General features: G+C 36.6%; 4 protein-coding genes and 1 long non-coding RNA gene across 7 annotated transcripts; 4 read left to right on the top strand and 1 right to left on the bottom strand.

Moving 5' to 3' along the window:
• The first annotated feature begins 1,674 nt into the window (after positions 1-1,674).
• On the top strand, positions 1,675-4,089 carry LOC146160228 (uncharacterized). The gene has a single exon (XM_083384904.1). It carries the CDS (start codon positions 1,675-1,677, stop codon positions 4,087-4,089), a length of 2,415 nt encoding a protein of 804 aa, XP_083241030.1.
• A 5,337-nt stretch (positions 4,090-9,426) lies between these two features.
• On the top strand, positions 9,427-14,796 carry LOC146160227 (galactokinase-like). Its single transcript, XM_083384612.1, has 8 exons — positions 9,427-9,627; positions 10,139-10,331; positions 10,398-10,514; positions 12,927-13,065; positions 13,128-13,309; positions 13,399-13,549; positions 13,615-13,777; positions 14,000-14,796. The coding sequence occupies exons 1-8, from the start codon at positions 9,457-9,459 to the stop codon at positions 14,063-14,065; spliced, it is 1,182 nt and encodes a 393-aa protein (XP_083240738.1). The 5' UTR covers positions 9,427-9,456; the 3' UTR covers positions 14,066-14,796.
• A 3,450-nt stretch (positions 14,797-18,246) lies between these two features.
• LOC146160226 (threonine synthase-like 2) lies at positions 18,247-23,904 on the bottom strand. Its single transcript, XM_083384623.1, has 11 exons — positions 23,758-23,904; positions 22,180-22,290; positions 21,804-21,998; positions 21,305-21,457; positions 21,095-21,216; positions 20,868-20,964; positions 20,653-20,798; positions 20,459-20,584; positions 19,861-19,991; positions 19,637-19,771; positions 18,247-19,420 (listed from the first exon to the last, which is right to left on the bottom strand). The coding sequence occupies exons 1-11, from the start codon at positions 23,867-23,869 to the stop codon at positions 19,342-19,344; spliced, it is 1,407 nt and encodes a 468-aa protein (XP_083240749.1). The 5' UTR covers positions 23,870-23,904; the 3' UTR covers positions 18,247-19,341.
• Positions 23,905-29,104: 5,200 nt separating this feature from the next.
• On the top strand, positions 29,105-29,889 carry LOC146160225 (uncharacterized). The gene is made up of 3 exons (XR_014494713.1): positions 29,105-29,394; positions 29,554-29,652; positions 29,853-29,889. It is a non-coding gene; the product is annotated as an uncharacterized LOC146160225 (long non-coding RNA).
• Positions 29,890-35,104: 5,215 nt separating this feature from the next.
• Positions 35,105-52,843, top strand: LOC146160224 (kinesin heavy chain-like). Of its 3 annotated transcripts, none has more exons than XM_083385517.1 (27): positions 35,105-35,206; positions 36,099-36,200; positions 36,315-36,402; positions 37,506-37,579; positions 38,531-38,684; positions 38,761-38,904; positions 39,054-39,178; positions 40,373-40,477; positions 40,599-40,747; positions 41,276-41,424; positions 41,692-41,798; positions 42,097-42,195; positions 42,406-42,534; positions 43,120-43,266; positions 43,486-43,626; positions 43,846-44,040; positions 44,627-44,791; positions 45,112-45,251; positions 46,181-46,325; positions 46,783-46,872; positions 47,307-47,414; positions 47,758-47,894; positions 48,291-48,370; positions 48,477-48,570; positions 49,436-49,533; positions 50,724-50,743; positions 51,140-51,241. In XM_083385517.1, exons 1-26 carry the CDS (start codon positions 35,165-35,167, stop codon positions 50,735-50,737), a joined length of 3,021 nt encoding a protein of 1,006 aa, XP_083241643.1. In that variant the 5' UTR covers positions 35,105-35,164; the 3' UTR covers positions 50,738-50,743; positions 51,140-51,241. The 3 variants fall into 3 exon arrangements, with proteins under 3 accessions (XP_083241643.1, XP_083241642.1, XP_083241641.1); XM_083385516.1 differs by lacking the exon at positions 50,724-50,743 and adding an exon at positions 50,007-50,026 and having other exon boundaries at positions 51,140-51,226; XM_083385515.1 differs by lacking the exon at positions 50,724-50,743 and having other exon boundaries at positions 51,140-52,843.
• Positions 52,844-60,948: the final 8,105 nt, after the last annotated feature.

Below are 60,948 nucleotides of genomic sequence, written 5' to 3'. Positions count from 1 at the left end.
GCCGGCAGAATTAACCACCCAAGGCCTAGTTTATCGCATTAGGTTCAGCACGAACTTTGTTTTTGCTTTAAATAGTTGTGTATCTCTGTTTTGTTTTTCTTGGTCATTTTTACAGTGGATTGTCATTTTGAAATGACAAAATATCCACTAAGCATTTTGTTTTGTTTTGCCTAAACCCGCAAATATAACTGATTTGCGTTCAAACAGTAGTCAGCAATAAAAAACATGTGAGTGTTATGTGTTACATCGCAAATCTACATTTTTGTAAACTGTTCCCCTTTCCGTGTAATTTAAATGGTTAAAAACACCGCCTCATGCGGTCACGATGTCGCCTCGTTTTTTTGTTGGAAACGTAGCCGTTTTGTTTGCTGAGTTTTTAAGCTGCTAATGTTTTATTGTTAATGCTTTTGCAGAAGTAATTTAAAACCTAAATTTGACCTAACTGTATGAAGTTGAGTCTGGCAAAGAAGCAAATTTCCAGCATCTGGTGGAATTTGTTGAAGAAGAATCCGAGGTTGCCAATACTGTTTTTGGAAAGCTGTTGGTTCCTCGCAAAAGAGAAGAAAAGAAGCAGACAGAAAGACAAACGAAAAAGAGCTCTGTTCACATCGTTGTAACAAAGGTGAACAGAGCGCCAACCCAGCCCGTTTTTGTTAGGCCAGTACCAAGATGCTTGTTTTGCAGTCAAGGACATTTATTTGTTGTTGAGCCGGCTGGCTACGTGAAAAGAATCTGTGCTTTAATTGTTTACAGAGTGGGCACATTGCAAGACTCTGTAGAGAAGCTGTTACATGTACTGTTTAAGGCTGTGGAAGAAGGCATCATGCACTGCTGCATTTGCCTCCGAAAAGCATTCCTGTCTCAAGAAGTCCTGAAGCAAGAGAAAGGCACCCACCTGAAAATGATGTGCCTTCGACATCCAAAGTGAGTTGTAACAGAGTAAAGGACGGACACAGCGCCTATACAAGTGTTGTCCCTGTCAGGTTTCTCGCCAATGGCAAGGAAGTGGAGTCCTATGCTTTCCTTGATATTGGTTCAGATTCAACGTTTTGCCATACCAAGCTGATACAGATGCTTGGCTTATCTGGAAAACAAAAACGAGTACAAATGGATACACTTGGCAGAAGACCAAAGATACTAAAAGGAATTGGAGTTGATTTACAAGTTGTGTCCATGGATGGAAAGGAAGTCATTGATATAGAAGACGCAATGTCAGTGGACCATATTCCAGTTTGTCCATACACCTATCCTACTGAAGAGCAATTACAGCATTTACCTCATTTAAAGGGACTGGATATGCCAAGAGTTGATAGCCAGGAAATAATGTTGTTAATTGGCACAGATACGCCATATGCTCACCGAACCTTAGAAATTAGAACTGGAAGAAAGAAGGAGCCATTTGCAGCTCGAACACCTCTAGGTTGGTCTCTGATCGGTCCTTCTCCAGACAAGGGATGCATTAAAGCAAACCGAATTCAGACAGTGGAGCTTGATCACCAAATACAAAGATCGTGGTATCAAGATTTTCAAAAGGAACCTGGAGAACTAGAAATCCCAACTTCCAAGGACAGAGAAGTTTTAAAGTTGATGAAGGAAGATTCCAGCATGTCAATGGACACTACTACCTTCCTCTACCATGGAGGCCAGGCATGAAGGAACTAGAGAGTTTTTATTATGGCAGAAAGAAGACTGCAGTATTTAAAGAAGCGCCTGCAAAGAGACGAAGCGCTTCGCAATAACTATGTGGATAAAATCAAAGAGTATATTGAAAAGGGCTATGCCCGCGAAGTGCCGTCCCACGAGCCTGTCACAGGACAGGAGTGGTATTTTCCTCACCACCCATTTTACCATCCACAGAAGCCGGGCAAAGTCAGAATTGTATTTGACTGCGCGGCGAAGTACAAGGGCCTGTCTTTAAACGATGCCCTCATGCAACGCCCTGATCCCGTTAATAGTTTGATTAGTGTTTTGACCCGATTCCGCCAAAATCCGATTGCGATTGTCGGTGATGTGGAAGCGATGTTCCACCAAGTTCGAGTCAAAGAGAGCGATGCCAATTCGCTTAGGTTTTTATGGTGGCCAGAAGGCAACATGGAAAGAAGACCCACTGTTCACCAAATGTTAGTTCATATTTTCGGAGCCACATGGTCTCCATGCTGTGCCACATTTTGCATAAAGCACACAGCCGACATGTTCGGACACGAGTTCGACAAGCATGTGTCTGACATAGTGAAAAACAATTTCTACGTAGATGATTGTTTAGCATCTGCTTCCACAGAAAAGGAAGCCATAAGCACTATATCCCAACTGAGTCAGTTGTTACAAAAAGGTGGGTTCCATCTAACAAAGTGGATTTCAAACAGTCAACCAGTTTTGGATGCCATACCTGAAACAGAAAGGGCAAAGTCAATGAAGGAAATATTTCCACAGGAGGGAATTCAAGAGCGTGTGCTTGGTGTGTTCTGGGATGTTTTTCGAGACACATTTGGATTTCGTACAAAGGAAACTAAAGAGGAAACTACGCTTACCAGAAGGAAAATGCTATCAATCATCAATTCGCTGTATTACCCACTTGGTTTTGCAGCACCTGTTATTCTTGTCGCCAAGAAAATCCAGCAAGAGGTCATTCAGATGAAACTAGGCTGGGATGATGCAATCCCAACGCCTCTCTTAGTAAAGTGGAAGGAATGGTGTTGTCAACTTCCAGAGCTAAAACACCTGACATTGCCAAGGTGCTTTACTCCACCCAATTTCGGCAAAGTGATAAACCGTCAAATACATTACTTCTGCGACGCATCTGTTAACGGCTATGGTTTTGTTGCTTATCTTCGTCAAGAAAATGATGCTCATGATGTTTATTGTTCATTTTTGTGTGGAAAAGCCAAGGTCACGCCACCAAAGAGTGAAAGCATTCCAAGGTTGGAACTTGTTGCAGCTGTTCTTGCAATCAAGGCTGACAAGTGGTTAAGAAACAATTTGGATGTCTCTGAGTGTGAATCTGTTTTCTGGACAGACTCAAACGCTGTTTTATTCAGCATTCGCAATGAGCGAAAGCGATTTTCAACTTTTGTGGCAAATCGATTGTCAAAAATTCACCAGCAAACTACTCCATTTCAATGGAGGCACGTGAGGACTAAGCTAAACCCTGCTGATGAAGCATCACGTGGGGTCACCGTGAAGAGGTTGCTAGGATCCAGTACATGGCTAAAAGGTCCAGCATTTTTATGGAAAAGCAAAGAGTTTTGGCCATGCACTTCTAGCTCAGAAGAAAAGATACCGGACGAATTCAAGCCCATAGAAGCAAAAACGTCAATGGCAACCTGCTGCGGTTCTATAACGCCATTGGAAACCTTTGTTCAAAGATATTCATCTCTGAATCGCCTAAAAAGGGCAGTAGCGTGGCTGTTGCGCTACAAACGTTTCCTACGTTTCAAGAAAGGAGGAGTTTCACAAGAAAGACTTACAGTTCAAGAGATTAATGAAGCAGAGTTGGAAATTGTGAAGTTTGTTCAACGCTCCGTTTTTCCAGCTGCATTCAAGGCACTATCAGAGTCAAATTCAAACGCTGATAGGCAGACTCGTCGTTGTCTTAAGAAGTGCGACCAAACGAAGTGTTTAAATAAACTGAATCCCCTACTAATGAATGGTGTCATAAGACTTGGAGGAAGATTGGACAATGCACCTATACCATTTGAGTCCAAGCATCCGATTATTCTGCCCAGCTACCATCACCTTACGAAGTTGATAATAACCTATTATCACAAAGAAGCAGGTCATTCCGGAACTGCGCACACCTGGACGTTAATCCGCCAAAAGTATTGGATTATTAAAGGCGGTGCCGCAGTTCGGAGCACTCTGGCCCATTGCATACTATGTCGCAAGCGCAATGCGCCGCGCGGCCAGCAACTGATGGCAGATCTACCCGTGGCTCGTTTAAAGAACAGCGAACCACCGTTTGCGCACACTGGAATTGATTATTTTGGCCCGTTTATTGTAAAACGTGGCCGCAGCGATGTGAAAAGATACGGCTGCATTTTCACTTGTATGACTATGCGCGCAGTGCACATTGAAATCGCTGAGGATTTATAGGGTGCAAACCACCAACAGGACTCAAAACCAAAACGTGCACATTGTTGCGACATGTGAACGGTTCGGTGCACATTGTGCGTACGTTGTGCACTTGCGATATGTACGCGAACCAAAACGCGCACATTGTGCTCACAATGTGCACTTGTGATATGTGGTGATAAAGTGCACATTGTGCACTATCGCTCAATGTGCAACATACAATGTATCAGTGAACGTTATACAGTAAAAGAATTAACTTCATATTAAACGATTTTTCCGATGATGTTTATTGTATTGAGAAGATCAAGTAATGCATGTTATCTTTCGTGCAATTCTTTTTATTGTTATATATTTTTTAATTGAGTCCCAATTCTATAGATTTCCGATTATGTGGGATAAATTTACTCAAAAAATAAGTTAACAACTAGAGATAACTGAACCTGCAAATTTAGCCGTAAAACCTGTAAAAATATTTTTAATTTTTTATCTGCTCTGCTTATGTGGTCATGGTTATGACGTCATTGGGTATCGGATTGTGATACTATTTGTCCACGATATTGGTTATCGGAATAAAATGTTAAGTTTTGTGCACCCCTACCCAATATGTTGATAGGACCTTTTAAACGTAAGGCAAACTTCTTTTTCGACCTTTTAAACGTAAGGCAAACTTTCTTTATGTAAAGATTTATGTTGAACCATTTTTAATCTAATCCAAGTGCAATATTGCATTTTAATTTTGTTGACTAAGAAAAACAATTTGTTAGAATTAGTTGAACATTGAATAGCTATACGTCAGCCTAGATTGTTTGTTTTTTAAATGACCAATGCTGACTCCTATAAACAACTTTCGTAATTAGTGGCTCGATCGACCTCTCTGATTCACTGCATTTAAAAAAATACGAGCATTTTTCTTTATTATGAAATACATTTAAAATGACTGATTGTACAACGTTAAGTCAGGCCATAATTCCGTAAGTTTAAAAAACTTGAACACAAAAGTTTATTTTACAAAACCAGAACATTTTAAGTAACGGCACGCATATAGGACAAAAACAATTAAGGGAACACATAGTACTCACTACAGGGCGAAAACCAATCGTAAGATAAAAAGTTAGAAATGGTCGAATAGAAAATTATTAAACGGAAAGCGCAACCTAAACTGCAGCAGCAATATTTGCGAAATACTTTAGGCAAGACTATAAACGAAATACTATCGATAGATAGGTAATATGAAAATGCGACAGAAAAAAATAACTATAACCTCAAATGACAAAGGAAAATGGAATTATAGTAGCCTAAAAATCAATTAAAGATGAACAAAAAATGAAAAGCTATCGAAATAAAATCATTAAAGATCAATTACACTGAAGGGAAATTAAAGACGAACGTAGAAAAATGCTACAGAAACATAAAAAGCTATGTAATGTTAGATTACAGAGAAAAAAATAATTACTAAGAATAAATGGAAAGCCATACATTTATGCATCATCCAAAAAGATAAAGAATAAAACACACACTAGACAACGTTTCCAGCTTTCGTTTGCAATAGCGTGAAAACTTTGCTGCAAAACTGCACAGCTCTGCACCTGAATGCATTCATTTTCCTTTTCGCCAAAAACTTCGAGCAACCAATGCTCGTTTAACAGCCCTGCAGGTGACATTATCTGACGTGGCATGCCATAACATTGCGATTTTACATTCAAATATTGCTTTTCGTGTTTGTAAATATATATTGCAGAATTTCACATACAATTTTAAGTAACAAAAAATCTGGCGAGAATTGCGCGGTCCTTATCCACGGAGACCGTTTTTTTTTCAATTGTAAATCTTCTGGTAAGATAGCAAGTACAAATCCTACATCTGACTGTCTGTCTGTTTTTAAGTTCGATAATAATCGACTGCCGGACAAATAGCGCCTTACCATCACAAGCGGTGGAAAAAGTGATCACGGAAAACAAAGGGTGGAATTCATAAACTCGGATCATGGATCAGTTTACCTTGATCCGGGATCAATATTTCAGTTTTCATTCCACAAACTCGGATCAAACTTGATCCGAGATCAAAATGCGTCATTTTGATCCATGATTTTGATCCGAGAAAATAGGTGGTTCAGCCATTTAGAAAAGTCATTTTTGTTGAGTTTTTCTATTAATGATTATAATTTTTTTAATAAATACCACGCTATACATCTACTTTACATCCTGTGGGGCATGATTACGATTTCGCTAATATTTTTACCATAAACTTTATCCTCGGTGGTTGCGATACCATAACTTTATCCTCGGTGGTTGCGATGATCGCTGTTCTGAGTCATTGTAAAAGTACAGTATATGCTGAAAAGAAAGGTTTCGTTGCCTTCTATAACTGGCCAACTAATTACCAGTTATAATTGCGACGATCTTTCTTTACAATCTGGCTAAGCCTAAAGATGAAATACAAGAAAAATTACCACTAGGACCACCATCCATTAAGGAAGAAATGACAGTCGTTGTTGAAGGAGAGGGCGGGCAGCCGGGCACATTGCTGGAGATCGCTATCGCCAGCAGATTGTGCAAAACTCATTTTCAGAAAACGTTTTTTTAAAACAGCAAGAGTAGAACAAAAATGCTATAACTAGTACCGGTATTCAGATAAAGATTTGCGAATCAGTAATATTTTCATTTCATGTCATTGTCTTTTTATTCGTGTTATTGTCTTTACCACTCGTGCTGTTCTTTTTTCCATTTATGTTGTTGTCTTCTGTCATTTATTTTGTCAACCAATAGTTACTTTTTGTTGTGAATTAAAAATATATTATTTACGGTTGTTTTGTTGTTTTATTACACAGCTCCAATAAATATTTCCCAGAAACATTTCTGCTTGTTAAATTGTTGAGGCCCCACTTGCCCTCAGGTTCTTCCACAGCTGCCACAAATGCTTGGCATCTCGCATTTGCTGTGTTGTTATGCAATTATATAATTTTGACAACTCAATCCGAAACCATGCTCAACCGCGTTTTTACGGACGCTAGAGACCGCGTCTGTCTTTTTGTTTTCTATGGTATTCACATACCCACCTTGCTTAATTAGGCCGATTAAACAATTTTTGCCAAAATTATTTGTTTTTATTCATTTTAAAAGCCTACTAAATTACTTTATCTTTGACTTGTATTGCCGTGTGCAGACGACTTTTAGCTGTCAATATAACCTCGACAACTACTTTTGAAACCACCCGACCGTGAAATTTAAGTTATAAAACATCGCTGTAGCGAAAATGCATCACGAAACTGATCCAGGCTCAGTTGATCCGAGTTTGTGGAATAAACCCAGCTCAGGATTGTAAATCTCGGATCAATTGATCCAGGATCATGGATCAAACCTGATCCGAGTTTATGAATTCGACCCAAAGTGTGCACCTTTTCAGGGTTGCCAGTTAGGATTTTTTAAAGCCAAATTTAAAAATTTAGGATTTTTAGGCTTTTTTCGTTTTTTTTCAAAAATGTCATGAGTGTTATGTTAACAAGATATCAAACTAACGCAAAAAGAGAAAAAAAAATCCAAAAAAATTCCAAAAAGAGAAGAATTGTCAAGAAAAATCTACAAAAAGAGAAAAAAATTGTCAAGAAAAATTTACAAAAAAAGAAAAAAATTAAGAAAATTTGCCACAAAAAGAGAATTTCAATGTATCAGCATGACATTTTTTATTGCATTTTTTATTTATTTAAGGAAAAACATAGACTTGTTAGAGTTTGTAGTAGATTTGGCTTTTTTTGGCCTTTTTTTCAGGGAGTCGAACCGGAACCGAACCGGAACTTTATGAACCGGTTTTGGGTCAATTTTTTCCGAACCGTAACCGAACCTGAACCGTTTTTCATAGGATTTTAAGGAGCCGAACCGGAACTGAACCGAATAATTTGAAAGTACCTGAACCTTAACCGAACCCGAACCTGTAAACAAAAGCGGTTCGCTCCAGCATGACGTCACAACTTCTATTTTAGAGAGTCAAGTTACGCCATGTTCGAAATTTTATGAAAAAAAATATAAATATTGAATGAAAAAATTGTTGATTGTTGATTTTTTAGATATTTAAATAATGAGTTGCTGTTTTTTTTAATAAGTCACGTAACTTAGTTTAAATGACTTCCAATTCAAAGATTATTCTCTACATTTATCGACCCACATTTTGAAATTTAACGCAAATTATATTGTATCTGAACCGGAACTTTATAAACCGGTTTTGAAATAACGATGGTTGAACCGCAGCTGAACCGGAACTTTTAAATTCCTCCGAACCGAAACCGGAACTGAACCGGATTCCGAAAAAATCCTTGAACCCGAACCGAACCTGAACCGGAAAAGTCAAACGGTTCGACTCCCTGCTTTTTTTAGAGTAATTTCGGCTTTTTTTATTTTTGTCTATTTGGCAACCCTGCACCTTTTTAGTAAATTTCGGCGCACATGCACATTAGATGCAGATTTAGTTCACATTTGGTGCAAATATCGCAAGTGCACAATGTGCACCGAACCGTGCAAATATCGCAAGTGGACATTGTGCGCACAATGTGCAAGTTTTGTTTGGTGCACATATGACAAGTGCACATTGTGCACCTTCAAATGGGCACTGAATCGAGCACATATCGCAAGTGCACATTGCGCGCACAATGTGCACGTTTTGTTTCGTGCACATTGTGTTGGTTTTGAACCCGTCTCCGAACCACAGTCCACAAACTGAAACAGCCACTTCCGGCTAGGTGATAGCAGGCCACCAATGAAACAACACGTATTACAAATCAGCAAATTTTAAGAACTCTCCAGTGCCGTAGGTTCAAATTCCAAATGCGTTTTGGCCAGAGAGAAAAGACTAAAACGAATGCGCCTTGTTGATACACATTTTAACAAATGATGAAACAACACACACTGTTGAATTCGCAAAAACAAGTAACTATTATGAAGAATGTTAACCCCGCACAATATTACCTATGTTTGTATTTCTGATATCTTTTTGAAAAACATAGTTCTTTCTTGAAGACAAGTTACAATGGTCGGCGCTGGTCTAGAATCCTACCACAGATCTAAAATCAACGCACAAAATTTGAGTTAGGGTGCGGGTTAGCGTTCGGGTGTGGGTGGGTCAAGTATTATTATATTCTTAGTTTAATAATAATACTTGACCCACCCTAACCCAAATGGTGTTTCGTTGTGGTAGGATTCTAGACCAGCGCCCAATGGTCTACTATAAGTAATTCCAAGTATAGATCTTGTTTACAAGTGATTAATTACAGCTTATGAATTCCACCCTAATAGTATCATTGGTTCAACAACTTACTTGAAATAAGGTTTAGTACCGGTCACCTGTTTGTTTATACTTTTTTTAGGGCCAGGTTAACTTACACTTAAAATTTAAATAACAATGTCTGGAGTCAGTGAAATACCACCAGTTGAAGAGTTGCTAAAACAAGCAGAAATATTATTTCATGAAAACTTTCCGTCGCACATGCCAAGTGTAAAAGCCTGCGCCCCAGGTCGTGTCAACTTGATTGGAGAACACACCGATTACAATGCTGGATTTGTCTTACCAATGGTCAGTGAAGTAGGCATTGGAAACTTTATAACAAGAGGTGTAAATATTGTCAGTCAGTGGCCAAGACATTTCATGATCTTTATGCCTGTTTTTTCGCTTTGTTTTACTTAAAATATATTTTAAAATATTGTCACATTTAACTGCAATATTAAAACCAAATTGCCTAAGTTATTTTTTACTGATTATTAAAGTTTTTTATTCAGTCTCTCCTTGTTACCATCCCCGTCCATAGAAAAAGTGCTTGGGTCATTTTCCATGGCTTGTGCAAAATAATGACTTAGGCACTTTTTCTAAGAATGGGGATGGCCACAAGGAGTGACTTCAAAGGCAAAAACTCTGAAAATCATAAAAAGATGACTTCGGCAATTTGGTTATGAGCGTGACGATATTAGTATCAAAGTTCTAACATAAAAACAGTTATGGCTCACAAAGTGAATGCCTAAGAAACTTGTGTCACCAATTTGTTACATCTCACATGTTGGATTTATTAATTTGTTTGCTGCTTTTTTAGGCACTGCCATCTGTAACTATTGTGACTGGATGCCTGACACCTGATGATGGAGATATTGAGATAGTAACTGGGGCAGAGTCTGCTGATGATCCAAGATCAATTAAATTTCCTGTTCCAACAGTGAAAAATCCTTTGCAACCAGGAAAACCAGCTTGGTCTAATTATGTAAAGGGTGTCATTAATGAATTTCCAGGTTCTGATGTTTACTGTAATGGGGTGCAAAATTTTATTATTTAATTATTCTAAATGTATGTTGTAGGTGTGATTCCCTCATTTAAAGCATCTATTGTAAGTAGTGTCCCACTTGGTGGTGGCCTTTCAAGCTCTGCATCATTGGAAGTAGCCATGTACACCTTTCTTGAAGCATTAACTGGAGGTAACTTTTTTTAGATAAATTATAGTATGCATTGAGAATATGCCAGAGGAACCTATTTTAAATATTGAGAATTGGTGTCTATTTACACCAGGAAGTTTTTCAAATTTATCAAGTTTCTTAACATATACACTTTAGCATTTACAATTAAAATACAAAATGTTTAAAGTTTACATTAACATCATTTTCTGACTTTTAACTACTAAAAGGCAAAACCTAATGGTGAATTGGTGGGCTGTTAAGTTTATATCAGCAACTTTAACTTAACAAATTACTTTATTACTGAATTTAGCTAATAATTTCATGTAAAACTACAGCGATCAAAACAAAGATAGAAAACGTTTTGTAACAAATGAATTAGAGCAGGGTGGTTCAAGGTTGACAGCATTGCGGGCCACAATATTTCTTGCATATTCTTCGCGACACCATAAAGTGCAACATGTGTGCCAGGGGTGGATCAATGACTTTGGTTTGGTTGGGCAGGAAATGTGTAAAGATGACGCCACAAAGAATCATCAAAAAGTAATTTCAAAGACATATAAGCTCCATAAACTTGCTGCTCTCATCGAACTTGTGGGCAAATGAAATCGAGTGATAATGAGACAGCAAAATGGTGTGCGACGGGGGAAAACATTTTTTGTTTAGCAAAACTTTTAATTTAAAAGACTGCATTTTATAAGCGTAGAATATTTTTTAACTAGTTTAATTTAGCTGAAATTGCAACATGGAAACAGTCAGGGCGTTAGCCTTCAGCTGTAGTGAAAACCTGGAAAACAATACTTTCTTTAAAGTTGCCAAAATTGTAATATATATATATAGGGTCGTACTTTTTATTTTTTGTTCATATTAAAAAGACGGAAAACAAAACACAATTCTAACTTATAAATTCGCAAATCAGCCATTTAAAACAAGTTCCATATGGACATACTGCAACTTTCAAACCGGTCTACCACATAGCAAAAATTAGGTGTTCTTTACACCCTTTGGATCCAAACTTGATGAGCGATGGTAAACTGGTTTATTTAATGGTCTAACCGGAAAATGTAATCATAAACAAACAATTCGAACATCCTTGCTGTTGGTCGGTCACTTATATTTCTTTGATTAAGGTATATGCATTGCAATAATTCAGCAGTGTGGCCCGCGGACCGGGTTTGGACCACCCTGAATTAGAGAATGAGAATTTAAAATCATGAAGCTACTTGAACAAATATTCAGCAATATCACGTGTCTACATAAGTAAGTTATACTTGACGTATTGCGTATCCACCAGGCTGTGTTGCAGCGTTCAATCGTCGATAATCTCCACAACTAGGAATGTTCAAAGTAGAATCCCAAGTTATTCTAGAATAATAGGATTCGAATCTAGAATAACAAATCCAGATTAGCGAATCCTAGTATACTTTTATTAAATTATCTAACCTCGATTTTGTTTGGGGAAGGGATTAATCTTAAACTACCCTACAGGGCCCACAATCACAGCAATAAATCGCCTCAACAATTTGCTAACTTGTGTACATTACAATAAAAAAAATCTTCCATATGTTTACCATTCTTAACAACTGTTATTTGAAGCAGTTGGGTAAACTGTAATGTGTCCACTGTCCAGGTTGTTGACAAAACTTATATTTTTGCCAATAGTGAGTACAATGCAACACTGCACACAGAACTCTTTAGCAATTCGGTCTTGTTTTTTAAAGCATTGTTGGGCCTCAGTTCTTCTTTTTTGACTAACATGATCTGTTATGCAGTGAAATAATGTAATGCAAATAATACAAAGTTACTATTGACATAACGAATACCCGACAATTACGCTGTGCATAACTGCATAACCTCGCTGAATATTGGCCTAAAGTTGACCTTAAGTAACCCTATAGCGCATTTTGTCGACGGCCAGCACGTTTTACAATGTAATGTTACTTTTGCAACTTAACGCATTTAAGGGAAATAGAGAACTCCGCACCTGACATTACAAATTAGTCGCTCGTCCAATAATTGACACTTAACTAGACGAACGTTATCGCAAGACGCATAATTTGTCGCCCGAAAAAAAGCTGACACTTCACTGCCAGGTTACATTCAAAGCAAGGCTGCAAGCACTATAAATTGGTTGCCGCAGCGACAGATCAACTTACCACACGCGTTTGTACAATTAGGCGCAACAATCGGCGGTAAAACATTAAATTATATCGGTTCCAATTACCCGAAATAAACGGCAGAATTGTTTTGATTTGCTAGGATTATTAGAAAGTTTTTCAGTGATTTTTTAGTAGTTTTTTATATTTATTTACATTAAACTAGCAATTAAGAAGTGACGCAGGTTAGTGGGAACTGCACACCTAATAATTTTACAGTGAAAACACCACAAATCAACTGTTTTTATTATAAGATATTTTATTATTGTTTTATATATAGTAACTTCAGTGGATAAAAAAGCCAAAGCATTAAGTTGCCAAAAGGCAGAGCATACATTCCCTGGAATGCCGTGTGGAATTATGGATCAATTCATATCTGTGATGGGCAAGGAAAAGCATGCATTACTCATTGACTGTCGGTATGAACTCATTACACATACTTTATTGTACAAAGTTTATGTGTGCTTATTATGTGAGCTAGATCAATGGAGGCTACATTAGTTCCTCTTGATGACCCTGATGTGATGGTTTTAATAACAAACACTAATGTACGGCATCAACTTACTGGAACAGAGTATCCAACTCGTAGAAAGCAATGCTACGAAGCTGCAGAGATCATGGGTTTAGGTAGTCTACGGGATGGTACATTGGAAAAACTAGAAGGTAGTCCATTTCTTGCTTGATGTCGTTTAGTTTGACCGTAACAAACTTTATACATTTTATAGTATGAAATAATTTGAAAATAATTTCAGATTGCAAAAAGGATATGGATAAAATTGTGTATAAAAGAGCCAGGCATGTAATATCAGAAATTCAAAGAACTCAAACTGCACCGGAGTTTTTAAAAACTAAGGACTACCATTCCTTTGGAAAACTTATGATTGAAAGCCACAACTCTTTGAGGTGTGATGTGTAACATATGTACCTTTATTTTCAAATAATTTAACAGCATTTTAAATTCACAATAGGGACGACTATAACGTTAGCTGTCCCGAGTTAGACAAACTTGTAAGTCTTGCGCTGGACTGCCAGGGGGTGTTTGGAAGTAGAATGACTGGAGGTGGATTTGGAGGATGTACAGTCACATTATTGAAAGCGGATCAAGTTGATCCCGTTATTTCTTATATGGAGGTTAGATTGTTTGCTTCTGCAACTATTAATTGAATGCAATTAGTGACTATTTTAAAGCAAAATTTTGCCTGAGATTAACTTTTACGATATTTGAATAATATACGTCCAACATAGTCTTAATTTCTACTATTTAGAAATTTGTAATTTTATTTTTTTAAATATTTCTAAATAATTACATCCAGTGCATTACTTCATATCCATAAATACTGTCTGCTTTTGTAGAAAAATTACACAGGAAATCCAACGTTCTATGTTGTCACGCCGTCTAATGGTTCCAGAGTTCTTTAAACCTTCTGCCATTTGAAAACAATAATTTTGTCTAGTGTGCCTTATCTACAAGGAAGCTGTAATAACTTTAACAGCTATATTGTACCTACAATACTTCGACTGAGCTTAACTTTTGTGTAATTAACACTTAAATGTGCCTTACGTCTTTCGACTAGTCTGTCTTTTATCGATGCTAAAACATTGATATACCTATTTTTCATGTAATTTAGTAATAGCTTTGCAATATTTATACTTCATATTATTATTATTCTTCAAGTAAATCATGTTGCTGTTGTTTTCAATTATCTTCATATATTATTGGCAAACATGTGCCGTTGATTTTATGCATAATTTCTTTAACTGTGTTGTTAGGTTTTTTAATATTGCCCATGAAATTTTTTGCGTTTATATTACTTTTCGCTTCCACCAGTAAAAATAGTAGGCTAATCATGTGTTTTTGTCTAGTTTCGATATACCTCGAGTGACGATCGAATTTTATTAAGTCTAGCACAGCGTTTGCTGCTTTCTTAATACTGTAGTGTGTTTATGTTTATAATTAATATGTGATAGCGCAATAAATAGCAGTTGCTGTGGGTGTATTGAATTACAATCTTGATATTTTTGGGACATTTGTTAGTTTTGCATTCTATGCCATATTTGTTTACCAGTGCAAAATACTCTTAAACAGTATGTGTAAGAATTTTCTGGTGCAAACTTGTTCTCGTGTGGCGCTTTATAGCAGTGGTTCCCAATCTTTTCTGGCTTGCGACACCCTACAGAAATTATAAAAAGATCGCTGCTCGCTTTTTTTGCTTAGTGGTTAACTGTAACGTTACAATAAACGAGATTGAAAAAAAAACTTTTTAATTGGCACTTCTATCGTACACAAAAAATGTATCAAGAAGTTTACCAATTGAGCAAAAATTGGAATCCTAAAGAATTTGAAATATCTCTCAGAACCCATGAGCGTTAAAAAAGACACCTAGAGTACCGCGGCACCCGGTTGAGAAACACTGCTTTAGAGTAACCGTAACATACCCAAAGGGATCAATTTCATATAAACCTAAATCAACTTGATGGTTAAAATAACGGCCCAAATAGACGTAAAAAGCGACATGCTTTATTGTTCAAACATTTCGGCAAATGCTCATGCCATCATCAGTGATATGAACAGTGACAGTGATATAGTTCGGGAGCTAGCAGAGATTTAAATAGTATGTCGAGTACAAAAGGTTTGACTATTTAGAGAATATAAGGGCACAAAAAGGCCGGTCTTATGTTATGAATTTGGTGCGTTAAGAAAGGGGGACTGTTGAAAAAAACCCCAAATTTCGGTTTAAATATCATGTCGAGTACATCGATCAAACCTATCTTAAATGTTGCGCCACATATCAGTGGTCAATAAATGACCGATCTTAAGTGCGGGAAATGGTGTGTATATTTCAACAGGTGAGACATGACCACCGTGCTATCTGAACTACACTAAATCGAAACTAAACAAACTGTCAAAGCATTTCAAATTGCATACTGTCAGGTCGCTTATAGATTTATTGTACATTCACATAATTTAGCATAGCTCGCTTTCAATAAAAGAGCTTACAGCGCAGTAAAAATCGCAAGTAAGGCATGCATCAGTTGACTGTAGTGTTTTATCCAACAGCAGCGTGACACTATATAGCACAAGAGCGACTGCGATGGAGATTAGCTGAGTCGAATGTCGGCTAGATTTGCCAGAACGGCCACGAAAGGAAATGAGTATCTAGGTGAAATATTTAACACTTTACCAGGCGAACACGCTATAATTACAAGCACAAACAGACATGCCTCGATTCTCTACGGGTGCAAAACCCATTTAAGACCACCCTTTATGCCAGTGCTTTTCAACCTTTTTTCTGGAGTGGAACCCTATGGAAACATTCCACTGGCTCGAGGAACCCCAGTGTAATAAAAACACCTCAATTAGCTAAACAATTTAGAAATTGCGGAACCCCTCGACTGTACAAGCGGAACCCTAAGGTTCCGCGGAACCCTGGTTGAAAACCACTGCTTTATGGGGTCACCATGTCACGTTTAAATATCATTTCGAGTACATTAATGAAACTGGGCGAAAGAAACTTTATTTCCCCCTGTAACAGGAATGGTAAGTCTTAAGTTGGTGTTTTGGTACAAAATACATTTAAGACCGGGTCAAATGTAGCACATGTACCTTCTAATAATTGCCGATAGAGGGCGCTATGTTTATTTTTGATAGCATTAAATCTAGGAATCAAACACAAGAAACAGTCATATAAATATCATGTACATTCCGATCACTATCTAGTATTATACATATAATACATAAGTTTATCTGAAGTTATCAATAACCGCATAGTTATTGTCACAAATTGCGTTATACCTGAAAAACTACTTTACAATCCCAAACAATGCGTTACTCGGCCCTCTGTCATTGACCATTGTGATATCTTATTGTGCGACCAGCTGATCTGTAGTAACCTGTTGTTTTGACGTGAATTTGTGGCAAGGCGTGGCGTAGGATTCTACATAAACTACGCTAAGGAAAACATCTACAGTTTCTGATGTACCAGTTTTAGGTTTGTCATCACAACTTTAGGATATCTGACCTAAAAGTTTGTTACAATTGGGGGCTCGTCCGGGATCTATTCTATTGAACTGTGTTGGGTGTTGACCTAGTTTTATATGGTGGTGAAGCAGGAAATCGAGATGGAAAAGATTGCTGAAGTTGGCAAGCAACTGTGTTTGACTGGAGCCGATTTGGCGAAGTTCATTAATGAACAGCAGGCGTTCGAGAAAGAAAAGCGACGCCTATACCTAGGTAAGCTGGAGCCCAGCAAAGAGTTGCCGAGTCTGAAGCCAAAGAACGGCGGAGAAATGCTGAGGCTGAAGTTGAAGAAAGTATAGAAATGCCGAGGCCGAAAAAAAGCAGCAGAAAAGCAAAGGAAACCCGCGGCGCGAGACAGGGAATAACAGAACGAGTTGGATAGCTATCTGCTGCGCTTCGATCGCTTTGCTGCTACCTGCAAGTGGGATGAGTTAGAGGGGTCGACTACGCTAAGCGCTCTTCTGCAAGGTCGAGCATTGGTTGTATTTTCAAGAATTCCAGACGCTGACGCTGTGGACTACGATCAGCTCAAGTAAGCTTTACTGAATTGTTACGATTTGAACAAAGAAGTAACCGTAGTAAGTTTCGCATTTCAAAACCCGTAAAGGGTGAGAGTTCTCCCAGTTTGCGGTGCGTCTGCAGAAGTGCGTAAAGTTATCGGAAGCAATTTTTGACGCGGGCGGTGTTAGTATAGGGCTCACTTAGATAAAAAGGTCTCCTGTTCTAGAATTATAGACAGAGTCACTTCACTCAGGTGATATTGCTCATTGAGTATATATTTACAAATCTCAGTACACACGATTAAAGAACACAGTGATTCAAGCCACTAATATAAAAGCTGCATCAATTCGAATAGCATAAAGTAGAATCCATCGTGAAACGCCAATCATCTCTGATTTGGCTTTTTGTCACACCTCAGTGGACACCGGTCACGTGCATAGTGACGTCATATTAAGCAATACAATGGGATAAGGTGGAGAAACAACTGCCAAACGCTACATTATATACTAAACGTTTTCGCAAAATTTTATCCTATGTAGCTCAAAAATACTGTAAACACTGGGCCGTGTTGCGCCGTGTGACTCATAAACTCTGCAAAAAAGTTCCATTTATGTTAAGTTAGACCAGGGGTCGGCAACCCCTGGGACGCGTGCCAAAACTGTTTGGCACGCGAGATGATTTTTTGGGGTACGCCAAATGATTTAACGCGCACGTTATATCACCTTAAGAAAATAGACCATTTCATTACTAGCACATCAATAATATTATTATTACATCACCAACACTAGCGCTGAATAAATGGTTGCACACATATCTAGTTCGATCTGCAGTGTTCGTGTGACAAATAAGTGTATTTAACTGTTTTATTTGACATTTTTTCTAGCCGTTCATATAACGTCACAATGCCCTAAAATTGGCGTAATGTTTACTGCGTTAAATCAGAGCAGTATATTAAAAGTAAAAGTAAGTACGTGTGTTTTTGTGCGGCTGAGAAACCAAGCTAAAAGCGAAACTGACAGCTAACACTTATAGGTATCGTTTGAAAAGCGTCGTATATTCCAAAATAACAGGCAAAGTATTGTGTTCGCGACAGTTCGTTTTTTTTTCAGCAGGGTTAGGGTATCTTTACAGAATTTAACTTCTGAAATTAGAGTTAATGGCATCTCCCATGTTACGTAAATTAGATGTCAGATCATTCGTAAATTAGATGTCAGATCACAGCAGGGCTGCGGAGTTGGACTTAAGACTAGGTAAAATTACCCGAGAATCAGAAGCATGGTGGCATGTTTTCCATGCCTCCTATAAGTGGAGTGCTGATATCCATTCAATTTTAGGTGCGTAAATCTGGGAAAAACAGACTGTAGTCTGAGCCCTACTCAGGACCCGATGAAATTGCACATTTGGCCGGAGTCGGACTCGGGTTGTTTATAACCGATTGCACTGCCCTGGTTACCAGTGCAAACCATACATAAAAAAATGTTTGGCACGCGAAATGTTGATATTTTGAAATTATTCATAAACTGGCACACTGCATACGAAAGGTTGCCGACCCCTGAGTTAGACTATATAAAGCCGTTTTTAGAGCAATATTCCAGCCACTTTTATGTGCCTCACGCATAACGTATGCTTTTAATTGACGTTTTTCCAATTCATAACAAATAAACACAATTTGTTACGTGCTGGCGCAACAGGACTGACTTTTTGCTGCATATTTGCGCAAAAGTTTGCCCGAGAAAAGGTGTTTTTAAGTTTGTTTTTCAACGTAAGTTTGTGACGCCATCCTAAAGATGTTTAAGTTCCCCCCATCGAGATCTGCATACCAAATCAAGAAAAGAACAGCTTTTTGAAGATAACGATCCAAAAGTAAGGGGAGTTACTTTCTCTCTACCACTTGCGATATTATATTGCTGAACCGATAGCCTTGAATATTCTAATGAAGACATAGATTTCTAGAACTTTCAACCTGGGTGTTTTCTCTTAGTTCCAGTTTCCAACAATTTCGGAAACTCCGCAACTAAATATTGTACCGTGCAATACCCACATCTCGCAAGCAACAAAAAAAAATACAAAAATAAATGTTTAGTTGACTATTTGAAATCCTTCAATATTTTGTGTGTATACAGTTACATATAGAGGTGATATATTTAAGCAAAATTTTGCCGATAGATGCTTGATATCAACGCTTTGCCGAAATTGCGGTTATTTTGTTGCGAATGGTATCCTCCAGATTAACGCCTTTTGGAAGAACGCTGTGACTGCGACAAACAAAAATATAATTTATAAAAATGAAACAACAGCTGCTAAGCAAAAACATTACTCTGTAAAATCTTCTGACGACCTTAAATATGGCTAAAAATCTTGAAATATTTATAATAATATGTTAACCCAAACCCCCTTTTCCAACCTTCGTCGGCCATTAAAACATGATAAGAACTACATTATGTAACATTTTTCTATAAATTTATCGCTACCATTGAGGAAGTGTTGTAAGGTCATCCACCGATTTCACCACGACCTTCGGAACATCAGCAGACTCAAGGATTTCCGGAAATTTAGCAGGGTTTGCAGTTGCTAAACACACCGTGTTTGCAGTTTTCAAGTCTTGACTATATGCAATCAAAATATAGGTAAATAAAAACAGGGACAATCAAATTTACCTATTGGTTGTATTAAAAAGAACACCTCTTTCACTTACTGCTTTAAAACGTATGAAACAGCTGTGGCCGTGTGAGGGCAGATTTTGTAATTATATTTGGTCCAAATCTCGTTCATTGTACGTAATATCTCTTCATCACTAACGCTATCCGTCTTGACAGCAGAAGAAAACTGCAGTAAACATAAACTGGGGTACTAAGAACATCGTTTATTTTACTGAATAGCCGAAACTATTAAAAGGAACCATTATTATTGTGAAACACTGACGTACCGTATTACAACTAACTAAACAATATGCATTTTAGGTTTCAAAATATCACAGAAAGAAATTTTAGTAAACTGAAAATAGGCTTAATTAATTGAACATTCGAACACAAAATGAAACAAAAAGTCCAGTTTATACATAGTTTGCTGGTGAACTTTAAAAACTACTATAATTTTGAAAATAGGCCTACACTACAGAAAACCAAAAATTAAAAATTGGATCGAAGTTGCTTAGGACCACGAGTTTTTCGCTCCGTTATTATTTAACTTTCGACCAGGTATAGTCTGTTTACGACGCACCAATTGGCACTTGCCATACCGATAACTATGTTTGGTATAAGGCACCCTGTTGAATGTTTTATGTCAACACCTACTTTGCTGTGCAGCTCTTGGGGTAAGGTTAGTTGCAACTCGTTAAACATTGACGTTCTGGCCTCTGAAACCGTACTTCCAGATTTCTCGGATAATATCCAAATAATTCGCTCCAAGTTTGAAGGAAACTAAAAAATAATTAGTACAAACTAACGATAAAATTGATTTTTCTAATAAAACATAGAAGATTACTTACGGAGATATCCATTGCCGGTGCCACAGTTGCAACACTTGATTTTAAAAACAATTGATTTTTTCGCACCAATTGGTTGAAATTATCGTTGCTGTTTGAAATAGCGTGCGGCCTGATAGGAACTCCCATTGCGACAGCAAGAAGACATGCTAGATAAGAATGACAGTTTGTAACACAAACATCCTTCATTGTTTAACAACAATGCAGAGAGAACTTACAAGTCAGATTTCCATAGCCGCCACTTGGAATTACAATATTAACGTCATCGCCAATTTGATGAGCCATTTGCAAGTAAGCAAAAACGTGATGGGCAATCTACAAAAACATCACTGTGTTCTCATTAAAGACGCGTGCCTAAACTCTACTGGACTTAATGTTAGAATTGCCTAAATACACAACGTTTACTCGTTACATATTTCAACATACTACTTATAATGCAGCTAACTTGAACTAAAATGCGTCCCCAATTTCCGGAGTTCATTGTTCCAACGTCATTCTTCTTAATGAATGCAGCATCCGAGTAAATATCGCAAATTCTAAAATCAATGTCCTGAAGATCTCCATCAACTGAAAGTTATGATCCCAATGCATCAGGGCCAATGAAATTAATACCAAGATTACTGTGATTTGCGCTTCTACAGCAGTTGATACTTACACGAGTAAACATGAACGTTTTCTGAATTCACAGTCGTCATCATCAGTTGTTGAATCAAGCTTATTCGTTGATAGGGAAACACGACAATTATATCCATGTTCTGACATGCAAGGGCACCATGAATAGCGCTCGAACCGGTGTCGCCCGACGTCACTAAGCATCAACACAGTCAAGGTCAGGGCTTTTCAAGATGTTACCTCGCGGACAATTTCTCACCCGCTATTTTACCTGGCGGCCTACTCTTATTAAATTAATTTTAGACCAACAACAATGTTGGGTGTCAATAGTTTAACACAAACGAATTTCAATCGACAATATAATTAAAAATGGCACATGTATAACTTTACCATTACTTCTTGTGTTATTTGGCGTCACAAAACGCATTGCCTTATGTTTTTCCGGAATTGTCAGATTTCGTTAGTATTGTAAAATTAATATATTTACGTAGTAGTAAAATAATAAAAAGCATTGGATAAAGAAAATTGGTTTTTATTCTTACCTACTAACGATGTAAAATGCCGTTTTCGTTTTTTCAAAAAGTAGTCCATAAACGAAGAAGTGCAGGACATTGCCAGGTCTTTAAAGGCCATTGTTTTGCCATGGCCGAGTTCAAGAATGGAAATTTCATCTGACACCTTAACCATCTTGACTGCATCCGGAACATCAAATTTGCCAAGAGCATTTTCGACGATTTCTGTAAATAGTCAATTTTGTCCAACATGTTTGAAAAACTGACAATATAAAAATCTACTAATAAATACATAAAGTATCAATGTTTTGTTCTTAGATTTAATAATCCTCTATAATGCCACTACGTGTGCATCTTTCCATATATTCCCTTGGTAAAGATACAAATTTAAGCAAAATTTTCTTACCATTTTGATCTTTCTCGCATATTTCGTCGTCAGAAACATACAAGGCAACTATCTTTTTCACGACTTCGGTGTACGAGAGATGCTTCCAAGTTTCCAGAACTTTCAATGAAACTATAAAAACAAAAATGATATAGCCTATACTCACTGTCACAAATTTAATTATTGTAGCCCTTTTGTGCCAAATTATTGCGTTTAGTCGCGCAACTGCCGTTCGAGTCGGCTACCCGCCGATTTTGTTTCTCTGGCGTCATAGGACTTAGTGTGAAATTTGCAGCCTCCGTTTTCTCACCGCTTCGTGAATTCTTTGTATGTGATTTCGTTTTGTGTTGCGTAGTATTGCATCTTTATTCGTCGGTTGTATACCGAGCGGATTTTTCGCTATATAAAATCTAGAATTTTGTTCATAACTGCTTGTGGGCCTCATAGTGCCTCTTTATGTTTAAAATATTTGCTTTCCTCTCCTTACCTTAAAACAGATTAACAAACTTCCTGTGTAAAAGCTAACAGCAAAACGGCAGCTAACATTGTGATATATATTTATTTGGAATATCGAAACTTTGATATAGGGAGACATTTGAGATGCATGACAGCTGCACAGAAACCGCGTATAGTAGTAGCACAAGCGTAAGAAGTAATACCGGAGCGCTTAGTTTAAGTTGATGTGTTATTACGATAGAATACCTTGGTAATAACAACATATTTGTACAAAGCGGGAATACAATATCTAGTTGGAATGGCCATGACTCTGTCACCCTAAATTCACCCTTACAAAAAACTATACAAAAAATATGGAATGTTTCAACAGACCTAAAGTTTACGGATTTCAGTAGTAATGGACAATGGCTAAAGCAGCTAAAGGTAAAGGGCTAGCTGGAACACACCTACAAAGCAACAATATCTCAAGCAGAATAATCTATATTACCATAGTATTAAGACCAAAGACATAATAAAGCCTAATACGCAGTAATATCTAAGACAAAATAATAACTAATAACGTCTGATAAATACCTAACTTTTCGGTCTTATGGCATGTCGACAAGACAGTCCTCCTATAAATGTACCGCGCGTGCAATAGGGCTCAGGAGTAAAGAAAAAGTTGCAATTCGATAATATAAGTAACGTAAAACAAGATTTCGTTTAGTAAGGGAGGATAAGGTTCTATTACTATAGCAAACAAAGCTCTACATTAAAAAAAGATCGTGTAAATAAACTTTATTTAAAACATATACGAGTGGTATTCTGGTTACATAACGTGCACAATTAAGTATACACGTAAGTTACCGAGATAGTAAACAGGCCAATTTTAGTATATTAGGGATGAGTCCTAATATCGAGCCGGAAACGGGCTGGGCTGTCTTGTAGACTTCAGTCAACAATAAGCCCACTTGATTGATACGGTTTTGCCGTGCGTGTTAAATCTATTTCAAGTATACATGTTGCTTAGATTCGATAACGTTTTTAGCAAGATTAGGTCAAGATAGCAAATACTTTTTTATTGTAACCCGTTCATCTCATAAGATGCAAAAACTTTAGCTAACAGATTTTACCTGGAACAAGTACAACAGGTTGATTACTTACCAAGCGGAATTGTTTGAGGCATAAACTGACCACCGTCCTCTCCCTGTGCACAGAAAAGTACATCTTCGAAGCTTAGGCCTCTAACTTTTCCAATAGTAGTTTGGTATTTCATGCTTCAAGCTTTTGTCCAATGGGGCAACATATGCCGTTACATCGCGGCCAAGTAGAAAACAAACAAGGAAGCGGCGATCGTATCCTCAGTCTGTAGCCGTATGCTGCAAATAAAAGGCAGTGAGGCGTGACTAGATGGTTAGATTTGATACTACGTTCATTTAATTATAATATAAACGTTCTCCTAGTATTTGTAACACTTTTTGTTCTCCTAGTATTGTAACAACTTTGCACCAGAAATACTACACCAACAGCACAAGAAAATATAGTTTTAACCAGCAGTTATATTAGTCATGCGTGAAGGCTTTAACTCTTGGTGGTTTAGTAACAAGTTTTACCACAGGATATGTTTTTCCACTAGCCCGATGGCGCACACGTTTTCCAGTTTTACATATGGCAAAACGAGAAGTTCAAGCTTTGACCATATGTAACACAGGGGTCGCAACCATTTTTGCAATGCGAACCGGTTTAAAACTGAAATTGTGTCGCAGACCGGCCTTCCAAAAACAATTGCTCAGTAAAAAAATGTATTACAATTTTTTTCAATGCGAACTTAGCTTGTTTTGCCGCACAGAGATGCTCTCACATTGGAAGTATTCAACTAAATAAAACCCGGGAGCGGCATCCGGCCCGCCAAGCAATTTAAACCAGCCCGCGGCTCTCATCAATAAAACTTTTAGGCCTGAGTACCTACTACATATTCCTACTCCTACCAGCTTCTCAAAATCTTTTAAAATAAGTCACACTTTATAATATATATAATAATGTATTTCATATTCCTTCTTAACCAGGCCGTACACGACACTTTCTATAGTTAAAATAAAGTAATGAAAATATGAAAAAGTACGAACCACATACCGACACCTGAAATAAATAGATATACGTTAAAGGTTTGCCAGATTGGATTTTTTTGACAACATATTCCAAAGATTTGGCTTGTCTCAACCTGTTTGATGTTAGAAAATCATTAAACTTTTTGTCTTTTTCTGTCATTTTTATAGAGACTAAACTCGATGGAGGCTAATTCTATATTGTAACATACATTTGTTCTATAAAAATATACTTTCTGGCACCTTTATCGCAGCGTATAGGGTTTCCATTTAAAAAAATTATGTAGGCTACCCTTTTACCATCCTTGCCATCAGAACACCTGTGATCACACCTATTTTAAAAGGTACGCACATTTCCGCGTGCACATGCTTGTGCACATTGTACAAAAAATCTCGGTCCCCAGTTTAAGAACCGCTGCTTTACAATACATAGTTATTTGTTAGTTTTGTTAAGCAATGCATACGTATATAATTTCATAATTTAAATTTTAGTTCTACTGGAAAATTCGTCTAGAATAGTCTTTGTTAAGCGAACAATAATTTCTTCTATCAGGTTGCAATTATACGGTGATTAATTTTAGACTTTTTTTTTAAATTCACACGGTAAAGGTTTAAAATTTTTCATTTTTGGTAACTAGTTCATAGTTTTCATTTTTGGTAACTAGTTTATGTGTATTTCAAGAGTCACAAAATGGCGGGTTATAAAACGATATTTGGAACTTTATTAACTTGATTTTCGAGCAATTAAGAATGGACTATCTAATTAAACAAGAACCACCCTATCAGAAGTTAGTGCAGTTCTATGCAAAAAGGTCTACGCGAATTAGTGCATTTAAACGATAAAAAGGCCCGACTTTTAGACTTTGAGGTCAATGCACTAATTTGACATAACAAATGTGCATAAGAAGATAAAGTTAAATAATACTTGACCAAGCCGAACCCAAACACTAACCAGCAACCTAACCCAAATAATGTGCGTTAATTTAATAATTATAACGCTTCAGGCCCCAATACCTCAATTTGTGACGTTAGAATTCCTATAAACAATGGACGAGAAACCATCTTATGCACACCCGAGTTTGGTCTTTTTTTCCCAGCGTTCCAAAAATTATTAAATTAACGCACATTATTTGGGTTAGGATTCGAGTTAGCGTTTCGGTTCAGGTGGGTCAAGTGTTAGTAATCCTATCTTACATATTTTGCTATCTTTTGTGAATTTTCAACAAATATTTTTAATTTATCTACGCCGGGAGTTTACCTAAAGGTCCAAATTTGTACATTTCCACGACCTTGAGGTCTAAAAAGACTTTTTGGCCTTTGGAAGGCCCTAATTGTCGTAGACATTTTTGCTTAGAAATGCATTAATTTCTAACGGATCAGGTGTGAGAACAGTAGTGAGCTTTACCAAAATGTCGTTCGATTTAAAATTTCATCAAAATTTACTTTGGAGTTGTACCGGAATTTTATGTTTATTAAAGGCAAGTACAAAGCCTGGTTTATTGCATTCAGCTTGTAGGCCTAATTTGTTTTTGCTTTATATGTCGTGTATCTTCAATTTGGAGAAAAGTGTTAAATAATTTATGCCGAGTCGTTTTTCAGTGGTGATTTTCAATTAGTTCGCCAGTTACCGCAGTGAAATGCTCTTCACCACGAAGATTCACGAAGCCTTTAGTCATTTATAAAACAATTGTTAAATCAACGTGTTCTTAAAATGGCAAAATTTTATACAAAAAAAGAGTTCTTATTTTTTCTAAACTTTTATTTTTGAGGTTAGACTGTTTTACTTAATGCCAGGGATAATGTGAAGTAATAATCGTTCCTCCCGGCTAAAAAGAAATAAAATCTACCATTTATGGTTGAAATGGTTCACTTACATTACAAACTTGGTAAATTTATACCAAAATTATGATTTTTGGATTGCACAAATATATAATTTTCCAAAGCTAGATAATATCAAAATTTGTATAATATAATATCTGTACGAGTAATCAACGGGAAAATATCGGGTATTCGACTGGAAGTCAAATATATTGGCTTTAGCGGATGGGGGTTACAGGTAAGAAGGCGCTGGCTCTTAAGACGAGAGCCGACGGCTGTCTCTGGTCTCTTACACGTTCTCAGTCAAGACTGACTCCAAAGAACAGGTCGCTAAATCACCTGTCCTTAACCACTTCAACTCTAGACAAAATCACTTCACTTAGTAGATATTGCCCGCTATATATTCACAAATCTGAGAAGTACACACAATAAGGTGAGGCGGGGATTCAATCCGCTACTAGTCTATAAGACGTACAAATTAGAATCAATGCGAAACGTTGAAAGCGCACAGTTCGGCGTTAGCTCACGCGTCAGTGAACAACGGTCACGTGTATAGTGACGTCAAATTAAGCAATATCTGGTAATATTGCATGTTAAATGCTACATTGGCTTTAAAATAAAGTTTACTTAACCGCGAGCGTTTTTCTACGACACATAATATAGCCAAAGTTTCACGTCGTGTCTATTTACCACTAGCGCCAAAGCTTTGATTACGTCACCAAATTAATTGTAAACTACAACTTTTTCTAGCGTACAAATTTGACCGAAACGCAACAGCTCTGTTGATGGTTGAATCTTGTGTTCGCATACTTGCTGATGCCAATCATTGTCTTTTTATGTACGACAGCGTTAATTTCGGGGAAATCTTGGTGTATTTGCGTCGATAAACGGACACTTGAAAGTTTTGCGCGACGATCGAGTGCTTATAGCTCTTGAATAAGGATGCGAAGGCGTTTATAATGATCGCATCAACCGATCGTCGAGTACAGGCATTCGACGTCTATACAGCAACGCTGGAGGCAAAAGGGTATTTTATCGTCCGAGTTAAACCTCTAGCCGAGAGCGATGCCGTGTGCACCTGGCACATCTAGCGGGGACGAGATGCCAAGTAGTCCATAAAATAAAAACAAACTGCGTGACGAAACTTATAGGTGATTATATTCGGCCCTTGAAATATGGAAACACTTTCGAGTGACTATAGGGGCGTGAATGATGAGTGGCCTGCTTCATTAACAAATGGAGAGGAGCAAAGGTAACTTTCACAACAATAGGCCTCTTGAGGCACTAAATGCTTTTTTTCGCGATACCTTAACACATCTTTCGAATTTCCTATTCGTAGCACTGCTTGGGGAGCGCTGGGATTTGTTATTGTCCGTGTTTCAGAAATAACCAACCGATAAAATGCTTTCTACGATTTTGGTATTTTTTGTTGTCAAGTCTTGTGGCGGTAAGTTTGACCTAAATGAGTGCATATTTTTAAAGATTGAAAAAGTTTATATATGTTATAGTTGAACGTTAGTTTACAAGTATTGGGATATACAGAGCAATACACAAAGAGATTCGAACTATAATCGCCCATAGCTCTGTCTAATGAATAACTCGGGGCACGTGCGCAAAGTTGAACGGCGTGCTCTCCACTTTATACGTAGCCCTTGGCACTTATACGTTGCTTAAATATTGAGCCAATTAACCTCTCGTGCCGAGTGGCAATTAGATGATTGTTGTATAGGTTTGTTGAATGAGCGACGATCAGCAAGAGGACTTGTTTGTGGGGGTGTACTAGAAAATCGCGCGCGGGGTAAGGTAACTTGTTTTTTAAACCAAGCCTTTCACAGCGTTGCTGAATGGTCGTTTTGTTTGTGAAACAGGAATTATCGAATCGCCGAACTATCCACTGCCGTACCCGAAGAACATTGTTTGTGATTGGCTGATTAAGGCTGGCGATCCAAGAAATGTGATTTTGTTTCGATTTATTGACGTGCAATTGGAGGATTCTAACAGCTGTCTGTAAGTGAAAAGTTTTTTGGGACTTAAACATTTATAATAACGTATATCTATAATAATCATACAGAACCAAACCGAAGTGACAGTTTTAGCAAAATTGTAAAGCTAATAGTTTATTCATTTTATCATTTAAATGTGAAAAGATTTGACTACATCGAAATTGGAATTTTGGTTAATGGAACAAGGCGCTTTTGCAAGGACAGCTCAGAAGCTATAACGACCAAATCAAATTTTGCTAACATTCGTTTTTCAAGCGATGCTACTGGCGAAAAAGCTGGATTTCGTTTGGCTTTTAAAGGTATGCTTACTTAAAGTGTTTGCTTATTTATTATATGACAGATTTAGTCAAATAAACAAAAGAACGCTTCTTTGTCTTGGCGGCATATGTCCCGAGGAAGTTTAGTTAACCCGATGTCTGTAAAGATTACCGACCTAAACTGCATATGACGAAGTTGAATTGCGATTGAAATTCGTTTGTTTGTTGCAGTTGTGCGAAAAACTCGAGTGGTGCGACCGCCTTTCTCTGTCGTTACCGCAATTCCCATAACAACTGCACCACGCCTGTCGCAAGATCCCAGCAAGTTTTTGTTGGAGCTCGGTTAGTATTATTGGTAGTTTATGTTTTTAAATCCAGTGGAACAACTCTTTATTTCAATTTGTATAAATTTTTGCTGATGAAATCCTTGCCGGTATGGTAAACAGATCACACCAGCGGTTTTTCAGAGGGTCTCAGTACTAATCGGACGGAGAGAAACTTTGTGACTACGGTAAACCAGTCTAAAGCATTAACAACCATTGCACTTTCGAGGAAGTTCGGTTTTGGAGAAGAAACAACTTATCCTTTGGGACCAAGCGAAGTGTCAAGACTTATACGGTGAGTTTAAAGATCTTTCTAAAGGTCGCTGGCACAATTGGTGTTCTACAACACAAAGGATTTTTCCGTTAACAACAATCACTAGTGCATAATTTTTTTGTAGTCTTTTATTTTAATTATAAAACCACAAGTGCGATCAAATTTTACATAATTATACAGGAAAAATCTCTTACCTTGGCAAACTACATTGATTGTCATATCGGCTTTGAGCAGTGTGTTCTTTGTACTTTTCTCACTCAACATTTATATAGGCTTCAGGTTTGTTATTTTGTTTCTTTAAAAAAGTATTGCGAGTCCAATAGGACAGTGAATCAACGTTTAGCTTTGTGTTTTATAGACGCTTTGAGTAATGTTTGAAAATCAATTACAAACTTTGTTCTATTTTGGGACGTTTAACTTGTCCTTCAAATTGAAAATGTTTAATTGTTTCAAAACTGAAAATGTATGTGTTTGTTCAGACAAGAACAAATTCGTCCTACCAAAGGAAGGCAAGCGGTTACAAATGAGTGACAGCAGCGAACCAGGATTATCGCTCGGCACGTTCAGCGATCCGAAGCAGTTTTCCGTGATGTCACCAATCACTTCCACAGTAGTGTACGTTTGTATTGCGCTGGCCGTGGTGCTTCTCATTCTGCTTATGCTCTGGGCAGTGTCAGCATGCTGCGAGCATCAGAAGGCGCACACCAGACAGAAAGACTACCACGGTTTGGTTGTGCGCACCGTAAGTGCAAGTGACCCGGGATATGGCAGCACCCCTTGCCTCTCTACAATAACCAGCACTTCGTTTGGTAATGACTCTGAATCGCGTTTGATCGTCGGCAGGCGCAATCCATGCTGCTCTTCCAGAAAGCGCGATATGTCGGCTTCGCCTCGCGGCGACCACGGTCACGACTGTAGCCTTGTGTTTTGCTCAACGATGTGCGCTGGGTGCGCTGACAAAAGCCTGCAACTGTCCAGCAGGCTTCCATCGCAGCGGCGTCAGCACTCGCCGGTCAAGCGTAAATACTCGGAAAGGGCGAAGCTGCTGCGCAATTCCAGCCTATACCTCCAAGTGCCGCCGACACAGCACGGCAAGAAAGTACGACGAGCGACGTCGCAGTACGATACGGCAAAGAATTTCAAGCACCATGCGTTGCCCAACTGCGGGCCGTACATCACATATCCGGAGAACGGCAACGATCCATTTTTCCCACGTCTGCACATGATCCCGCGGGCCCACGTTGGCAACGACCTGCTGGAACGTTGCGAGAACGCCCAGAAAACCGCGCCAAAAGTGGAAGCGATACAGCAGACAGCAGCCGCCGAACTTAGTCCAAACCTACTAAAAGATTTAAACCGATCAAATAACTCATCGCCCGCGCACGGATATCCGCCGCTACCGTTGGATCTTATCGAAAACAGTGGGGTCTGACTGCCCGTTGTGTGTTCATAATTGTGCCTTTGCCTCCACGTATGTAGGCTGTTCAACAAGTTGTACTGCCTTGTCTGTTGTTTACTGCGTATTGATAGCTTATTAAAATGTCTATATTAGTTACATGGCCGGATGTTTTGTTGGTTATGCGATGTTTCATTTTAATGACAAGCATATGTTGGCTTTTGGTTTTTACGCGGAATAGAGTAATCCTTAAAAAATCGCAATATCGTATTATGCCATCGGCGTTATAAGTGATACCTCACAAATGCTTAATCTTATATTGACGTTGGGCTTGATTTAGAATAATCCTAAGTTCCTAAATTGTCAATGTTAATACTACTGAATAACGTATAGGGTCAGATAGACATTACCTGTTAAAAAATACAACCCCAAAATTGCCGTGAAGTATCGCTACAAAAGTTTTTCATGCTAAAGTACTTTTATAATTATTCAAAAACTTTGGCAATACGATCAATCGTGTTTCATTTCGTTATCGATAATTTGGGCAAAAAATAGCACCGTCTGATCAAATTGTTAACACCGTCCGATCAAATTGTTAGCAAATTGTTAACAGCATGAAACATTGGATCTTTCACCAGGTGTCGAACCTTGTAGCTGTTAGCTCTGCTGCGCCACTGTTGCACAGCAGAAAAATCCTAAAGCTTGGGAACCTGTGGGCAACACAGATGGCAGAAATATTTTTTTAAGGAGATGCTTTTTTACGTGCATAATCGCAACAGCCCTTATTTAAAAGTAAATCCCGTTATACAGAACGTGGCTTTTTACGAGTCAAGGTGCAGCCAAAGAGAGCGCGCTAGGAAAAACGCCTTTTGTAATAGCAACTCAGATTATCTGTGTTGCCAGCTAGCGGCAAACTCATTTTTCAATAGGGTCTGTTTGACCTTCCGCCAGGTGTCGCACCTTGTAGCTATTGAGATCATTTTTTATGTACGATAGCTAAAGAGATTATTTTGTACGTACAAAATCGCAACAGACCTCATATTAAAAGGCAAACCCGCTTTAAGATTTTCCATCGCTATACAGAACGTGGCTTTTAATTGTCACATTCCCAACTGACCAAATTATTTGTGCTGCCAACTAGCGGCAAATTCATTTTACAAGAGATTCAGTTGAATCTTTCGCCAGATAACGCATCGTGCAAAAATGCGTCAGTTACGCAGGAGATAAGATTATTAAGATTAAGCAAGTATCCTTAAACTTGTTTTGTGCTGCGCCGCAATGTGTTTTGTAATTTTATTTCATGTTTTGTAATTCTATTTTCGTGTTAAAAATATTAAATTCCTTAGAGATCGCATCTTGTAGTTGGGGCACTTAAGGGTGTTCAGAAAATGTAAAAACTAATACGCTGAAGTACCCACAGCGAAAGAAATCTTAAAATGAGCATAATATGCAGACCGTACCTGTTTATTGTTTTTGCGGTACTTTCTAGTTTCTACATATCAAATTGAAAGCACCCACATGTTTATGGAAAATTCATTATAGTCAAAAATTCTACTGAATTTGTCCCTCAACTTATTTTTTTAATTTTTTATTTTATTTATTTTTCTAAAACAGTTACGGAAAAATTATCTGGCTGGAAATATCTGAATGAACCGAATAGGAGGCTGCTCGGATAGTTTTCAAAATTTTACTCAATTTACCCCCAACGTTTGTTTTATTGGTTTCCTTTTTTATATAAACATAAAAAAAAAAAAAAAAATACTTTTTTTGCTGTAAGTATCTTACTGACCAGAGTAGAAAGCTAAGCTTATCTTGTTAAGCTGAGTTGTATGGTAAAATTTAGATATTTTTGATGCTGTATAACCTTTTTTATATTGCATCTATGTAAGCAAAAATTGAAGAAATAAATTGAAAATAGTGTTTTCTTGGCAATTTAAATGTATTCGTGACAAAAATGGGAAGTAATCGTTTGTAATTCAGTTTTTATTTGTTATGCAAAAAAAAAAACATTTGTGGTAAGCGGCGTGAAAATATGTTAAAAAGCACGACAAATGATTTTGCCGAAATGACAGTGGTTACAAAATCAAGTTCATTGGTGCTTTTTACTTAGTTATAAAAGCAAAACCTGCATAAAAGTTTATGAAGAGTTGCTTGCGGTTATGCTGTAAATTGTAACAATTATTAAAGCCACGCACAATATTTGGGTTAGGGTGTCGGTTAGTGTTTGTGTGAGTGTGGGTCAAGTTTCAAGTGTTAATATTATTTATAAATATTGATTGACCTTTCCAAACGCTAACCTGCACCCTTACCGTTTTATAAAGCAATTTGTATGCACATATGAATTAACAACTAGAACACCTAAACTCCAGAAAAGTAAGGTAGATTTCGCAGAGATATCACATGCGCAAGGCTTCTAGATTAAAGTAAAGACTGCCGACATATTATTTACTACCCAAAAATATAATCCAGACTGGAGTTTTGCCTGTTTGATTGACTTTTTGTGGCCAAATGCATTTCACGGTAATTTTCTACAATATGGCTGTATATGTCTGTGGCGGAGTGCCAGGTTGGAAAGTTTGGCCTGCACTTTCAGCCGCGGTCACAGCCGCGCATTTTGTAGAAAATGTGTTCAGCCGCGCAAATCTGACTCGAGCAAACGCGCAAAACTTAAGCCGCGCAAACTTCTGTATGAAACTAAATTACCTAAAAATAAACTTTTAAAATATTTACCAGCGCCCACACACCAACCAAAAATTGCGCAGTGCTTCAAGTATTCTTAAACGCTGTAAACCTGTAAGTTTATTATAATGTGGCAACTTACAACTTTCGGTAGCCTGGTGGTTTATTTTCAGCCGCGCAAGTTCAAGTCAAAATTTTATTTTCAGCCGTGCATTTTTTCAGCTGCAAAACATCTCCCGGCGCAATATCCAAAGTTTTCAATCTGGGCGGAGTGTGCAACTGCATGGTTCATTAATATTTTAAACTTTCCAACTGACATGCCTAAAAAATCAGAATAAAAGGAGCTTTGCAAAATCATATAGTGCACCTGAGGTGTACTTTTTTGACGTTTGTTGCACCCGATCATCCGGATTTTTGGCAGTGCACCCTCAAGATCTGTCATATTTCCAAACTGGCACTTGTGTAACATATGGAAAATTAGGGTGCCTATTTGTTTTTTTGTGTGCATATTGGGCCTGTTGAAAAAACTTGTATGTGCACTTGCGATAATTTTCACAGTCCATTGTTTTAAACTATCGATAAGTTAACCTTTTAAATTACCTGCCTAATAATTCAATTTAACAATTTTTTTAGGAAAAATAAGGGTGCTGGTCTAGAATAGTGTTTTTTTTTCAGGATTTTTTCACTCCCGGGAAACGAAATTGAAAAATGAAAATTCCCGGGAATTCCGGAATTTTAATTTCGTCGAAGTTTAAAATTATTTTATATTAGCTCCAAACATTTAATTAAGCTCATTTATGTTCTGTAGTATTGCTTGTGGAATCTTGCAAGACGTTCTCGTATTAAAAGATGCACCCTATTTGTTTTTTTTATTTTAAAAAAAAGCACATGTAGGGCGCATTTTTATTGGTAGAATAAATTTAATCAAGTTTTTCCGCTGGTAAGCGCAAATAAAGTAACTCAGGACACGACTTGGGTTTGGTAATATTTTTTTTTATATCAGTCAAAAATGACTAGTTTTTTTTTCAAGTTTTGGTATGTTGCCGAATAACCGGGATTATAAAAAATTTTCCGGGATTCGGGATCATTAATTCGCGGCAAATCCCATGAATTTCCCGTCGAAACATTCCCGGAGATGAGCCATAGTCTAGAATCCTACCACAATTATAAAATCGACAAACAATATTTGGGTTAGGGTTCGAATAAGCATTTATGTGTGGGTGGGTTAAGTATTATATTCATTGTTTAATAATAATAGTTGACCCACCTTAACCCAAATGCTTATCCAAATAATGTGCGTTGTGTTAAGTTTCCAGACCAGTGCCAAAATAAGCCTTCATGTTTTTCTACTTTTATTTTAGAATACGTCATTGAATAAATTATACTTGAAAGACAACCTTACTTTTTGCCACCACTACCAGCATAAAGCAATGCTGTTTACAGCTTTCTTTTTACAATAATCTTTGTATAGTCTGTGTATTTTATATATCCTTTATAGCACGAGCCTTTAGGAAATATTGTTATTCCCATGAGGCCCGCTGAAAAACAATAATAAATGCCCACTACCCACCCCTGATTTACTATATTTTACTTTTATCTATAAAATTTATATATATATACATATGTGTAAAATTAAAACAAAAATTTGTGATTTTCAGTTATGCAGAGAGTAGGCTTATAGATATATGTATTATTTTTAACCTGTAAGCCTACAGAATGGCAGCGCAAACGGATGCTGCAGCGGAATGCAGCATCAAGGCAAGTATTTAATATTTATATATCCCAATATTTATATATTTTCTAATATTTATATATCCCAAATGCAAACATATTTTCGATGAACCGAACAAACAAAGATTTTTTGCCTAAAAGTATATTGTCGTTGCAAACAAGTATATCTTTTCATTAAAAAATGTAAATTGACCTTAAGATCAATGTAGATATATTTTTATAATAAAATATTGTTGAAATTGATTTTAGCATTTTAGTATTATATTTCCTAGTGATTTGTAAGGTAGTGAAGGTGACATAAACAACGTAGTAGTTTAAAAGTTTTATCATATTTTGCATTGCTATTTAATACTTTTACCTTGATAATAGAAAAATGTAAAATGACTCGGACATCTAATACAGTTATCTTGGTTTTAATAATATACTTAACATGAGGAATTCTTCAACTTTTTAGGCCGCACCCCTTGGCACAATTTATCGGAAACTTGTGCCCCTTTCAGAATATTATATTTTGTAGCCATAAAGCCCTTGTATGTACAATGTTACTTTCAATGTAAAATTATCTGTATTACTCAAGCAGTGTTTTCACAGTAATATAAACATATCGCTTGATAAAACATGGCGCCGACCACGAAAAAAATTTATTTCTAAGTAAAATGCGGTGAAAAACATAATTTTGGGGACATGGCCTAGTGCCCCCTAAACATTGTTCAGCCCTTGAATACGACCAATCTGACAACACTGTTTAGTATGTAGCTTATAGTAAGTGTTGTTTCACATTCAGGACACTACAACTGAACACAAAAACCAGGGGAATCTTTCACGTACCCCCTCCCTTGCTAGGTTCTTGACCTCAGTCAGGGAGAGGCGCCCGAGTTTAACAAACCCTGCTTGCTTACATTTTTATTTGGCTGTTTAGGTGATGTGTCGATTTCGGCCATTAAATTCATCTGAGAAAGCAAGAGGTGACCAGTTTTTGCCTAAATTTCCATCGCAAGAACAAGTTACATTTGGACAACAGGTTTCTACCTATTCTTCTATTGTAAATAAAACTAACTGAAACAAAAACGCGTTTTGCATGTTGAAAACACTCTACTGGCATAAACTACCATGTTTAACATTACCCCTTTAACAGTCAAAAACATACACATTTGATCGTGTTTTTGGTCCATCAACAACCCAAGAGCAAGTTTATGTTGCTGGAGCAAAGCCAATTGTTAAAGGTAGGCATATTTTGTGTCCTTATTTTGTTAACTCGTGAATTTAATAAATATTAAAGCAAACTCTGAATGACTATTGCTCATGAGAATAGATGTCTAATTCTAAATTTTTAAAGTTATTGATTATTTTTTGTGTTCCACTTTAAAAATCAATAGTATTTTAATGCGTAATGGTTTTGTGTTGACATGCATCAAGACTTTATGTTTTGAATATCAAGCCAGAAGTTCTACACAACATATTCAAGACAAACATTAACCGTTTTTGCTTCTCAAGTTTGAACTAAATTATTCATGCCATGCTAATCAATAATGCTGAAGGACGCCATATATGTAGCAGCGATGCCTAAATTTGCTGAATCTGTGACACACTTCAGTTGTGCATTATAACCTTCAGAGCTAAAGCTTAATAATTTGTATGTCAAATCTACAATTAATGAGAGTTTTTTGCAAAACTAACCTTTGGTTGGCAGATATAGCTCAAACAAATTATTTCAAGGAACCAGTTTTGCTAAATTTGGATCACTTCACTTGTAATACAAATTACTATATCAACGAATATTTTTTTATACCTTTTAAGTATTAAGCTTATAAGATTTGTGTAACAACTCATGAGCTCATAATTATAAAAAATGTTTATATTTCATAATTATTTATTTTGACACCTGCCAGCTCACGAGTGGCCTTAAAAAAAAATGGTCGCTTACGATATACTTTTGCACAAGAACAACAAGAAATTGACCAAACACATTGTACATGGTATATGTGCCACACATTCAATATTTTCTTGAACAATCGAAACGGTCTTGAGAAGTAAGACAGAGCTTTTGATTTGTAGATTTTACGCTGTGAAAATCACACATCAAAAGATTACTAAATAATAATGATTTGTAAAGTGTTTTTTTACTTGACAATTGTCTCTGATTTTGGTGGAACTGTTGACATGGTTATGTCAGTGTCAATTTAACTTTTTTCAACCTTCTGTTTCCTAAAGTGCATTATTTTAAAGGACAACAATAATGTACAATTTAGACTAATATTTTTCTAAAATTGTTTTTGGTTTATTTTGAAATGACACTTAAAACAATTATTTGTTATCTATCTTTAAGATGTTCTTGATGGGTACAATGGAACTATATTTGCTTATGGACAAACTTCCAGTGGAAAAACACACACAATGGAGGTAATTTTGCCAATGTAAAAAAGCGTGGTTATCATAAGTACCCTGGTTCAACACTTTTGTTGGCCCTTTTTCATTTTTAAATATTTTCATGTGTTCAGTAGGCCACCTGTGAAATTATTGTACTCTTCTTTTAAATTGAGTTAAAAGTTACAATAAAATAGTTTATATGTCAATTTGAACATCTTACTCCTGTCCCTTGTTGAACATTTAACTTGTAAGCAGGGTCAAGCATTGAAAGGGTACACAGACATGTGTCAATTCTATTAAAATTACAAGATGCTTAAAAATAGTTAACTTAGATTTGTGTTTTAAAACAATGCTTAATATCGAACATATACACAAAAAGAACACTTTTTCATTTGAATGGCTGAAAAAAGCTAATTTTACTACTATTCACACTCAGTTTAAATCAAAAAGACGTTTGGAAACTTTGTAAAGTAAAATTTGGGCACTGAAGTTATTATACGTTAATATCCTTGCAAAATTGTGATTGTATGGGCCAGGTGAAATAATTGGAGATACAAATCTGGAAAAAGTAATATTTGAATTTTTGTTCTCGTGCACTTTTGTAAAAGTGTCACCCAATATTTTTTTTAAATTTATTATTTTTTTCTGCATTTCATAATACGCAGGAAGTCTTATTTGCACATACTTGTTTAACACATAGTTTTACAAAAAAAGTCTTGTTATTGATTGAAGGACGAAAAAATGTCCTATTCATTTTAATATTCCACCACTATGCCCGAAATGCTGTTTAATGTATTTTCTATTGGTTGGAACCTATGGTTAATACCATCGCCTTAAATATATGCTTGTTGTTGCTATTTACCATGATTGGTGGTGTACTAAAATTGAGTGATGGCCAAGCAGTGTTCTCTCACTCAATGACAAAAACCCAGGCTGCTCCGTTTTTACAAAACAATCCCATTTCTTGTAATCCTTGTTTTACAGGGCGTTCTTCATGAGGATCAACTAATGGGTATTATCCCTCGAATTATTGATGACATTTTTACCCACATATATACGATGGACGAAAATTTAGAATTTCATATAAAAATTTCTTATTTTGAAATTTATTTGGACAAGATTAGGGATTTGTTAGATGGTAAGTGAAATCTCTGTAAAAAAAATCGTTTTATTTTGTCCACTTTATGTTTTTTTTTCAACTCCACTTCTTGCAGTTACAAAGAACAACCTATCAGTTCATGAAGATAAAAATCGAGTTCCATATGTGAAAGGTTGTACTGAGCGCTTTGTTGCTTCACCAGACGAAGTACTTGAAACTATTGATGAAGGAAAGTCAAATCGCCATGTTGCTGTCACAAGTGAGATTTGATAGCAATGTTATTATAATATTAGTGCCTAACAGGGTATATTTACCCATCTTGCAATCTGTTTTGCTAAAACTATAGATTATCCTTTTTACCTGAATTTCATACGTTTTTCAATTACATCTAACAAATGTTATTTTCAGATATGAATGAGCACAGTTCTAGAAGTCACAGCATTTTTCTAATAAATGTCAAACAAGAAAATACAATCACTGAAACCAAACTCACAGGAAAACTATATCTTGTTGATCTGGCTGGAAGTGAAAAGGTACATTTATAATTTGCCTTCAACTTGTTTTTATCTATTACTAAACATGGAAATGAAGAACATCGTTAGACTAGTGCTCCGCGACCTTTTTTCACTTGCGGCACACCAACAGAGCTAAAAAATATTGGGCGTCACACCTATAAAATATATGACGATTGGCAATAGACAGCAAAAGCCACATCCTAGGCTTCCCAGAGAATAATGTGCAATTTATGATTAAAAGTGCCAAAAATTTGGCGTTTTATGTCCTTTTATCTTCTGATTTTATGGGTTTACGGTCTTCCTAAAATATCCCAAGACGGCCAAAGGGACTCCAGCCATAAGACCGAAATTAGAACAACATTAAACAGTTTGGAATAAGACCAAAATTGAACTCTAACTCGAAATAAGGCCTGTACCAGTGCTCTTCAACCTTTTTTGGTTTGGTGAACCCTTAAAGTTGTTATGACAAACTCGTGCACCCCGTACTTAAAAGGTAACTAAGGTAAGAAGCGATTTGAAAAATCATTATGCATATGCATTCAATTTAGAAATGGTGCACCCCAAGCATATTTTGGTGCACCCTAGGGCGCATCGTGCACACCGTTCAAGAGCACTGGCCTATACAACCTTTTACCTAACCTCCAACCCCACCCCTAAATTCATCACTTACTGCTCTTATAATTCTATTCCTTACTTCTATAACCCCATCCATTGCCCACCACGACCCCAAACCAAGGGAAAACAACCAAACGCTAAAACAGTAATGCCCTTCAATCTAGAACACTGAAAAGTCAACACCAAAACATCCAATGTCAGATCGATGACTCCCAATCATGTCATAACCTCTCCATACATTTTTAGGCATTATTTTATCCGTTTAGGCCTTATTCCCATCAACATTGGGTCTTATTCCAACAGGTTTAGGTATATTTTGAAATGATTTTGGATCTTATTCTATCGTGGTTAGAAAAAAATTACTGTAAGTTTTTACTCCTGATATTGAGTTAGTTAAAAAGCTAGTTGAAATTGGACTTCGAGCGATCAAACATAACGTAGGCTTTAGTTTTGAATATTAAGGAAAATTTGTAAGTTAAGTTATACATTACATAAGGTTAAAATGCCTGCCTTGATGCACTGTGTTAGACAAACTCTTGAAGAGCACTGTGTTGGACAACTCTTAAAGCCTACAACACTTATTATTGATTTTGTTAGGTTGGTAAAACTGGAGCAGAAGGGACATTGTTAGACGAAGCACGAAACATCAATAGATCATTATCTGCCCTTGGAAATGTTATATCTGCCTTGGCTGATGGCAAGGTTGGTTAATTGTGATGCACTAAAATAAAATTTATTAGTTTTGTACAAACAAAACAAACAAGTAATGTGTAAAATATATTTAATTCACGTGTATTTAATTAGTGAAAATACTTTATTGTAGAAAACGCACATCCCATATCGTGACAGCAAGATGACCCGAATTCTTCAAGACAGTTTAGGCGGAAATTGTCGTACAACCATATTTATTTGTTGTTCACCTGCAAGCTACAATGAAGCAGAAACAAAATCAACATTGTTGTTTGGTGTCAGGTATTGAATTATCACTATAAATTGCGTTAACCAGTACTCATTATTGACTAGAGCATAAGACTAATATTTGTTACCCATTTAATGCTTTGGTTTGAATATCGGCTGCATGTGGGTTCATTAAAAGCTATAATATAACTGGGTTGAGATTTTGGCAATGCAAGCACAATTCACTCCAGGCACGTGTTGATTGACAAAAATTGTTCTTGGTATCATACCTATTAGACCCATTTGTGATAAATTAGGTTAAACGCCACAGACTAAAGGCCAGTTTATTACATAACTTGCTAACAATCAAAGGTTGTGCATTAAACTGCATTTGGTAAAAAGCCCTTTGCATTTAATACTACGGTAAACAAGCTAGTTGCTTTTTTTTAAATCCTTTCATTTATTTCATTTTAAAAATATAAATAGAAAATTGGTTAACCTAATTTGTGGTTTATTTACTTGCTGTAAAGTAGTGTACTTGTTTAATTCTAATATAAAATAATAACAAATACCTCATTTTGAAATCTTTATTTTTTATTGCAGAGCCAAAACTATTAAAAACTCTGTCCAAGCAAATGTTGAACTTACTGCTGAACAGTGGAGGAAAAAATATGAAAAAGAAAAGGACAGAAATAAGGTCCTCCATAACACTGTTGGCCATTTGGAAAAAGAACTTGCTCGGTGGAGAAATGGTGGGTGATTGTTGCTTTGATTATAACTGCTAAAGTGTAAGTTATCCATGGGAGATAATGGAATTCTTGGAAAAAAATGTCCTTAATTTATTTCATAAAGAGATTAAAATGTCATATATGCATTGTTAATTTCATGCTTGCTCAGATGTGAATTGCAACCAGATTAGTGAGTATTATTATAAGCAAGCATTCATGTTTATTTTATAATCCTTGTTTTAAATTTTATTTTTTTACTTTAGAAGTAGTTGAAATACAATTTTATTTTAGGTGAGACTGTACCAAATGATGAACAAGTGAGTGCTAAGAACCGAGCTACATTAATTCCCATTGTGGACAACCAACCTGCACCAAACACTGTAATAATTAGCAATCAGGTAAATCTGGTCAATGTTTTTGTAATGCTTGTGCTGCTAACTTATTAAGCACATAAATACCTTTGTTTAATATACTGCGAATCAGTATGGGAGTGCTGGCAGAGTTCTGGCGACGTGGCGACTGTCGCTTATGTCGGCCAAAGAATTTGGACCAAAAATCTTGTCACCTGATGGTTGGCAAAATTTTGCCACCCTGCTGCGAACATGTAAACATCATTGGTGTTCCTACTATTGATTCGTCGATTTAATCATAACAGCACCACCATGTTTTCACTTAATTACTGTGCTGTATTTGTAGATTGCAAGTGTTCAATCCAATGACTCGCTTGTTACTTCTGCAACAACTGAATCAATGGAAGAAGAGCGCAATGATTTGTACAAGATGCTGGATGATAAGGTAGATTAAACCAATATTTTAATTAATGAACCCTCGCCTAATTATGCCAATTAGAAGCATACATGCTATGTGGCCTTAATGCCTGTGTTGCTGTTCTCTATTTTGTTAACTTGTTCTCTATTTACAAGTTATGGAAACTAATAACTTCGCAAAAAATCTAGCTGTATAATTTTTTATTTCTAATATATAAAACCTTGCTATGAATCACAGGATGAAGAAATTAACCAAGCATCCCAACTTGTGGAAAGCTTAAAATCGCAGATAATAGAGCAAGAAGAGGTAATTTCTTCTACCAGAACCGATTATGAAAATGTACAAGAAGAGATGACAAGACTCCAGGTAATTTTAACAGATGAATAATCTTGCATAAAAAATAATTACTACTTTTGATTTTTTTAAATAAGTCTTTCTTGAATCAGCTAAAAGTTACAGTATTAAGCAAGTAAAAACGACCAGTTAATGATAAATGACTGTTTTAATTAACAGACATAAACTTGCCCTTTGTTTTTCTAACCTGTCTTAATAATTTTGGGTTTAATTTGTGGCACCAACTTAACACCAATTCTATAAATGTTCTAAACTTTAGTAAAACTTCACAACTTAGGCTTGATTTGGTTTCCTTTTGCTCATTTATTCAAGTGTTTAATCGGTATTTATACCAGCGGCTCCATTTGTTTCAATACCGATTAAAAACCTAAATAAATAAGCAAAAGGAAACCGAATCAAACCCAAGTTTTGAAGTTTAACTTTAGTTTAGAACAGTCTTAACAATTTTGAGTTTAATTAGTGGTAGCGCTTTAACACCAATTTTACGAATGTTGTAAAGTAAAGTTAAACTTCAAAACTTGGGTTTGATTTGATTTCCTTTTGCTTATGTGTTCAAGTGTTTTATCGGTATTTATACGAGCGGTTAATTTTTTTTAGTCTGAAAATGAGGCAGCAAAGGAGGAAGTGCAAGATGTTCTTCAGGCGCTTGAAGAACTTGCGCTGAACTACGACCGGAAAGTCCAAATTGCGGAAGACAAAACCAAGGAAGTCAACCAAATATCTGAGGAGCTTTCCGTAAAAAGTGTAAGATTATGTTTTGTACACAAAATTATAATAATAAAGCACTAGTAAAAATGACAAATCATTACTTGTACAGTCAATTGTTATAAATAACTACGGTTATTGACTTATTGGCTCATATCTGTTACCTTAGAATAAACCTATAGCTAGTTAATTTTAAGGAACTTTTGAGTTAAACACCTATTTGTTGTGATTTTAATTGGGAAAATGTTTTTTTTTTAGAAAAGCTTAAGTGCCTTACAAACTGAGGTTTCTCATCTTAAAGAGATAAGCGAAATACACAAACGTCGCATTAGTGACATGATGACTCCAATGCTGAGAGATCTCGGTGAAATTGGATCTGCTATTGGCAATCATGAGCACGTAAGTTTGTGTATACCCTCATTTTTTGAACATCATGATAGCAGACGATGACAAATATTGTTGTACCTGCCTTGCATTGATTGCGAGTTTAACTATTTATGTGCAGAACTAACCAGAAAAACAAAAATTTCTGCCAAACCAGGACTGTTAACAGTATTTTTCTTTTACTTATGGTATGGTACATTCACGGTATTTATATGTAGTTTTATCATATTTTAGCAAATTCCTGATGCTATTGGAGAAAAGTTTGAAGAGGAGATAACAACAACACGCCTCTTTGTATCACGAATGAAATCAGAAATAAAAATTCTGGCCTCAAAATGTCAGAAACTGCAAACTGTCCAGGAAGACAACGAAAAACGTTTGAATGATGCAGAACAAGAACTGTCAGCATCAAACTTGCTTGTGCAGCAAGTAAGCTGCGTTTACTTTTACATTACAAACAATAGTATGCATATATATATTATTATATGGTCTTCACTGACCCAAAGACTAACGCCAGTGTCAATTTTCGTAGTATAATCCCAAGGGCTATCAAGACTTCCGTTTACACTACTTTCCAAAAAATGACTAACACCTCGACCATTTAGAAATACCCCAAATATTTCATGCCTGGTTGTTTTTAAATTATTCATGACTGAGGCAGTAGTTGTTCTGCACCTGCTATGCACTTTAATATTCAAAGCAACTTGATGCAAACAACACTTTTGCATAAATACATTTTCTCACATTGTTTCTAAAATGATTTCATCTTGCAATGGATAAAGTATGCTATCTTTAGTATAATATGCGTGGAACACAATATACACGATTTTACACGAACTAAGAGTTACAACTTACAATTACATGAACCATCATTTTTACGTAGTTTGTTTTGGTTGATAGATTGGCTTGTACATTTTGATTGACCCCTATTTTTGTTTCATAATAAAGTGTAATTTACCACATCAGCTCCTCTTAAAGTTTACTCTTAACTAAATATATAAAAAACCTTTTACAGCATGAAGCAAAAATGAAGTCACTGATGGAATACATGCGTGACGTGGAAAATAGAAAACGAAGTCTTGAAGAATCCGTTGATAAACTTAACGAGGATATTGCAAATCTGCGTTCTGAAGAACAAATGAGGTTGCTGGCGCTTGAAGACAAAGAAAAGGAATCAATGGTTGGTTAATTTTGTTATCCTGTGTATCAGTGGTTCCAAAACATTTTTTGGCTCGCGGAACACTAAAAAAATCGTAACTATTTCACGGCACACTTTTAACAAAACAACAATAGAGTCATTATTTTTACAATCGCCCGTCAATTGTGAATTAAGTGAATGCAGAAGATGACACAAGCTCGGATCGTAACGTCTTATTTAAGATGATGTTGATCTACTCGACCTTTTTGGCTTTGCAATTCATTATCAAGCTACATTACAGATCCGTGCATAGTGTACCCAAATGCAAATCACTTTTATCAAAACGAACTAATTAACTACAGGATCACCAAAAAGCAGCGGAGGAAATTCAACTGTCGATGAAGGAACAGTTGGAAACTCACCGCGACTCACATCATCAGCAACTCTCAAGACTTCGCGATGAAGTAGCCGAGAAGCTCAAGCTGATTGAAGAACTCAAAGAGTATGATATTTGCTTTTTTGTCAACATAAAGAATTTGTCTATAATAATATCCCCACAAGAACTTTATATTGACGGCCATATAATGCAAGTAAGCTGGTATTAGAAATGGCACATACGACACTTTAAGAATTAAACCTCGTCACTTATTTTTTCTGCAATCTTAAAAAAAAAAGTGTTTTATTTTCTCAACTTCTCGGTTCAAAAAAGCCCGTCTACCTAATGTTACTGTACACATAAAATAGAATCGTTTTAGTAATGTATAGGGCCATTTTTATTTTAACCTAAAAAAAAATTTTACTTTATTTTAACCTAACGAAATTGCTTATTTTAGAGGTCACATTTCTTCTTTGAATTAATGCCAGTTACCCAAACATAATATTTTGTCGATTTCAGACCCAAACGTAATATTTTGTCGAAAAGTCGAAGGTGTTTTATGGATTATAAAAAGTGCGTCTGTTTTTTTGGCGATAGATTTAGCTTGCTTCAAAGGCATTTTTGTAATCCAAACTGTTGATCTTTGAAAACACTAGGTTTATGATGATGAAGTGTTTTATAAGAATGCTTCCACGACGATTTTTACAAAAATTACTTTCAAGAAACACAAAAACTTTGTCAAAAGCCATAATTTGACAAATTTTGACTTTATTAAAAAAATTTAACTTTATTTTAAATTTTGACTTTATTTTGACCTATAAACTTCTTAGAAACAGTCCCCTAGGTGCTGAAAACAACTTTATTCTTTGATTCGTTGGCAGACGAGGTCCTTAAATTTTTTTAACTTTATTGACTTTTGCGGGCGCTAGTAATATATAAAGGAGATTTCGACCACAGCCATGCTGTTTCATCTCTTATTTCAACATAGTAGGTCCTACGTGTATAACCGGAAATCAGTAACCGACACGTAATTTTTTTTTTTATTTTTTATTTAGCAATTACCAGAAGCTTCAGCTCGAGCACGACAAACTGCAGTCAGATTTTGAGAAAGTAAAGCGCGAAGAAAAAGACAAGGAGTCGAAACTAAAGGATCTTCATTCCAAGTTTGATCGCCGGGAACAAGCCCGACAAGATCTGAAGGTGCAAACAGCTAACCGCATATTGTGGGACAACCACCTCATTTGATGTCTTACATATTGACTTAATCAATTCTTTGAATGAATTTGGGGTTTTTGCATTACTAAAACGTTTGAAGACAATGTAATAGAATAGATCTACACCAGCGTGGTCCAACATCTTTTCATCGCGGGCCAAACATTTTTTTTTCACTTGCAGGCCAATGTTCTTACATTGCGATATTTAGGCCTATTGCTTTATACATAGCTTGTGCCTATGGCATATATACTAACTTTATAAAATGTCCACCTTTGTTCAGCTACGGTAACTATGAAATCTCAAAGGATCATTTACAAAGTTTTTTTGTCAATTACAAAAACAAAGAAACAAAAATTGACCTGTAGTTGGACCACACTGATCTACGCAATTACACAACACATGTATCTTAAAACTAATAATTGTGATCTTTCTTGCCTTCCAGGGATTGGAGGAAACAGTTAGCAAGGAACTTCAGACACTCCACAACCTTCGCAAATTATTTGTTCACGATCTCAACATTCGAGTTAAAAAGGTATGCTTGAAGTTGTGAAAAACTGTATGACGTATGGAAATATAACTCAATGTAAGTTTGCAGGGCTTTGTATGGAAATAGCTAACTCTACCACTCTGCTGTTTTTTTATTCTTAAATAAAACTGCATTATCCGGAAATTTGTTTTTGTTTTAGCCAACAATCTACAGGAGGGTGTCAGGGTAATGTTTTGATACAAGTCCTGCATTTTATGTTGTTTGTCAGATCTGTGTATCATCTTGTGTAATCAATTTTATTGCGCCTCACTTGTTTTTAAATAAAGTGTGTTATGATTTGTAATAGTTTCTCTATGTCTAACAGTGATGTGGTAATTTTAATGGAAAAATATATAAATCGCTCACGTGTATTTAAATGTAACAGCGATTGTCATAAACCAATATTAATAACTCCGTAACTGAATTGAAATCCTGTTCAGCAATTGGCCGGTGAGGACCTTGATGATGTGGGAGGATCTGTGGTCCAGAAACAGAAGATTTCCTTTCTTGAGGGTAATCTGGACCAACTTACGAAGGTCCACAAGCAGGTATGTCTTTCTGAGAAACATCTTATTAGGTTGCCCTTTTAAAAAATTTGTCGCTACCAGTCAACTTGCCGAGATACATATTATTAAGTTGCCCTTTTTAAATAAATCTTTATCGGTACCAGTCAACTCAAATTTAACTGTATTGTTATTTACTGAAAAGGGTCAAACGCTTAACCTGAATAATGCTGTAATTAAAACGACACGTAAAAAGTGCAGTTAAGGGTGCTTTACTTACAATGTTATAGAAGTTTTGTCGATCTAATTAACAACAGTACAAACGAAAGGGTAGGTTTTAATATGGTGGACATGTTATTGACCGTATCCTTACAACAACCTGTTACAGTTGGTTCGTGATAATGCTGATCTTCGCTGTGAACTACCCAAGCTAGAGAAGCGGCTTCGGGCTACAGCTGAACGCGTCAAGTCGCTCGAACAAGCGCTCAAAGAGGCGAAGGAAGGAGCTATGAGGGACAGAAAGCGGTAATTGGCCCTGTGTTTTGATATGATCTCATTTTATGAAATCTGAAACCAGTGACAGAAAGTTTTTGCCTATCGATTACTACTCGACAGGTGCGTACACAATTAAAAACTCTCAACTTTGAAACCCAAGTAAAATACAGATCGGACGTTGGCTAATTTATTTTGAAATGTTTTATTTGTATTAGGAAACTGGTTATGTAAAGGCGAAATATTTACATTTCTTAAAAACCAAACGTCGTAACTTCTATATCACTGGGTACTGGGTAGTGGGTATTTCCACCATGATTTTTAATGTATCTTATTTTTTTAGTGTAAATTTGCAAAAGTTTTGTTCCATTTTTATACTCGGCAAATGTCACTTTTGTAAATGGTCATTTATTTTTTGTCCTGGTTTAGTTACCAGCATGAAGTTGATCGAATAAAGGAAGCAGTGCGATCGAAAAACATGAACCGACGTACCCACACTGCAACCATCGGTAAGGCAAACGCCCCTTGTATATTATTTGTGTTGGTTTATTATACGGTAGTTTAATCTATCTTAATGGTTTGCGCGTTTATGGTGGCATATACGTTTTTTTGCAGTTAAACCGATTCGCCCTGGTCAGAACTCACCCCATGGTTCGACTACAATCCGTGGTGGGGGGCAACCCGTTGTGTCGATCCGAGGGGGTGCAAGGTAAGCTATAGGGCTGTGACGTGTACATATTATTTTAGGTTATTCGGTTAAATGGAGTCATTTTAGATATCACAGGAAATTTTGACAGTTATCGTATATTACAGTGGTTCTCAACTTGTGGTACGCGTACCACTAGCGGTACGTGAAGTCATTTTTGGTGGCACGTAGTATGTTTTTAATTAAAATTACAGTTTTTTTTCCATTGTAATAAACTGTACATTCATCGTAATGATTGTATAGTTAAATATTTTATGCCTCATCAATGACAGGAATTATTATCTTTCCGGAAAATAGTTATGCAAATTTATTTTATGACATTATAACAAAACAACAAAGAATCACAAAACTTGACTACCGGTATCTTGCAAAGTTAAAGAAGGGAAACTTTTTCGAAAGTAGTGGACCGCGTTTGTTTCTAAATTTCCGGGCTAACTAAAAAGCTAATCCGCCCTTGTTAATAATTCTATCTATACATTTTAAGTAAAGTTGAGTTTATGGATAATTTGTTGGTACGCAACAAGATCATAAAACCTCGAGGTGGTACGTGGTGCAAAAAAGGTTGAGAACCACTGGTATATTACTTTTATCTATATAGTTAGGTATTTTTTTACATTATTCTAAATAGTAGAAACTTGGTTGAGTGATTGTGTTAATTTTAACAATAAATGTTTTAAAAATGTCATCAATATTTAATTACTACGGATATTTTTTAATTTCTTTCTTTTCTACTAAAAACTATGTTTTCAATTTAATGCAGGAATCGGACCTAATATTGAAATCAAATCTTAAACCACATTCGCGTTAACCAAAAACATGCCCTTAGTTGGTAATTAAATGTTCTCCTCATCCTTATTGTCAACTATAGACGGACTCCGACCAATCAGCGCCCATTGGACGATGGGGCCTCTGGTGACAACGAAAAATCTTCTGGCAAGGGAGTTCCCCCTCCCATGTCCGTTGCTGGTCAGTATTTGAGCACTTAGCCAGTTTCTAATTGAGACGGCACGTAAAACGTTTAGTTGATTGACATAAGCACTTTAAGTTTATGGGCATGGGAGCTAGGCATGTGCTATTAAAAAACCCTTATTGCATATTTTTAAATTGCTGCAGACATACTTTGCACATTCTGCTATTGAGTTCATAAAACGCGATAAATGTTTGCATGAGAATACTCGTAACAAAACTTGAAAGTATTTAGAAACAATGTTTAAGTTTTTATGTCTAAATTTTGTTTTATGATAATCCATAGGATTAACTGTTTGTAATATTTTGGCATTTTTTATTTTTAAAGTTTAGTGTGTTGTTTTTCTGATTTTAAAATCTTTTTTATTTGATCGCACACAGATATTTTGGTATAGATGTAAGCCGTATATAGGTAAGGAGTGGTGCAAATTTTGCCTGAGAATTTTATTTTTTCTTACTTGATTTTCTTGCAGGGCGGAATGTGCATTAACCGGTAACCAAAAATCATAGCTGCAATAGAACGCTTGTTCCGCACTAATTTATTCATACCTTGCTTGTACAGTTGTAATGATATAACATAATATTAATTACACTTATCTTGCGTGTGTCATTTTCTTTTTTAACACAAAGAAGAATTAGCAATCGACTTAAGCGTAATCCTTTCCATTTGCCACCAAGTACCAATTAGACGATTTAATTTTTTCGTACACTTATCATATTAATTTATTAAAACTAGGCTAATCTACTAATCGCCGGGTGCAATGATCGTTATTAGTTGCCCTAAAACCCAAATGCAGAAAGGTGTAAACTCACGTTAGAAAATGATTTTCCATGCTCTGTAAAAGCATATCGGGATTTGTAATCACCAACGGGACATTTCTGTTTTTAAAATAAATTGTTCTTTAATCTAGTCTAGTGGTTCTCAAACTTGTTGTTTTGCAAAGCCTCTTGGAATGTTTTTGTTTGCGTGTGACCCACTCAACGATAGTAATTTTTCATTTTATAGCATTTTATTACTGTAATTGTGTTTATATACAAAGCATAATTATCGACGAACGCCCTTGGAAAAGTAAAACAACCCAACAGGGCCTGGCGACAAACCGTGTGAGAACCTCGCATTTACTCTAAACTGTTTAAGTGGCATTTATTTTTCTTCATCCTAATTTTGTGATATTTTTTGCATGCAACAGAAGCATGGGAGTAAGGACAGGTAAAAAAGAGTGCAATTTTTGTTGTTGAACCATCTTTCGTGTGCTGTATTTGACTTTTAGAAATACGTGACTGCGATTTGAATATCATAGTTTGTGCTTTACCTTCTTTTTATTTGTTGTTAGTGTGTTTACTTAGCTGCGGTTAGAATAACGTTAACGTTTTATTACTCGTTTGGTTAAAATATTTTAGCACAGCGTTTAAGACAAATTGTACACTTTAAGAAGTAAACCGTGCATTTACAGGACACATTAGATTTTTGAGCTCATACATAAAACTCAAATTTCATGGGTAGAAACACACACAAAATCCTTGCTTTTGTTGTCTTTCCTAAGACCTCAGTAGTATATTTCTTGCCTCGTGCAGTTTCTCACTTATCCCACTTGTTTTGCCGCAGGATTTACAACAAGCGAGGTAATCGAAATGAAAAAACTTCGCCAGAAGCAACTTCAAGCCCAGCAGCGCCCTCCACATCGACGCTCGCCAACCACTTCTAATTCGTGAAAAAAAATCTAATCCTTTTATCTTTAACTCACGCACAAGCGACCTGGCGGTCAGCTGATCGAATCTCGTTCTACGCAACGATACTTTTATTCGCTTGCTCTCTCTTTACAAATGTTGGTGTTATAAGATTGCATACGTATAGCTGTTTGCTTGTATTACATCGAAACCGTTATGTCAATTAAGAAGGAATTGCAGTGTATACTGCTTTGTTTGCTAAATTTGTTGACAGCAAAAGTTATTGCAAAAACACTTTATCACCACTGGAACAGTTCTGTATAAATCTCTTAAAAAAATATAAGCTACAGAAGCAACCACGTCATAGCTTGATAAACGGCTTGTTTTTTCCGAAATAATAAGCAATTACCTATACAATAGTCGTTGCAAAGTATTTCTCGTAGTACTAAAATGTGTGTCGTTTATACGTGTGGTTATTCTATTTCCGCATTATCAGTTAATTTATTTGTAAATTACCGTTGTGTTTTAATTCGGCATAGTGTTGCACCCACTACGGCTCGATTAAAGCTGTCTTTATCACCGTTTCCTGTAGTTATCGCACTCAAATTAATGTAAACAACTTTAAAACCATTTTATCAACAGTCGCTAGAAGTTAATCATAATGATAAAGTCACGACAAAAACAGCCTCTATTATGCAAAATACTAGTGGATGCTCATTGAATATAGTCTCCAGACGTGTTATTATTTGTTGCGCGACATCCGTTTTGAAGTTCAAGCGAAATCTATCGGTGTAAGTTGCGCACAAACTGTTTTTTGTAGGTTGCTTGCTTGTGCGGGGATAGGTTGTCGTGCTTGTAGCGCAGATGGGTCTTGTTTTATATATACTTTTTGCAATCAGAGGCAGGGATATCAAAAATCTCGCATTTTAACCGACGTAATAACTTGCGACCCCGCTTGACTTAGCCGTTTGACCATACTGTTAATATACCACTAAGGATTCAACTCAAATTTTGTGGCTCCGAAATTAGATTGAATACAAGTAGCAGATGACAACTAAAACAAAAGTACGCTGTGTAGGAGTTTATTTGGTTCTTTAAGTGATCGCCGCTTCACTGAACAACTAATATGAAACTTGTATCATTTTTGTTAAACACAAGGCATGCAACGTGTTGTAATCCTTTATTGCGTTACCCTATTTTAGACTTTTGCTGTAATCAATGCTTAATGTGATGTCACCAGAACTGGTGAAGTTGCAAGATTGTTATCCCGATTACTCCGATTAAATTTATCAATGTTCATATTACGCTTTATGTTGGAAGTTCATTTGCAAACTTGCGACTATTTCCCAACGTTGAAACAATTTTTGTGCAATGATTTGGCGAATGCGTGTGCCTGTATGTATGTGTGTCCGTGCGTGCGTGCGTGCGTGCGTGTGTGTGTGTGTGTTCGGTAAATCCCCGAATTTGTTGTCAGTTCATATATTATTTCGTTTTGCGTTTCGATTGATGTCTAGCACGCATGCTCGATGCTCTTACTAGCGGCGCCGTTCGATTAACGTTACTTGATTTATTAGATCATAACGCTGCTTCGTGACGTCATAAACGCGTTGGCACTGTCAATAGATTAATAAAATATGTTGATGTTTACATTTGAGGTATTTCAATTGCTTTACTTTAGTGCAGGGATGTCCAACCTGCGGCCCGCCAAACATTTTTTGGGGCCCGCTTGTCATTTTCACCCCCAAACAGTGTTTTAAACGTTTAATATCAGCCTAATTGAAATGTACCAGTCAGCTTTTAGGGGCGCACTAATAGTATAATATGGGCAAAAATATATATATACCTCTAAAGGCCCGTTATAACTCTTAAGGCCAATACTTACTCTTGAAACTTGATAGAAGTGTTAATGCGGCCCATACTATAATAAAATGTTGGACATCCCTGCTTTAGTGCTTCTCGATGTATGGTTCGCAACCTAAACTCAAAGGTGATTTGGTTGGTTAAGTCGCAGAGTACTGTGCAGTATTTCACAACGTCCAGATTTCCTTAGTAGATTGTTTTTAAGCAACTTTGCCTCAAAAGATGAGCAAAATGCAGGTAGGAAAACATGGCTCCTAATAATTATATTCGAACTGAGTAATTATTACCCATGGAATACCAAGTGCACTGCTATAACCTGCGCGTTTAATTATTTTCTGCAGCATTTTTATTACGCGAGTATTTTTTTATATTAGAAAATCAGGATGAAGTTCAAAGAGCGATTTTTTTTTGCATTTTTATGCTAAGAGTTGGCCGGTAATATAGTTTGTGGGCCATGACCTTCGACAACCCAACCGTTGTATATTTTGAGGGCTTATTGTTTCGTTTTTATACAGATTTTCACCCCAAGGTTGATTGTTGCAACCTTACATATTTTCATGCATTTGTAGACTCCAGCCCAACTGGTAAGGCCTGGCCATCGCAGGCCAGATAACTGCAATGCCGATATAATTATTGGCTTTGCTTAAGCCACCATGGCAATTACGTCATTTCATACCAAATCGGACTGCCGTAGATTTTTGTCTACAATGTTGTGAGTTTGCAATAAAATAGGTATCAAGCAAACCGCATCAAGGGCATAATTTTATGTTACGTTCACATATTGGGATACGATTTAACAGCATAATATACAAAACAATTATTAGCGGTTTATGGTATTTGCAATACCAAACTTAAAACACAACGCATTCCTAAAAGGTTATTTTTTTGCTATAAAATCGTATAAGCCTAAAAACCGCCAGATACACAAAGTTCTGCTCCATTAACGTAAGAGCTTCCATCGCTTGCCAGGAACAAACAAGCATTAGCAACTTCGACCGGCTTTCCTAAGCGACCCATTGGAACCATTTGCTTTATACCACCAATAGTTGTTTTATCAAGCAAGTTAAGCATAGGTGTTTCGATTGGGCCTGGCAAAACAGCATTGCACCTGACACCGAACCTTCCCACCTCAATGCACGTCGTCTTTGTGAAAGCAATCACCCCGGCTTTAGAAGCAGCGTACGAGGAACAATTTTCCATTCCCTTGACTCCCATAACGCTGGCGACGTTAACTATACTTGCTCCTGCTACATCCTTGTTCTCTCCAAGCTCAAGTCTTTGAAGAAACTGCTTTGTAAAATTGAAGACGCCAATCAGGTTGACACCCAATACCTGATTAAACGAAGCCAAGGTTGTTTCGACGATCGGAGAAACGTGTACAACACCGGCATTGTTTACCAGGATATTACAATGTCCAAATTGATTGTTTGCAGCATCAATGACCTTTGACGCTGAACTCTCTTTGGCCACGTCGCACTGAAACATCGCAACTTTGCTTTGATATTTAGCACTTAACTTTTCGTAGGCACGTTCGAGATTTTCTGTGTTGTAATCCACCATCATGACTTTGGAACCCTCGACCAGAAAGCGTTCACAGATAGCTTGTCCGATGCCCCCTGCGGCTCCAGTGACAATGGCCCCTTTACCGTTTAACCTACCGACTCCAGCCATTTTAAAAGCCTGAAACACAAAACCTATTCACAAAAGAAATATTACAACACGATATGCAATAATACCGAGGGCAGAAAGCAATACTATTTTTTCTAAAGTAATTAATTATGCTAAAATGCCTTGGCTTGGCTAATAGCTTGCTTAAACGCTTTTAATCTTTCTTCAATATAATATGTACCGTAGTTGCGGACCTGAAAACGTTTTGTATTTAACTCAAATTTTTTGTTTTCGAAACGTTTAAAAACAAAAGCTCATAGCAGAGTGAAAACAAAACTTGCTTATACCCTTTTCTGCAATTGCTAAAGCTTTGAACGCATTGCATAAAATGTGTACTAAGTGTACCGGTATTTCATTTTCGCAAGTTTGCTTTTCGCTGCTGATTAAATGTTCTCTCTCGTTCGCCTTTTTTGTTTCTAAAACGAGAGACGTGTAAACAAAATTGGTTTATTTAGCTGCAGTAGTTCAATTTTGGTTGAGCCAGCAGAAGCTATAACCTGTGTAAACATACAGTTTAAGTTTCGATACAGTTATGATCCACCAGATTCACGCTAATGCCGACATCCCAAAAGCAAGGTTAGTCTTAAGAAAACCGGTAACGAATGACAGAAAAGTTTGTCATTCAAACAGTGCTAAAGTATTTATCCTTGCTGAAACAAACCTTTTCACAGTATAATTTCTTCAGGGGGAACACTGGTATAGCTATAAGTGTACAAAGTAGAATAACAACCGCCCAAAATTTTATCGTCTGCCATGCAATAAACATGTAATGTTCAACTATAACGGTTTAAACACTGTGGATAATAATTAATATAGGACTGCCGAATTTTCCGTGCACTATAAAAGCAAAAATATGTATGCCATCCATAAAACGAGACAGCCGCTCGCCATTAAAAATCTTGAAAGTTGGGCCAGACTGATTGCTCTTACAAAACGACGTGCATTGAGGCTGGAAAGTTCGGCGTCAGATGCAATGCTGTAACGCCAGGTCCCATTAATACTCCAACGCTTTATACGCCCTTGACAATTAATTTCTCGATGCCACCAAGCAAAATATTCCAATGGGTCGCTTTAGAAAGCCGGTTGAAGCTGCTAATGCTGGTTTGTGCTAGGCAAGCGAAGAAAGCTTTTTACATTACTACTGAACCAAACCTTATCTGGCGGTTGCATACCGTGAAAGTTTAAGTGGTAAAACTATGTTGACAAACTGCGTTGTTTATTTCTGCGTTATTATGGATACTGTGACACGCTAATAATAATCTTTCTATATACGTAATAAAACATACGAGATTAGCTTTCCATTTTTCATTTTAAGGGTGTCCATCAGTAATTGTCCTGGTTATAGTCCTGTGAATGCTTATACACGATTACAAACTCATTCCAGTTATAACCATATATTGTCTAGTCTAGAGCAATGGCTCGACTTAACCTTTGTTCTACCGCGCCCACTTTCCGCGCCCACAATTTAATATTTTTCGATTACATATCAATGCGACAACATAATAATACAAAAAGTGACTCAAAATCGCGCGAACCTCAAAAAAAATTGTGTTTATTTGATTTGATTTGGTAAACTTAAACACAGCATACCGATTTTGCCAAACATGTAATGAGGGAATTGACTCCACAGTTGTAAGGCTGCACAGAAACCAAATAAAATTTCGCCCGAAGAGCAAAAATTAAACATTGCCTTAATCGTGTTTCAAAAGGTGTTATGAAACACAATGCAATGGCTAACAAGCAAATAACCATACCAATTCGCGGAAATAAGTATGAGCTCTCCGGCGCTAACCATCTGTGATATATGAATGACAGGTTCGCGCAAAGCTCAAAACATTTTCGCAGTTCTGTTGTTATAGTTGGCTAAAACACAATTTGTGGAGAGAAAGGCATGATGCTCAGCTTCTGTGCACAACTTGGATACCAAATATAGTCAAAACAAAATATAGCCAAAACCGGCTGTAATAAGTAGCAAATACTGTTTAAAAAACGACAAACTATGAAATCGTAGTACCGGTGGCCCAAAAGTTTGCAAATCGCTGAATTATTAACCGCTTTTCTTCAGTTACTTATCTACACATGAGTAATTTCGATGTAAATCATAGGACAGCATAAATGCAGAATTAATAAGAAACGCAACATAGAACCAATAAAATCATTACAAAAGGTTTAATATTGGAGTAGAGCTCGCGCTCCCCTGACAATTTGTGCCCGATCTTCATTATCGTTGAACGTAGGAAATACTAGCACGATATGTGAAAATACCAAATAAATAAAACTGCACTGTTTTTGGCAGATTTCGAAGAGGTAACACTATACTTCCTTCCATTTATACGTCGTTCAAACTGCTAATTTTGCTGTTTAATAAACGTTTTTAACAACTCAGACACAGTCTTCTATTTCTGAATTGTATTAATTAAATAACACACTATTAAGCGCTGATTTATGTATAACAGGATGTTCGATAGCATGTAGTTTTGTCTGTGATTATTTAATCATCTCTAAATGCTATATGCCAGGTGGTAGTATCGTAAAATTGTCTGATAAAAGGGTGGTATACCGTTGCCAATTCCATGGTAATATGATATATTCATTTTAAATAGGGTTTTTGTGACCCAAAGCGGCTTTTTTCACATCCAAGACAAATTTCTCTAACCTACAAAATTAACCATCTAAGCTCACTAACTCTTTTAGTCTAAGGTACAGTTGGACAAAGTAACTCAAAATCGTTACTCTTGTCTGTTTCAATTCTATTGGCTTTTCTTATTTTACCATGGCAACAACGTCATTTGGTACCGAATCAGACTGACCTAGGCCTACTTGTTTTTCTATGTTGTGAGTCTGCATGAAAAAGTTAGCAATCAAACCGCATTAGGGGAATTTTCATTTTTCATTCAAATATTTAGATACGATAACAAAAAAAACAACTATTAGCGGTTTATGGTATTTATAATACAAAACTTCAAAATCATCACAGTCCTAGAAGGACAGCGCATTTTTTTATGCAATAAAATCGTTTCAAGCATTAGCTACTTCGGCCGGCTTTCCAGCGACCCATTGGATCTATATGCTATACCACGGGTAGAAAGCAGCACTATTTTTTCTCAATTTTGAAGTAATTCAAATATAATTAAATGCTATGGCTTGGCTAACAGCTTCCACGCTTTTAGCCATGTTTTTACTTGTAATATTTAATTGCGGACCGACCACATTTCATATTTCCTTCCATTTATAGGTGGTGTTTTATAAACGTTTATAACAACTTAATTGTATTACTGAAAATTTGGTAATTATATTAATTAAATTGCACACTAAGTAAGCTAAAAACCTGATTTATGTTTTGGAGGATGTGATTTAGCATAATATAGTAAATGTCCTTAATTGTTTAATTGTAAACTATATGCCGGACAACATACGGCCCGCGACGGGATTTCGAGCGGCCCGCAGAAAGTTTGCGGCTTTACATGATAATGTGGCCCACGGCAACCGCAATCCCCCATTTTACCTTACCCTAAACATTACCCTAAGTACATTTCTAACTTCCCTAATAATTTCAACCCTAACCCATTTTCTCACCCCAAACAGTGTCAGAAAATCACGTGGCAAAACAGCGGCGCCAGAACGGCGCCCTTCTAACCATGGCGCCCAAAATTCGACAGCAAACGGCCAATTCCATACCCATGGCCCCGAACGTCATATACGCTCTCCCTACAGTTTTATGCGTTATTTTGGCCATTAAGGCCATATTTCGAAGAATTTAGGATTAATTCCGACAAATTTATGTCTTCTAAGCTCTTATTCTGTTGTGGTTACAAGTTACTATATTGCGTATTTGGGGCTTTATTGTGTCGTTGGTGTTAATAGTATGTTATTATTGAGTTTTCTGCTTTAGGTGTTGTTGCTTTTTAGGTCTCATTGTGTGTTCCCAAATTAGATTTAGAATTTACATATTTTTTTTTCCTTGGGTTTTGCCAAGAAATCTCAACAAGGATTGGATGCCAAAGTACTTTTTCACTCGAGTCGGCAAAAAAAAAAAGGAAAATGTGAAGTATTGCCAGGTTTAAAGAGTACAACATTAGCCGCCAATGTGCGACAAAACATGCAGACTATGGCAGTACAATTAATATAACGATCAGGAATCCTGCCCGCCAAGTACTTTGTTTTCCCATATTAGGCCCGCCGACTTGAGAAGTTGCCCCTGCATATACTATATGACAGGTGGTGTTATCTAAGGGTGGACCGTTGCTCCTTCTATGCTAAGTTGATACATTTATTTTCTAAGCTTTGTTACCAAACCGGCTTTTTTCACATTAAACGATAGATTTCTCAAAGATAAAAAGTTGACCATCTAAACCAGCGGTTCTCAACCAGTGGGCCATGGCACTGGTGGGCCATAAGAACATTTGAGGTGGGCCACAGACCAATGTGTCTCTATATTTCATTTTACAGGATTAATGGCTTTGGGAGGAATTAAAAAGGAATGCAAGTTTATTATTGTTCAGCCGCAAGTATCTCACTAATGCACGGTTGAATAAATAATTAATCTGTTTTGAAATATGTTCTGCTGTGTTTTGGGCCACAAAATTTTTTCGCAACGTAAATGAGCAACGAAAAAAAAGGTTGAGAACCATTGATCTAAAATTCTAAACCTACAAACCCTAAGATACAGCTGAGCAAAATAACTTGGTTGGATAGCAAAGAGTGTAGAGTTTTCCGCATATATGTAATCATGTTATGACACTACTCTGAGTCAAATGATGTACCTCATTTTAATTACGTGGATGGGTGTAATACAAGGCTGTTGGGTAGGAGCAAAACACCGGACTCAACGAGTCGAGTTGGTTAAATTGGCTGGAGTCGGACTCGGGATTTGGAAGGCTAGAGTTAAACTCGCGATTACTTTTTCCGTCTGAGTCGGTTTGTTTTAAATGACTCCGCAGCCCTGAAAAGGCTATATCACTGAATGTTCACGAAATATATCGGATTTGGCAAATACCAATTAGTGAAAAATCTTTTGAGAAAAACAAAACACCTTTTACCATTACAGGTTAATCCAGAACATGTTAGTAAAAAAAAACTTTCTACTAAACAACAATTTTATAACTTGAAATCAATCCTACCTCGCAAGACAGTATAGGGGGAAAATTAATGCTATCAGTTAACTGATGGATACATTGTGCATTCAAGTCGCACCCTTGTTGGCATATCTGTTTTGAATAGAATGAGGTTGTTTTTAAAATTAATAAGAAGTACCGAAGTTATTAAACGAGACACACTTGTGTGCCGCGGCAACCTGTGAAAAACTCCTGTTTAACTTAACTTGTTATGACGTACGGTCATCTAAGCCTCGTGTCGAAACTGCGGAACGCGCACAACTGTGGAACGTTATTGTGGAAAGCTTGGTTTGTAGTGCACCATTGTAAGTGATTTATGCAAACATGTTCAAAAAGAAACTTTAAACGAAAATCTCAGTGGCACAGACTAACAATATATTACGATGTTTGCAAAATGTTCGCTTTTAACAATATATATAAGCTAGGGCTACATAATTGCATAATTGCAGCGCCCAAAAAGAGGACATTTTTTTGCCTGCAAGTAAAACGAAAGTCGAATTGTTACGTTTGAGAAAAACGTTCTATATCCACAAGTAATGAATTCAGTTTCGGAATTAATACGCCCTTTTCTGAAACAAGGATACTTATATGTTAGGGGGGGGGGGGGATTTCAAAATGCGATTATTAGTATTATTATAAGTGCAATATGTATATGGAGGTTAAAAATATTGTACATTATCCATTGCTCCCAGGGGCGTATCCAGGCGGCGGGAGTTGTTACCCTCTTTTTGTAAGTGATATTATCGTTTTTTGTTCGTTTTTGTCATGGTTTAAAAAACTGTTCGAATCTGCGTGCTTTTAAAGTAATTGGGTCACGCGTCTTAATCTGATGCGAAACCAAAATCAAGTGCAATACGCCGTTTTTCGTCTTTTGTTTGGTCGACCGTAAACGCTGGAAGTTGTTCTCTTTCGTTATTTGTTTAGGTTGACTTATTAGCAAGTGTGTATTCTATAATTTGTTTTTTTTGCTTGAAGTTGTTGACGACGCACGTGGTCGCTTTAGCTGGACGTATTTGGCTGCTTCTGATTAGTTTTTTTATCACGTCTTGCAATCACCATTTTATGACGTCACACTGTCACTATTTTATGACGTCATTATTCATTA

Source organism: Ascidiella aspersa, chromosome 3 (genome assembly GCF_963924565.1).
Source record: "Ascidiella aspersa chromosome 3, kaAscAspe10.2, whole genome shotgun sequence".
Taxonomy (NCBI): domain Eukaryota; kingdom Metazoa; phylum Chordata; class Ascidiacea; order Phlebobranchia; family Ascidiidae; genus Ascidiella; species Ascidiella aspersa.
The sequence above is the reverse complement of the archived record's forward strand: the minus strand, read 5'-3'. Positions and strand labels throughout refer to the sequence as shown.

Coding starts and splice junctions, on each gene's coding strand:
- LOC146160228 (XM_083384904.1), top strand. CDS start 1,675: ATGGCAGAAAGAAGACTGCAGTATTTAAAGAAGCGCCTGCAAAGAGAC.
- LOC146160227 (XM_083384612.1), top strand. CDS start 9,457: ATGTCTGGAGTCAGTGAAATACCACCAGTTGAAGAGTTGCTAAAACAA. Junction 9,628..10,138: donor CTGGATTTGTCTTACCAATG/GTCAGTGAAGTA, acceptor CTGCTTTTTTAG/GCACTGCCATCTGTAACTAT. Junction 10,515..12,926: donor TCTTGAAGCATTAACTGGAG/GTAACTTTTTTT, acceptor TTTTATATATAG/TAACTTCAGTGGATAAAAAA.
- LOC146160226 (XM_083384623.1), bottom strand. CDS start 23,869: ATGAAATACCAAACTACTATTGGAAAAGTTAGAGGCCTAAGCTTCGAA. Junction 20,965..21,094: donor GGGGACGCATTTTAGTTCAA/GTTAGCTGCATT, acceptor ATGTTTTTGTAG/ATTGCCCATCACGTTTTTGC. Junction 19,421..19,636: donor CTTACAACACTTCCTCAATG/GTAGCGATAAAT, acceptor TGTTTGTCGCAG/TCACAGCGTTCTTCCAAAAG.
- LOC146160224 (XM_083385515.1), top strand. CDS start 35,165: ATGGCAGCGCAAACGGATGCTGCAGCGGAATGCAGCATCAAG. Junction 41,799..42,096: donor CTGTAATAATTAGCAATCAG/GTAAATCTGGTC, acceptor CTGTATTTGTAG/ATTGCAAGTGTTCAATCCAA. Junction 42,535..43,119: donor AAGAGATGACAAGACTCCAG/GTAATTTTAACA, acceptor AATTTTTTTTAG/TCTGAAAATGAGGCAGCAAA.